Source organism: Cherax quadricarinatus, chromosome 15 (genome assembly GCF_038502225.1).
Source record: "Cherax quadricarinatus isolate ZL_2023a chromosome 15, ASM3850222v1, whole genome shotgun sequence".
NCBI classification, from domain to species: Eukaryota; Metazoa; Arthropoda; class Malacostraca; order Decapoda; family Parastacidae; genus Cherax; species Cherax quadricarinatus.
In genome coordinates, this window is record NC_091306.1 from 52,165,262 (window position 1) to 52,237,350 (window position 72,089).

Genomic DNA, 72,089 nt, shown 5'->3' on the forward strand with positions numbered 1-72,089 from the left:
ATAAAAAGTCTGGGCTGAATGGTACTGCCCTTGATACTGGCCATGTAGTCAGAAACTGTAAGGCTGGAGGTGATGTCCTGGTAGTCAGTAAATGTGGGGCTGATAGTGCTGTCCTGGGAGACAATAATGGTGAAGCTGGAGGTGCTGTCCTGGGAGACAGTAATGGTGAAGCTGGAGGTGCTGTCCTGGGAGACAAATGGTGAAGCTGGAGGTGCTGTCCTGGGAGACAGTAATGGTGAAGCTGGAGATTTTGTCCAGGTAGTCGGGAATTATACGCAGGAAGGAATACATATAAATGACCTCATAGGGGACAGGAGCCGTAGTGGGGAAACAAGTGTAGTCAAAGATAAGATAAAACCAATATTGCAAACTAGAAATACCACAGGAAATAGCAAACAAGAGAACTCCACTAGCAATAGTGAGGATATATTACCAAAAACAACTGGTGGGAGCTCCATTGTTGGTGCTAGGGAGGATAGGAATAAGACAGGTAAACATGCACCAACAGGGAATACAGTCACAGAAACCCAAGGCAAACGGAAACCAAGCATGTGCACATACTATGCACTTGGTATCTGCAGACATGGGAAATCTGGAAAAACAGACGGGACGTTCAACTATGACCACCCTAGAAAATGCCGTGCCCATATGACAACAGGAAAATGCAAATTCCCTTCCTGTAAGCTTTTTCATCCTGAAATGTGTACCTCTTCAGTACAGGAAAGGCTGTGCTATAACTTAAATTACCAGGCATTCCATCTAAAGGGGACAAAAAGATACAAAACATCCAGGCCATGGGAAAACCTGGGTAGCCACAGCCACTCAAGAGGGAGAGGTTTTTTAGTGCCAGGAAGGAAAAAAAACTGGCAGGAAATGGCAGAAATCGTACACCAAATCCAATCATTCATGGAGTGGAACCACAGTCGATGGCCTCCACTCCAAACCAACAGATACAGATACTAATGCCGGAAAAAAATCCCCCCCTCCCCAGTACCAACAATACCACCAGTCCGATGACATTCGTCTTTGCAAATATACAGGGTCTAAAGCCAGCAACAAACAACAAAATACCTTTCATCCGCGGGCTGCTTGCAGAGGCAAAGGCAATGTTCGCGGCTTTCACTGAGACCCACATAAAAGATCACTTGGACAACGAAATATGGATCCCAGGTTACAACTTATACAGATGTGACAGAGTGAACAGGCAAAAGGGAGGAGGGGGGTTGGCCTGCAGAGTCACTTGTTTGCACAGAACTGCGGAATGCATCAAATGATGTAGTGGAAGTTTTAGCAGTAAAGATCGAAAACCAAAACTTAGTCATTGTGGTAGTCTACAAGCCTCCGGATGCAACATCCCAACAATTCCAGGAACAGCTGTTAAAAATTGACCACTGTCTGGAAAATCTTCCAGCTCCTGCACCCAACATCTTGCTCCTGGGAGATTTCAACTTAAGGCACCTAAAATGGAGGAATAAAGCAAATAATATTGTTGCAGTAATAACACCAGGAGGCAGCTCTGATGAAAACTCACACTCACACGAGCTTTCAAATCTCTGCACAAAATTCAATTTAAACCAGCAAATAATAGAGCCTACTAGACTCGAGAATACACTAGACCTCATCTTCACTAACAATGATGATCTGATACGAAATGTCACCATTTCAAAAACAATATACTCAGATCACAACATAATTGAGGTTCAGACATGTATGCGCGGAGCCCCAGACCGACATAAGGAGATTAGTCACGAGGGAGCATTCACCAAATTCAACTTCAATAACAAAAACATAAAGTGGGACCAAGTAAACCAAGTCCTAACTGATATAAGCTGGGAAGATATACTAAGCAACTCAGACCCCAACTTATGCCTAGAACAAGGCTTATTCGTCTAAGAAAAAGTAAATGAAATCGAAAGAAACCCAAAGTATTTCTTCTCCTATGCCAAATCAAAGTCGAGAACAACGTCCAGTATTGGGCCCCTACTTAAACAAGATGGGTCCTACACAGATGACAGCAAGGAAATGAGTGAGCTACTCAAGTCCCAGTATGACTCAGTTTTTAGCAAGCCGCTAACCAGACTGAGAGTCGAAGATCAAAATGAATTTTTTATGAGAGATCCACGGAATTTGGTTAACACAAGCCTATCCGATGTTATCCTGACGCCAAATGACTTCGAACAGGCGATAAATGACATGCCCATGCACTCTGCCCCAGGGCCAGACTCATGGAACTCCGTGTTCATCAAGAACTGCAAGAAGCCCCTATCACGAGCCTTTACCATCCTATGGAGAGGGAGCATGGACACGGGGGTCGTCCCACAGTTACTAAAAACAACAGACATAGCCCCACTCCACAAAGGGGGCAGTAAAGCAACAGCATTATTATTATTATTATAATCAAGGGGGAAGCGCTAAACCTGGAGGATTATACAGCGCCTGGGGGGGGGATGTGGAAGGCATTCAGGCTTAATTCGGGGAACTGGAGCACAGATCCAATTCCCTAAAGCAAGAGCAAAGAACTACAGACCGATAGCACTAACATCCCATATCATAAAAATCTTTGAAAGGGTCCTAAGAAGCAAGATCACCACCCATCTAGAAACCCATCAGTTACACAACCCAGGGCAACATGGGTTTAGAACAGGTCGCTCCTGTCTGTCTCAACTATTGGATCACTACGACAAGGTCCTAGATGCACTAGAAGACAAAAAGAATGCAGACGTAATATATACAGACTTTGCAAAAGCCTTCGACAAGTGTGACCATTGCGTAATAGCGCACAAAATGCGTGCTAAAGGAATAACAGGAAAAGTCGGTCGATGGATCTATAATTTCCTCACTAACAGAACACAGAGAGTAGTAGTCAACAGAGTAAAGTCCGAGGCAGCTACGGTGAAAAGCTCTGTTCCACAAGGCACAGTACTCGCTCCAATCTTGTTCCTCATCCTCATATCTGACATAGACAAGGCTGTCAGCCACAGCACCGTGTCTTTCTTTGCAGATGACACCCGAATCTGCATGACAGTGTCTTCCATTGCAGACACTGCAAGGCTCCAGGCGGACATCAACCAAATCTTTCAGTGGGCTACAGAAAACAATATGAAGTTCAACGATGAGAAATTTCAATTACTCAGATATGGTTAACACGAGGAAATTAAAACTTCATCAGAGTACAAAACAAATTCTGGCCACAAAATAGAGCGAAACACCAACGTCAAAGACCTGGGAGTGATCATGTCGGAGGATCTCACCTTCAAGGACCATAATATTGTATCAATCGCATCTGCTAGAAAAATGACAGGATGGATAATGAGAACCTTCAAAACTAGGGAGGCCAAGCCCATGATGACACTCTTCAGGTCACTTGTTCTATCTAGGCTGGAATATTGCTGCACACTAACAGCAACTTTCAAGGCAGGTGAAATTGCTGACCTAGAAAATGTACAGAGGACCTTCACGGCGCGCATAACGGAGATAAAACACCTCAATTACTGGGAGCGCTTGAGGTTCCTAAACCTGTATTCTCTGGAATGCAGGCGGGAGAGATACATGATTATATACACCTGGAAAATCCTAGAGGGACTAGTACCGAACTTGCACACGAAAATCACTCACTACGAAAGCAAAAGACTTGGCAGACGATGCAACATCCCCCCAATGAAAAGCAGGGGTGTCACTAGCACATTAAGAGACCATATAATAAGTGTCAGGGGCCCGAGACTGTTCAACTGCCTCCCAGCATACATAAGGGGAATTACCAACAGACCCCTGGCAGTCTTCAAGCTGGCACTGGACAAGCACCTAAAGTCGGTTCCTGACCAGCCGGGCTGTGGCTCGTACGTTGGTTTGCGTGCAGCCAGCAGTAACAGCCTGGTTGATCAGGTTCTGATCCACCAGGAGACCTGGTCACAGACCGGGCCGCGGGGGAGTTGACCCCCGGAACTCTCTCCAGGTAAACTCCAGGTAAATTGGAAATAGCGTAGTCGATGAGTGGAACAGTTTGTCTAGTAGGGTTATTAATGTTAAAATCTTGGGTAGCATCAGATTTAGGTTAGATAAATACCTGAGTGAGAGGAGTTGGATTTGAGTGGGACTTACAGTTGAGTTAATGCGGTTATCGAAGCTTATTCCTTGGGAAACATTGATGGGCTGGGTGAATATTTTTGTTAGTGGGTTCGGATTTGACAGAGACCTGCCAAGTATGGGCCAGTAGGCCTCCGGCAGTGTTTCTCCTCTCTTATATTCTTAAAGAAAAAAGGTGAACAGATGGTGAGGACAGTAGATGGAGAGGTAAGAGGCGATAGAAGTGAATGAAAGAAGAGGTGAGCAGAGGAAGAGATGAAATGAAGGAGAGGTGAGCAAAGAGTGAGGTTCGCAAAGGGAGCTTTGAATCAAAGGAGAGATAAACAAAGGAAGAGGCAAGTTGTAAGAGAGATAAGGAGAGGAAGAAGTAAGTGGAAGGTGAGGTGAGTGAAAGGAATGATGAAGACAAGCGATGTGAATGGAAGGAATTATTAGTGGAGGGCGAGGTAAGTGGAAGAAGTGAGTAGAGGGTGAGGTGAGTGGAAGGAAAGGTGGGTAGAGGGAACATTTAGCATAAGGAGAGAGGTGAGTGGTTGGAAAATTGAAATGAGAGGTGAGTTGAATGGAGAGAGGAGAGAGGTGATGGGGTAGGAGAGTTGAGCAGAAAGAGATGTGAGTGGATGGAAAGTTGAGCAAAGGGAGAGGCTAGATGATGAGTTGTGCGACGCTAGAAGTAAACGTAGGGAAGGTGAGCAGATGGAATCTGAACCGGGATGCCCTCTCTTGAGCTACTGTACCAGCTGCTGAAAGAAGAGCTTAGGGTTGCTAAGCAGGAGATACGGCGATTAATGGAGGAGAACAAGAGGATTCGAAGTAATCATCCTGTTGTGAGTCCCCAGGTTAAGAGGGGAACTTGGTCAGTGGCCGGGCAACATGGAACCAAGCTGAGGATCAAGAAGACTGTTGGAGAGGCAGAAACAATGAGGACCCAGAAGACTACTGTGGAAACTTCCAACCCATTTTTGGTGCTACCTGACGAATGTGGGTGTTCTACTGGGAATGTCACAACGAGCACCAAGGAAGCATTTGCTGACGTGAGTGAGACATCCCTAGAAACCCCAACGAAAACCATCGAGAACGTCTTGAATTCCACAAGTGAAGGTGTAATGCTACCTGACAAATGTGAGTCGACTATTGGGAGCATCACGACGGACGATGCCAAGGAAGGTAAAAACATTGTTGTTGTTGGAGATAGCCAGATTAGGTACATGGATAGGGCATTCTGCTTGAAGGATAGGAGTAGGAGGCAGAGAGTGTGTTTTCCTGGGACTGGGATGAAGGATATTGTTATCCGTCTGGATGACATCATGAGAGGTAATGGGAGCAATCCTATTATCTGTCTCAGTGCTGGAGGCAACGATGTTGGCGGACGTAGGAGTGAGGACCTGATTAACAAGTATAGGTCAGCAATAGAGATAATTAGGAGGAAGGGTGGGAACCCTGTATTGTGTGGTATTTTGCCAAGGAGAGGTGTTGGAAATGAATGGTTGTCCAGGGCAATTGGTGTCAATTGTTGGCTGGACAAATACTGTAAGGAAAATGCAGTAACATTCATTGACAACTGGGACCTCTTCTATGGCAGAAATGACATGTATGCTAGGGATGGGGTTCACTTATCTAGGTCTGGGGTGGGGGCACTGGCAACAGCAGTGGAGGGAGCTGTTAGGACTTTAAACTAGAAATAGATAGTGGTATGGGTTTTCGTGGAAAATCAATGAATTCTGAGTATAGCGATAGTGTGAGTTTTAAGGAAACCAGCTATAAGCAGAATGAGGAAGAGTTATTGATGAACATAGGAAAGCCAATGGCATTAGGTGATAAGGAGAGTAACAGGCGTAGTGGAGAAACAGAAATCAGCAGGAAGAAAAAAGATAAGGGAGGGTCCTTAAATATATATTACACAAATAGTCGTAGTGCTAGGAATAAAATGGATGAGTTGAGACTAGTTGCTATTGCAGGTAACATTGATGTATTTGCCTTAACTGAGACGTGGTTCAGTACGAAAAATCGGGATGTGCCTGCTGAATGTCACATACAGGGTTTTAAATTATTCCAAGTAGACAGAAGTATCGGAAAGGGGGGTGGGGTGGCACTGTATGTCCGAGATCGCTTGAACTGTTGCATTAAAACGGGTATTAAGTCTGAAGTAGCACACACACAGTGTGTTTGGATAGAATTTTCAGAGGGACATGAAAAATTGATTTTAGGTGTAATATACCGTCCCCCAAACTAGATAGGGACCAAGGGAGACTACTGTGGAAGGAAATTGTTAAGGCCATAAGGCACGATAACGTAGTAATTCTATGAGACTTTAACTTTAGTCATATTGATTGGAATTTCTTGACTGGGAATTTAGAATCAAACGACTTCTTAGAAGTAGCTCAGGATTGTTTTTGAAGCAGATTGTGACAGAGCCTACAAGGGGAAATAACCTGCTTGACTTGGTTTTTGCAAACAAGGAAACCCTTGTAAATAATTTAAAATTACAGAGGAACTCGGCACAAGCGATCACAAATCAATTACCTTTAGCATTGAATGGAAGTATGATAGTAGGGATAATTCAGTAATGATCCCAGATTTTCGTTTAGCAGATTACAATGGGCTTAGAGAACACTTATCATCTATTGACTGGAGTAACGAAGAGAGCTATCACTATGACAGCTTTCTTAACACAATACATGCTGCCGAAGGACATTTATCTCATATAAGGAAATTACATCGAATAGAAATGACCCCAAATGGATGAATAATAGGCTCAAATATCTTTTAGGACAGAAGAAAGGAATTTATAGGCGTATCAAAAGAGGTGAGGGTCATCTTATGAATCAGTATATTGACATTAAGAGGGACGTTAAAAAGGGGATAAGAAAAGCTAAACGGGACTATGAAATTAAAGTTTCTAGGGATTCGAAAACTAACCCAAAAAGTTTTTCCAGGTTTATAGAACAAAAGTTAGAGATGAGATAGGTCCCCTTAAAATTAACTCTGGGCATCTCACTGACAAGGAGAAAGAAATGTGCTCTATTCTTAATAATTATTTTCTGTCGGTTTTCACTCAGGAAGACACTGACAATATCCCAGTAATTAATTTTTATAATGGGTTTGAAGATGATAAATTATGCAACATCACAGTCACTAGCGAAATGGTTATCCAACAGATAGACCGGTTTAAACAAAATAAATCCCCGGGCCCTGATGAACTGTTTTCAAGGTTCTTAAAGAGTGTAAAGTGGAACTCTGTGAACCTTTAACTAATATTTTTAATTTATCTCTTCAAACAGGTGTAGTGTCTGATATGTGGAAGATGGCTAATGTAATTCCTATTTTTAAAGCAGGGGACAAGTCGTTACCGTCAAATTACCGCCCAATAAGCCTAACCTCAATTGTAGGCAAATTACCAGAGTCAATTATAGCTGATAATATAAGAAGCCATCTCGATAGGCATAATTTGATTAATGATACTCAATACGATTTCACCATGGGCCGTTCCTGCCTAACTAATTTATTAACCTTCTTCAGCAAAGTTCCTTATTTAATGACTATTTTTTGTCAGTTTTTACACAGGAAGATGTAAATGAGATTTCAGTAAAGAATTCGATGTTGTTTATTTAGATTTTAGTAAGGCTTTTGATAGAGTACCACATCAGAGACTGCTGAAGAATGTGGCTGCTCATGGCATTGGGGGAAAAATGCTGTCATGGATCGAGTCATGGCTCACTAATAGGAAGCAGAGAGTGTGCATAAATGGGGTTAAATCTGAGTGGGGATCTGTAACAAGTGGCGTTCCGCAGGGATAAGTTTTAGGCCCGTTGTTGTTTATAATATATATAAACGACCTTGACGAGGGTATTATTAGTGACATAAGCAAATTTGTTGACAGCTGACGGATAACGAACTGGAAATGTGTTCCTTATTTAATGACTATTTTTTTGTCAGTTTTTACACAGGAAGATGTAAATGAGATTCCAGTAATTAACAATTATTTAGTTCCTGATGAATTTAAATTAACTAATATTACTGTCACGAGGGACACGGTTATTAAACAGATAGACAAACTGAAGCAAAATAAGTCCCCGGGACCCGATGAGCTGTTTTCCAGGGTACTTAAGGAATGCAAGATGGAGCTTGGTCAGCCATTAACGAGTGCGTTTAATGCGTCCATCCTTACCGGTGTTGTGCCAGAGTTGTGGAAGATGGCTAATGTGGTTCCTATACTCAAATCAGGGGATAAGTCCGTTCCTTCAAATTACCGTCCTATAAGCCTGACATCTATAGTGGGCAAGTTATTAGAATCAATTATAGCTGACATTATTAGAAGTCACCTTGAAGAGCATAACTTGATAAATGAATCTCAGCATGGATTCACGAGAGGTCGTTCTTGCCTGAGAAACTTACTGACGTTCTTCAATGGAACATTTGAGGCAGTTGACAGTGATAAGGAATATGATATTGTTTATTTGGATTTTAGTAAAGCCTTCGATAGAGTACCTCACAAGAGTTTGTAGATGAATGGTTCAGAGAACCGACATGTTGATAAATTAGACACATGTGGAACTCTTGGGTATCTTTATTGAGGAAACGTTTCGCCACACAGTGGCTTCATCAGTCCATACATAGGAGAAACTTGAAGAACAGGAGGAGAATGAGGTAATCAGTCCCTCAACCTTGAGTCGATGTGTTCAGTCCATCAATCTTGAGTAGAATACGGCAGATGAGCGGAGAAGCAGCTTATAAACCGTATGGCAGGAGAGGTGTAGCAGTCATAGGTAGTGTCACATTTGTTCAATGTGGAAGTAGGTTGTGCCCAAGAATTAGGAACAACCTATGACTGCTACACCTCTCCTGCCATACGGTTTATAAGCTGCTGCTCCTCTGCCGTATTCTACTCAAGATTGATGGACTGAACACATCGACTCAAGGTTGAGGGACTGATTACCTCATTCTCCTCCTGTTCTTCAAGTTTCTCCTATGTATGGACTGATGAAGCCACTGTGTGGCGAAACGTTTCCTCAATAAAGATACCCAAGAGTTGCACATGTGTCTAATTTATCAACATGTCGGTTCTCTGAACCATTCATCTACAAACCTGTCAGACACGGCAACTTCTTGGGATCTTAATACTTAGGAATTCTTCGCTTGCCTAATTCTTGGGCACAACCTACTTCCACATTGAACAAATGTGACACTACCTATGACTGCTACACCTCTCCTGCCATACGGTTTATAAGCTGCTTCTCCGCTCATCTGCCGTATTCTACTCAAGATTGATGGACTGAACACATCGACTCAAGGTTGAGGGACTGATTACCTCATTCTCCTCCTGTTCTTCAAGTTTCTCCTATGTATGGACTGATGAAGCCACTGTGTGGCGAAACGTTTCCTCAATAAAGATACCCAAGAGTTGCACATGTGTCTAATTTATCAACACCTCACAAGAGACTCTTAAGAAAAGTGGCAGCTCATGGTATAGGAGGTAAAGTTCTCGCATGGATGGAAATAAATGGTATAAAATACCGACACAATGGCAATATAAACACAAATGCAGTATAATGTGATCCTTTATTGACTACGTTTCGCCCACACAGTGGGCTTTTTCAAGTCACAAACAGAACTACCTGGGGTGGAAGGAACGCGAGTATTTATATTCCGGCTGAGGTCAGGTGAAGAATGCTGCATCTGATGATGTACCGAGTGGGGTTATAGAGTCTAAAAACTTGGGTAGCTTGGAAAGGAGATTGGATAAGTTTGTGAGCAGACCTTCTACAGTGTTCTTATGTGGGATAGCGATGAAGAAGTTTCTTGGCAAGTGGTTCAGCTATGTTATAGAAGCCACTATTCTGGTTGAAGTTGTCGGATATAGAAATAAGTGATGATTCCAGGATTCTTCGGTATTGAGTGTTGTCTTCTGTGGCGATAAGTCTTGAGTTTCTGTAGTTTATCAAGTGGTTGTGTGAATTACGGTGTTGTACGCAGGCATTCCTTGTGTCGTCAGACCTGCTTGCGTATTGGTGTTCTGAAATACGTGTTTGGAGGTCCCTTGATGTTTCGCCCACGTATAACTTGTTGCAGTCATTACAAGGGATTATGTATACCCCTGCAGAGGATGGAGGCTTGTCCTGCCTACTACTGGTGATGTCCTTGATGGTCGTGGTTGTGGAGGTAGATACTTGGAATGATGTTTTGGCAAAGATGTTGGAAACATGTTTGGCAATGGAGTTGGTGGGAAGGACTATGTATCTCTTCTCGGCAGTGTCTTCTCTGGGTGTGTTGAAGATGTTTAATGCTCGCCGTCTGCAGTCTCTGATGAAGTGACGAGGATAGTGGAGTTTAGAAAATATTTGTTCAATTATAGTGCATTCTTCCTCAAGGAACTCGTTGCTGCAGATTCCGAGTGCACGCAGGAAGAAGCCTATAATTACACCACGTTTGGTTTTGGTGTCGTGGTGAGAGTAGAAGTGGAGAAGATCGTTTTGGTTGGTGGGTTTTCGATAGACTTTAAAACGAAGTTCGTGGTCAGCTTTGCAGAGCAGGACATCAAGGAAAGGGAGAGTGTGGAAAAAGACACTTATGTACAGTTCAGGACATTTATTAAAGGAAACGTTTCGCCACGAGTGGCTTCTTCAGTCCTAATACAGAGAAAACTAAGAAAACACACATATATATAGTGGCGGGAGTCAGGTGAGGTGATGCGTGGGTAGAGGTGGTAGTAGTAGTAGTAGTAGTAGTAGTAGTAGTAGTAGTAATGGAACTAAGGAGGTGAGGCAAGAGAGGGACCTGCTGGCATCAAGTAACACCAGTTCCCAGGATGGGTAATATCCTCTTGCTTAGTAATTTTGAAACACTGTAACTACCGGATTTTTGCTTTATAGTGTTACTGACAGAAATTAGTGCAGCTTCAATGCATTTTCTCCGTCTTAAGTCGTCTTCTTTAATAACTAGTTTAGCTTCATTGAATTTCATGAGGTGTCCAACATCGTGGGGGGTGTGACAAAGTATATGTAGGGGAAACAGCCAGAACTCTGGACATTAGGATAGCAGAACACAAAAATGCTTGCAGAAATGATGACCGTAAAAACGCATGTGTTCAACATAGAGACGATGTTGGACACCTCATGAAATTCAATGAAGCTAAACTAGTTATTAAAGAAGACGACTTAAGACGGAGAAAATGCATTGAAGCTGCACTAATTTCTGTCAGTAACACTATAAAGCAAATATCCGGTAGTTACAGTGTTTCAAAATTACTAAGCAAGAGGATATTACCCATCCTGGGAACTGGTGTTACTTGATGCCAGCAGGTCCCTCTCTTGCCTCACCTCCTTAGTTTCATTACTACTACTACTACTACTACTACTACTACTACTACTACCACCTCTACCCACGCATCACCTCACCTGACTCTCGCCACTATATATATGTGTGTTTTCTTAGTTTTCTCTGTATTAGGACTGAAGAAGCCACTCGTGGCGAAACGTTTCCTTTAATAAATGTCCTGAACTGTACATAAGTGTCTTTTTCCACATCTTGTCGGTATCACCATACCATTTCCCCTGAAAGGGAGAGTGTTGTCGACTTCTTCTTCAAGTGTGAACTGGATTGAAGGCAACCCCAGACCTGCCAGAATGTACGGCCTGCCAAAAACTCACAAGCCTGGTATCCCACTGAGGCCCATATCCTCGGGAATAGGCAGTGCTCCCCACCAGCTCTCAGGAATTCTCGCCAAACACCTCTCTAAACTCTTGGGCACTATCAGTCCAGCACATCTCAAACACTCAGGTGATCTTCTCAATCGCATTCGCAACATCAACATCAGGAACAAGAAACTTTCCAGCCTTGACGTGACTTCCCTATTCACCAAAGTACCTACTACACAAGCCATCGATCTCTTGCGCAGGAAAATTGACGATTCACTTGATCTTCCCATTCCAGCCAGCGATTTCATCGACCTTGTTGAAATATGTGTTGGCTTTACGTGTTTCTCTTTCGAAAATCACCTCTTTCAGCAGACTTTTGGACAACCCATGGGTTCGCCACTCAGTGAAGTCCTGGCGAACCTATACATGGAACATCTAGAAGCCGAACGTTTCTCCACCATTATTCCTTCGTCTGTCACCTGGCTCCGTTATGTTGACGACATTCTCCTCATAACTCCTAAACGCTTCAACGTTCAAGCTCTCCAAGACAAGCTCAACCAGGTCGAGCCTTCAATCCAGTTCACACTTGAAGAAGAAGTCGACAACACTCTCCCTTTCCTTGATGTCCTGCTCTGTAAAGCTGACCACGAACTTCGTTTTAAAGTCTATCGAAAACCCACCAACCAAAACGATCTTCTCCACTTCTACTCTCACCACGACACCAAAACCAAACGTGGTGTAATTATAGGCTTCTTCCTGCGTGCACTCAGAATCTGCAGCAACGAGTTCCTTGAGGAAGAATGCACTATAATTGAACAAATATTTTCTAAACTCCACTATCCTCGTCACTTCATCAGAGACTGCAGACGGCGAGCATTAAACATCTTCAACACACCCAGAGAAGACACTGCCGAGAAGAGATACATAGTCCTTCCCACCAACTCCATTGCCAAACATGTTTCCAACATCTTTGCCAAAACATCATTCCAAGTATCTACCTCCACAACCACGACCATCAAGGACATCACCAGTAGTAGGCAGGACAAGCCTCCATCCTCTGCAGGGGTATACATAATCCCTTGATGATGAGAGTAAGACACATGTGCAACATCTGGGTATCTTTATTGTAGACGTTTCGCCATCCAGTGGCTTTATCAATACAAATTCTAGGACATGACTTGAAGACAGTAGAACTATGTACAGAAGATGAGGTAATCAGTCCCTCAAACTAGGAGTAGGTGCGAACAGCACCATAGTCGTGGAGAATCTCCACGACTATGGTGCTGTTCGCACCTACTCCTAGTTTGAGGGACTGATTACCTCATCTTCTGTACATAGTTCTACTGTCTTCAAGTTATGTCCTAGAATTTGTATTGATAAAGCCACTGGATGGCGAAACGTCTACAATAAAGATACCCTGATGTTGCACATGTGTCTTACTCTCATCTTGTCGGTATTATATACCATTTCGTACACCACCACATAATCCCTTGTAATGACTGCAACAAGTTATACGTGGGCGAAACATCAAGGGACCTCCAAACACGTATTTCAGAACACCAATACGCAAGCAGGTCTGACGACACAAGGAATGCCTGCGTACAACACCGTAATTCACACAACCACTTGATAAACTACAGAAACTCAAGACTTATCGCCACAGAAGACAACACTCAATACCGAAGAATCCTGGAATCATCACTTATTTCTATATCCGACAACTTCAACCAGAATAGTGGCTTCTATAACATAGCTGAACCACTTGCCAAGAAACTTCTTCATCGCTATCCCACATAAGAACACTGTAGAAGGTCTGCTCACAAACTTATCCAATCTCCTTTCCAAGCTACCCAAGTTTTTAGACTCTATAACCCCACTCGGTACATCATCAGATGCAGCATTCTTCACCTGACCTCAGCCGGACTATAAATACTCGCGTTCCTTCCACCCCAGGTAGTTCTGTTTGTGACTTGAAAAAGCCCACTGTGTGGGCGAAACGTAGTCAATAAAGGATCACATTATACTGCATTTGTGTTTATATTCTCGCATGGATAGAGGCATGGCTTACCAATAGAAAGCAGAGAGTTACCATTAATGGAGGGAAATCTGAATGGGGATTAATCACTAGTGGCATTCCACAAGGATCAGTTTTAGGACCTCTCTTGTTCATAATTTACATTAATGACCTTGATGAAGGGATTACGAGTGACATGAGTAAGTTTGCTGATGATACAAAGATAGGCCGTATAATTCACTCTGAGGAGGATAGCAATGAACTCCAGGAGGATTTGGACAAATTAATCTCTTGGTCTGAAAAATGGCAGATGAAGTTCAATGTGGATAAGTGTAAGGTACTAGCCCTTGGTAATGAAAATAACCCTCGAAGCTATAATCTAGGTGAAGTAGAGCATGATCATACAGAATGTGAAAAAGACTTGGGAGTCATGGTAAGCAGAAATCTAAAGCCAAGACAGCAGTGCCTTAGTGTGCGCAACAAGGCCAACAGATTACTTGGATTTATCTCAAGAAGTATAAGTAACAGAAGTGAGGCCTCATTTAGATTATGCTGCTCAGTTTTGGTCCCCTTACTACAGGATGGATATAGACTCATTAGAGAACATACAGAGAAGAATGACTAAAATGATTTACTGTGTAAGGAACCTCCCGTATGAAGATAGACTTAAAGCCTTGAATCTCCACTCTCTGGAGAGGCGTAGAATGAGGGGAGATATCATTGAAGTGTATAAGTGGATGACGGGCATAAACAAGGGAGATATTAATAAAGTACTGAGGGTGTCAAACCAGGTAAGAACCAGAAATAATGAATTTAAGGTGGATAAATTTAGATTTAGAAAGGACATAGCTAAGTATTGGTTTTCTAACAGAGTTGTAGATGCGTGGAACAGTCTTCCCAGTGGGGTGATAGAGGCTAGGACCTTGCGTAGCTTTAAGAAGAGACTGGACAAATATATGAGTGGGAGGGGCTGGGTTTGATTGGTGTCATTTGGTACGGGAGTTATTTCTTGGGTAGAGGTCGTTTTGATAAGGACCTGGAAATAAATGGTATAAAATACCGACACAATGGCAATATAAACACAAATGCAGTATAATGTGATCCTTTATTGACTACGTTTCGCCCACACAGTGGGCTTTTTCAAGTCACAAACAGAACTGTTTGTGACTTGAAAAAGCCCACTGTGTGGGCGAAACGTAGTCAATAAAGGATCACATTATACTGCATTTGTGTTTATATTGCCATTGATAAGGACCTGCCTCGCATAGGCCAGTAGGCCTTCTGCAGTGTTCCTCCATTCTTATGTTCTTATGTTCTTAAGAATATGAGCAGATTGAGAGACGAGTTAAACGAGAAGAGAAAGAGTGTAGGGGTGAGCGGAAGGAGAGTTATGCAGAAGGAACAGTGAGTGGGAAGAGAGATGGGTTGAAGGACAGATGAGTAGTTGAAGAGATGAGTGGAAGTAGAGGTCAGTGGAAGGAGAGGTATGAAGAAAAGGGACCTGTACATAGAAGTGAGCAGATGGAGATGTGAGCAGGAGAAAGGAAGTATGCTTCTGTCATTGTTTTGAATGTCTTCCTCGAACACCTTCTTTAAATTATCATAGAATCCCGTGGCTACACAGATGGTTATGAAGATTGAGACACTTATGCAGCATATGGGAATCTTTATTCAGGAAACGTTTCGCCACACAGTGGCTTCATCAGTCCAATACAAAGAGGAACGCGCAAGGAGAGGAGGAGTATGAGGTAATCAGTCCCTCAGCCTGGAGTCGATGTGTTCAGTCTATCAATCTTCTAGAAGATTGATGGACTGAACACATCGACTCCAGGCTGAGGGACTGATTACCTCATACTCCTCCTCTCTTTACGCGTTCCTCTTTGTATTGGACTGATGAAGCCACTGTGTGGCGAAACGTTTCCTGAATAAAGATTCCCATATGCTGCATAAGTGTCTCAATCTTCAACTTGTCGGTTTTTCAAACCATTCATCACAGATGGTTATACTGTGATATTTACTTATCTAAGATACAAAACGCCAGCTGCTCTCAATTATATCAATCACCAACTTCCAGCAATAACTGGAAGGGAAACACGATGGCAGGTTACATTTGCTGATGGGAAAACACAAATGACGAAGATCTTTAGGGACCTTGATGGTAATGCCAGAACTGTGGTCAGAATGTGGATAATATAGAGGTGAAACTTGATTTCAAACTGACCACGAAGAATCACATAGTAAATATTGCAAGCAAAACAGGAAAAAGGCGTATCTAGCACCTGTTCGACAATATAGGCTGCAAGACTGTGAGGCACAATTGAGCTCATACACTGAGAGTGATTCACTTCCTTGGATTGTTTGCTCCCCTTCTCATTTACTACCTTCTGATAGAAAAGAGAACAGAGCAGCCACCTATCTCTTGCCTGGACCCTGCCTGGACCAATCTGGCACATCTGTCTTCAGCACCATAGAGATGGGGGTGGTCCAACGAGAAGACAGCTGCTACACAGCAAGACGGGTAGCAAGCAACAACTGCACTTGATCTGTAGCTTTGTCGTGAACATCTTTTCATCTGAGATCATTCATTCCTAGAATAACCCGTGTATGGAACATGTTCGTACAACATATCAACATAATGAATTCAAGTCATTGGGCCACATTATTATTATTATAATCAAAAAGAAGCACTAAGCCACAAGGGCTATACAGCGCTGCAGGGTAGGGAATTAAGCGAGGGTATTGGGAGGCAGAAGGGGGGAGGGATGATCAGTAGGTTACAGAAAACAGCGGGGCAGGGGATAGTGTGGGGGTAGAGGGTAGCAAGAGATTGAGGTAGAAAGGGCTGAAGGTATCAGAATTTGTGAAGTAAGTCAGTTGTCAAAAAGTCAATGAGAGAGTCCGGATGAAAGGTGGGTCCATCAGCGAGAAGGGAAGGTAAAGAGAGAGCAGCGGAGCGAAGACGACGACGGAGGTAAAATCTGCGTGCTCGTTGATAAAGTGGGCAGTCTAACAGAATGTGGCTGACTGATAATGGAACCTGACAATTTTCACAGAGAGAAGCAGGGCGCCTCTCCGTGAGATATCCATGAGTAAGACGAGTATGGCCAATGCAAAGACGGGAGAGAGTAGTCTCCCAACCTCGACACTGGTGACAAGAAGACGGCCAGTAACCTATACTCGGTTTAATAGATTGAAGTTTGTTGCCGAGCATAGTAGACCAACGTTGTTGCCAACAGGTGTGAAGGTGGGTAGCTATTGCAGCAAAATAGTCCATAAATGGAATACCTCTATATGAAACTGGTAGGCCATGTACTGCTGACCGAGCAGCAGTGTCTGCCTGTTCATTGCCCTGTACGTCAACATGACCAGGGACCCAACAAAAAACAATATTTTTATGCTTGGTAAAGATGCAGCGTAGCCAAAGTTGGATACGGAGGACTAAGGAGTGAGGTGTATCAAATTTCTGTATAGCCTGTAAAGCACTAAGGGAGTCTGAGACAACCACAAATGATGACACAGGCATAGATGCAATACGGATAAGTGCTGCAAGAATGGCATACAATTCAGCAGTAAAAATACTAGCTGAAGATAGTAAATGCCCTCGTACGACGCTGTCCGGAAGACTTAGAGCCATCTGTGTACACTGCAATGGCATGAGAAGGAGAGTGGAAGTGGTCAAGAAAAAGAGAACGGGAAGCGACCGTAGACAGTTGGGCTTTCGAGCAAGGGAGAGAGAAAGAACAGACTCGAACAGCTGGAACTTCCCAGGGGGGGTAGGAAAAAGTGAGATGCTACATGAACATAGAAAGGTGGTAATTGAAGAGAAGACAAGAGCGAATGTAGGCGAAGAGAGAAGGGACGGAGTAAACAGGGGCGGCGAACAAATAAAGAATGTCTACTAATATCAGTGACCATTCTATAAATGGAAGGATTGCGGAGATCATGAGAGCGTACATAGTAGCGAAGGCAATGGGCATCACGGCGATTGGATAAGGATGGAACGTTTGCTTCTGCATAAAGGCTCTCAACAGGGGAAGAGCGAAAAGCACCAAGGCATAAATGTAATTAATCCTTGGTGATGAATGGGATTATGGCTAGAGAGAGTAGCAGGAGAGGTTGCTGAATAGATCTGGTCACCATAATCAAGCTTCGATAAAATGAGGGTGGAATGTAGGCGAAGGAGAGTTCGACGATCAGCTCCTCATGAAAGATGAGCAAGGGTTTTAAGAAGGTTCAGCCGGCTTTGACAAGTTGCCTTCAGAGAGGTAATGTGAGGCTTCCAGGATAACCTACGGTCAAGGAGGAGGCCCAGAAACCTGACTATCACGTTCAGGGATACGGGAGCCATAGAGGTACAAAGAATGATTGGAGATGACAGAGCGTCTAGTGAAACTAATTTGGTGAGTTTTGGTACTGAAAAATTTAAACCCATGTGTGGTGGCCCAGTTGGAAACACGGTCGACCGCATGCTGGAGAGAAACTGTAATGAGGTGACAGTCAGCGCCTGCACAGGCAACAGCCAAGTCATCAACATAGAGTGATGACCAAATATTTGATGGAAGACTAGACGCCAAATCATTTACAGCAAGGAGAAAAAGTGTTGTGCTCAGAACACATCTCTGGACGACACCTTCAGCTTGGATAAAGTCTGGGGAGAGCACATTATTAACCCGAACACGGAAATGTCTGTCTGTTAAAAAGTTCTTAAGGAAGGATAGTAGATTGCCTCGAAGGCCTAAGGAACGGGCTTGGGCTAAAATATTATACCTCCAAGTTGTGCCATATGCCTTCTCAAGGTCAAAAAATATGGCAATAACTGAGTGGTTATTTGCAAAGGCATTACGAACATACATATCCAAGCGTAGTAAGGGGTCTATGGTAGAACGTCCCTTACGAAAACCATATTGACGAGTGGACAGACTGTTGTGTGTCTCTAAATACCACACTAAGCGTCTATTTACCAGGCGTTTCATCACTTTGCAAACTGCACTGGTAAGAGCAACGGAACGATAGTGGGAGGCTTCATGTCCCACAGTGCCCGGTTTGCGGAAAGGGAGAACAATGGCAGATTTCCACGGCTGTGGAAGAACTCCTTGTGACCAAATAAGATTGAAAAGGCGTAATAGGACGGCAAGGGCTGACTGATGTAAATGTTGTAGCATACGAATATGAATGTCGTCGGGCCCAGCTGCTGATGATCGGCAAGCTTAGAGCGTTGCCTCCAGTTCTTGAAGTGTAAAAGGCACATTATACTGTTCTTCTCTGAGAGAAGAAAAGTCCAAAGGTGCTAACTCTCTGGCAGACTTTGAGGAAAGAAACGAGGGGCATAGATGGAGTCCCTGAGAAATACGGACCAGATGATTGCCAATTTCATTGGCAACATCTAGTGGGTTTGCTATATCAACACCGGCAACCCGCAGAACAGGAGCCGGGTCAGGAGAATATTTACCACTCAGTTTTCGTACTTTTTTCCAGACTGCACTCATAGAGGAAGCAGAGGTGATGGTGGAGACATAATCTTGCCAGGAAGTGCGTTTAGCATCACGGATGACACGGCGAGCAATCGCACGCTTGTGCTTAAAATCAAGAAGTCTCTCCTTGGTTCTATTGTACCGGTACCTGCCCCACACAGCGCGTTTCAAACGTACTGCACGAGCATAAGCAAGAGACCACCAAGGCACGCATTTCTGAGAATGCCTGCCCGAAGTTTGGGGTATAGAATGAGAAACTGCGGTTAAAACGGAGGACGAGAAGAGGTGTAAAAGCTCATCAATGGAGGACGAAGAAGGAACCTCACTAAAAACAGTTGTGAGTAAAGGTTCCAATTTGCCTGATCAAATTGCCAGTGTGGGATACGAAGAGGTGGTGAATATGAAGGGGGAGTAAGAATGATTGAGAAATGATCGCTGTCATGTAAATCCGGGAGCACAGACAAGGTGAAGTCTAATGCGGCGGAGGAAGAGCAGACTGAGAAATTGATGCAAGAGAGAGTGTGAATCCGAGGATCAAAATGGGTGTGAGCACCTGTATTTAAAACATGGAGGGGGTGGGTAGCAAGAAAAGCCTCTAACTGAATGCCATGGGAATCACAGTGAGACCCCCCCCAGAGGAAATGATGGGCATTAAAATCGCCAAGTAACAGAAGCAGTGGCGATAATGATGAAACAAGAAAGGCAATATCTAGAATAGATAATGCCCGAGAAGGAGAAAGATATAAAGAACAGAGCGTATACCACCTATGCAAGTAGATATGAGCTGCTGTGTAATGCAGCGAAGTACGAACAAATAGCTGATGGTACGGAATATCAGTGCGTAGAAGAAGGGCACTTTCATTAAAGGTCCCATCAGGAAAAGGATCTGGAGAATACAATAAATTATAGCCTGAGATGGGATAGATAACAGCCGAGTGTAATTTTGGTTCCTGTAAGCAAACACCAACAGGGGAAAACTGGGAGAGTAACATCTGAAGCTCCCCCCGATTACCCCTGAGGCAGCGTATATTCCACTGTAAATAGGCCATGATTGGCAACGATAAAGATACCTGAAATCCGCAGGTAAGGGTTCCTACGGACTAGAGGGGTTAGAAAAGTCCACATGCGGAGGCAGTGGAAAAGTTTCAAGCAGCAAAGGAACGGTGCACTGCAAAGAAAGGAGTTGCGCAGATGGAGGAGAGGAGAGAGAAGGAACAGAGGGTGGATCAGTGTCCATTGATGGTTTGGTCTCTGCAATACATTCAGAGATTGCTTCAAGTGTTTCAGAATTCAGAGACATCGTATGGGAAACAATATTGGTGATGGTAGGGGGAGGATGAGTAAAGATTGGAACTGCAATGGACTGTACCAAGTTAAGGGGGGCGAAAGGGTGGAGGGAACTAGAGAACAAGCGTGGAAAGGGACAGAAGAGGCAGAAACCTGGGAGGTGGCAGAAGAGGAAGAAACTTGGGAGGGAACAGGGGAGGAAAGTACAGTACGAGGAGGAGGGTGAACCTCTACACTTGTAACAGAGCCAGTGAGAGGGGAAGAACCAGGTACAGAGACAGGGAAGGTAAAATGAGGAGATGGAAGAAGGGAAGGAGGGGTTAAAGGACCTTTTTTGGACTTCTGAGAAGTAGAGGGATGATTGGGAGGAGGTGTCGTACGAGATCTCGTCGATACCGAGGCTTGTGAGGGAAAACATGAAGAAGCGAGAACAGACTGAGGCGTTGAAATAGGTATGTCTGAGCCCAGGACAGCAAAAGAATTAGATACAGGAGTGACTATGGGAGAGGTAACCACAGAGGAGGCTGCAGAAGATGGGACCCCAGAAGTGGGGGGACGTTTTGAAACACGGGAATAAGAAACACGAGGTAGTCTTCCTTGGAGGCGGAGATGAGAAACTGCCATGGCATAAGGGAGACCTTCTGCCTCTTTGAGGTAACGGATTTCCCACTCATTTAAGTAGACTTGGAAACGGCGAGAGTATGAAGGGTGAGCCTCATGACAATTAAGGCAAGAGAGAGGTCGATTGCAAGATGTATTAGAATGGTCATCGGCACCACAGACTGGACATTCGGCTATTAATCTGCAATATTTCGCTGGATGGCCAAATCGCCAGCAATTTCTACACTGTAGTGGTGTAGGGATCACCTTTCGAACTTGTAACCGATGTCCTGCTACATAAACTGAGGATGGGAGTTCACGGCTGTCAAAAGTTAAACGAGCCATATTGCTAGGGTATCATCTCTGCCCGCGGGCAGGAAGAACATAAGTGTCTACCTTGAGTATTGGGAGATCTTGGAGTTCCAGCTGTTCAAGAATGTCTTTGCAACAAGTCTGGAAATTTTGTTGAACTATGGTATGGGGCAGAATGACGGTACCACTACAAGAATTGAGGGAATGATGTTTTTCAATAGTGACAGGAACAGTATCGATATGGTAAAGAAGAGAAAGATCATGAGCTTGGGTAGCATTCTGTACAGTGATGATGCACATACCACTCTTAAGAGCATGAAAAGAAATCTTTACCAACATGGCGTAGGAGTGCCTTGCCAATATATGGTCAGAAAGATAGGCAATAGGGGAAGTCGGCCGTAAAGTGAAGAATTTAGTCCATTGTGCATTCTGAAACTGAGCGTGGAAAGGGAGTGCAGGATGTGTCGATCTTTTCTGAGAAGAACGAGAAGGTGGAGAAGTATCATCAGCAGGTAATTGTCATTGGCGTTTAGGCGTGGGACTAGAGTTGGTCCGACGCGGAACGGACCAGCGATTCGAAAATTTCTGCACCGTAGAGGGAGAGGCCAGAAGCATAGTCAAAGGAGAGCGGAGGTCAGATAAATCGAAGGAGTCAGTCGAGACCTCAGTACCTGAAGCCGGTGAGAAAACAGCACCAGCAAGAGGTACAGAGGCATTAGGAGTGTCTGAAGAGTGGTCCAAAGACGAGGCGGGGTCAGAATGGGGTGCGGTATCAAGAAGGGGCCCGGAGATAGTAGGTTCATGAACTAGGGCTTCCATGGTTAGATTACTTCTTTCTTTTTGTTTATAAGAAAAAAAAGAAAGAAGAGAATAAAATAAAAATGAGAAAAAAGAATAAAAAAGGGGGGACTGAGGAGGGATAGTTCCTAGGAGGAATGAAAGGGCCAAAAATCTCCCTCCATGCCTAAGAGGACCTCAGCACCGCAAGTAGCACAGATGCAGCATGGAACCCGTGCCATACCCTACCCATCATGCAAGTAAACCAGCAATCTGGGATAGGAACCTCACATCTGCCGAGCTACCTCGGTGGACAAAAGAGAGGGTGGCCAGATATCTGCCACAAAGCATACCTCCTTCGGCCACCACCCCCAGAATCCGAAAGGTGGCTTCCAGAGATACACCCGTCGCCCGAAAGACACCCAAAGCCACCCTCCGGTATACCAGAGAGGGATCGGGACATCCCCAGGCAATCCAGATTCCACGGCAAACTACGCCACCGCCAAGAACCTGAACTGAATGGGATGGACCCCGGTACCCTTTCCCTTACCTAGGAACTAGCGTGCCTGTGGGAAAAAATCCCAAAGGCCAAAAAGGAATAGCTAAAGGGAGAGGTGGGGAGGAGGAGGAGGAAAGGAAAAAGGGGAGGATGGGGAGGATGGGATAGGGAAGGGGGGATTGGGGGGTAATTAGGTTCGGTCTGAGGAAGGAGACCAACAGGCCTAATTCTTTAGACCAAGAGCCTCTTCACCACGCCAAGGAGTCCCCACCCCCCTTGAAGAGGCATTGGGCCACAGAGTCCGAGTTATGACCAAACATTAAGATGGGGAATGGGGAAAGAGGAAGGATTGGTAAGGATGGAAATATGGGAAAAGGGTGGGTGGTGTTAGGCGAGGTGGGGTAATGAAGGTAAGTAACCTAACCACTTTGCTGCATTTTAATACAAGTGTGAGAGTATATGTAGTTTTATTCATAAATTCAGCTTCACACAGTTATACCAGTTATATAACTACATGTTTCATGGAACAAATACTCTTCTCCAGGCTGAAGGACTGACCCCCTCAAAACTACTTCCTCAAGGGTGATGGACTGATTACATCGTCTTCACATCTTTTCTGCTTTTACCAACTTTTCTGTACTCGACTGAAGAAGCCTACTGTGTAGACGAAACATTTCGAAATAAAGATACCTAACTGTTGCGTATGTGTCTTAACTAACAGGCTGTCGGCATTTTATACCATTTTAATATCCACTATAATGTCCCTCTTGGACTTCTGGTTATCAGTAACGCTAATTCTTACTCTTATCGTCGGCGTGCTGCCCAGCAAGGTACAGCTGACTCATAAGATATACTGAAAAAAAAGAACTTTCCTGGTGTTATTCCTATTCTTACTTCGGTTGACTTATGAAGGTCAGCCCCTATGACAGCCTACCCTCGAGGAGTGAGGGCGACGGGGCCCAAGGCAATGGTCGGCCTGAGGTTGAAATACCGCACGGGCTACTGGATGGTCACTTTGTATTGTTTTAAGTCGCCAGTGGCGAAGTTGAGTAATAAAAAAGAAGACATGAAAGGTAAGACAGCAATGTAAGTAGTGTGTGCAATGGTTTGACCAGTGTATTGTCTGTGGGAATTGTGTTTGTTAGGATTGGGTAGGATGAGGTGATGGGGTGGGAAGGGAGTAATGGGGGGAGAAGGGGAACTAGCAAGCTAGTCATTGCATTACCTTCTTGATGGAATGGGGCTCGAAGTGACAGCAAGTTTCCTCTTTGCTTTCAGTCTATTACTCAGGATAGCCCCCAAAAAATTTAACTGTGGGTCTCAGTGTTCAGAGTAAATACCCTGAAGTCCTCTCCCCGCGCCGGCCTCTCGCAGAATGTCAGTCGTGTGTATATCAATGATCGGGAAAGGGTAATCGCTAGCACACAGCTAGCTACAACTTCATCCTCCTCCTTGTTTATGCCTCATTACAATAAAGAATCTTACAAATGAACTGAGGTGAGTAACAGCTTGTAAATAAATGTAGGAACTCATAACTGGACCCTATAATAACAATTCTGTAAATAAACGAAATAAAATGAGGTGGAAAGGAGATGTGAACAAGTACTGAGTGTAATGGAAGGAGAGGTGACCTGAGCGAGAAAGATAGATCAGTGGAGAAAGAATGGAGTCGAAGAAGAGTTGAACATAGTGTGAAGCGAGTAGAAGAGGTGACTGGAGATAGACGTTACTGGAAAGAGAGGTGTATGAAGAAAAAACTGAGTTGAAACAGAACTGAAAAAAAATTAGGCGTTGTGATGTAGAGGTGAATGAGAAGACAGATGAGTGGAAAGAATATATGAAAAAGAGATAAACAGAGGGAGAGATGAGTGGAAAGGGAAGTGAGTGGATGGAGAATTGAGTACGGAGAGGTGACTGGAAGGAGAGGTTAGCGAAGGTAAGTGAAGGGAGAGGTGGGAAGAGGGAGAACTGAAACAGGGTTGAGCAGATGAAGAGGAGAGTGGATGAAAGTTGAGCAGTTGAGGAAGAGAGTGGATGAGAGTTGAGCAAATGGAGAAGTGATTAGAAAGAGATCCGAATGAAAATAAGCTGAGAGACAAGAGAACTGAGAAAGTGAACATTAAAATGGTATAAAATACCGACAGGTTGTTAGGTAAGACACATATGTAACAGTTAGGTATCTTTATTTCGAAACGTTTCGCCTACACAGTAGGCTTCTTCAGAAGATACTTGAAGACGATGTAATCAGTCCATCACCCTTGAAGTTTTGAGGTGGTCAGTCCCTCAGTCTGGAGAAGAGTGTTGTATCATAGTCTGAAACAATATTGTTTCAGACTATGGAACAACACTATTCTCCAGACTGAGGGACTGACCACCTCAAAACTTTAAGGGTGATGGACTGATTACATCGTCTTCAAGTATCTTCTGCTTCTGTCAACTTTTCTGTACTCGACTGAAGAAGCCTATTGTGTAGGCGAAACGTTTCGAAGTAAAGATACCTAACTGTTGCATATGTGTCTTACCTAACAACAGAACTGAGAAGAAAGTTAGGTTAGTGGATGGTGAGTTGTACAGAGGGAAGAGTGGTAGGAGAGGTGAAACAAGGAAGATGTGAGCAGAGAGGTAAGTGGTAGGAAAGGTGAGCAGATGGATAAGCAAAAAGTGGAACAGGAAGGGAGGAAAATGGAAGGAGAGGAAGGTAGAGGGAGTGGTAAACAAAGGGAGATTTGAGTGGAAGGAGAGTCGAGCAGAGGAAGAGATGAGTGGAAGGAGGGCTTGAACAGAATGAAATGGGAAGGGAATTGGAAGTGAGATGAAGGTCAGTTGAGCAGAGAGAGGGAGACGAGAGTGAAAGGAAAGATGTATAAAGTGAGAGGTAGTGGAAGAGATGAGTGGAATGAGAGGTGAGTGAAAGGAGAGATGAGCAAGAGAAGAGTTGAGTGAAAAGAAGGGTGAGTATAGAAAGTTGAGCAGGGGAGAAGTGAGTGGGAGGAGAGTTGATGAGAGGGTAAAGTGTGTGGAAGGAGAGCTGAGCAGAGGGAGAGGTGAATATAACAAGAGTTGAGCAGAATGCAAGGTGAGTGGCAGAAGAGCTAAGCATAGGGAGAGGAGTTTGAAGTTAGAGATTAGTTTAAGGTGAGTTGAGGAGAGAGATTAGTTTAAGGAGAGTTGAGTAGAGAGGTTAGTTTAAGAAAAGTTGAGTAGAGAGGTTAATTTAAGGAGAGTTGAGTAGAGAGGTTAGTTTAAGAAAAGTTAAGTAGAGAGGTTAGCTTAAGGAGAGTTGAGAAGAGATGTTAATTTAAGGAGAGTTCAGTAGAAAGGTTAATTTAAGGAGAGTTGAGTAGAGAGGTTAATTTAAGGAGAGTCGAGTAGAGAGGTTAATTTAAGGAGAGTTGAGTAAAGAGGTTAATTTAAGGAGAGTTGAGTAGAGAGGTTAATTTAAGGAGAGTTGAGTAGAGAGGTTAATTTAAGGAGAGTTGAGGACAAGGGAAAGGGAGTGGAAAGAAAGTTGAAAAGATGGAGACAACTTAAGCTATTATTCCTTACTTTGAGTGGTGACGTGTACTTAGCTCAGTGGTGACGTGTACTTAGCTCAGTGGTGACGTGTACTTAGTTCAGTGGTGACGTGTACTTAGCTCTGTGAAGACCTGTTTGTGTGCTCTTGAGTGGTGACCTGTACTTTGAGTGCTGACCTGTACTTAACTCTGTGAAGAAGTGTCTTGTATGCTCCCGTGGACTGAACCAAGATGCCCTCCATCGAGCAACTTTACCAGCAACTTAAGGAAGAATTGAGGGCAGCGAAGATGGAGATACGGAGACTGACCGAAGAAAACAAGAGGATTCGTAGTAGTCCTCCTGTTTCGAGTCCTCAGGTCAGGAAGGGATCGTGGTCAGTGGCTGGACAGCAGGGGACGACGAAGTTGACGATCAAGAAGACGAATGGAAAGCCAGAAACGATGAAGAAGAAAGAGACTGCTGTGGAAACTCCCGTGGAAACCTCCAACGCATTCTCGGTGCTACCCGACGAATGTGAGTCTACTACTGGGATCGTCACGACGAACGACAACAAGGAAGGTAAGAATATTGTTGTTGTTGGGGATAGCCAGGTTAGATACATGGATAGGGCATTCTGCTTGAAGGACAGGAGTAGGAGACAAAGGGTATGCTTTCCTGGGGCTGGGATGGAGGACATTGTTAGCCGGCTTGACAACATCATGAACGGTAATGGGATCAATCCTATTATTTGCCTCAGTGCTGGAGGCAATGATGTTGGCAAGCGTAGAAGTGAGGATTTAGTTAGAAAGTTCAGGACAGCTATAGACATGATTAGGAAGAAGGGGGGGCGCCCTGTTATATGTGGCATTTTGCCAAGAAGAGGTGTTGGTAATGAATGGTTGTCCAGAGCAATTGGTATTAATTGTTGGCTGGATAAACACTGTAAGGATAATGCAGTACCATTCATTGACAACTGGGACAACTTCTATGGCCGAAATGACATGTATGCCAGGGATGGGGTTCACTTATCCAGGGCAGGTGTGGGTTTTCTTGCTAACTCAGTTGAGGGGGTTGTTAGGACTTTAAACTAGGATTAGTTAGAGGTATGGGTTTTTGCAGGAAAACTGTGAAGTCGCAGGGTAGTAATATGAGTACTAGCAGAACTAGTAATAGGCAAAATGAGGTGGATATTGGAAAGCCAGTGGCACTAATTGACAAGGACAGTAATAGGTTTAGTGGAATAATAGAAAAAAGCAGGAAGGGTAAAGAGAGAGGAGGGTCATTAAAAGTTTATTACACAAATAGTCGCAGTGCTAGGAATAAGATGGGCGAGTTGAGACTAGTTGCTAGTGCAGGTAACATAGATGTATTTGCCATTACTGAGACGTGGTTTAATTCAAAAAGTCGGGACATGCCTGCAGAATGTCACATTCAGGGTTTTAAATTGTTCCAAGTAGATAGAAGTATCGGGAAGGGGGGTGGGGTGGCATTGTATGTCCGAGATCGCTTGAACTGTTGCATAAAAACGGGTATTAAGTCTGAAGTAACACATACAGAGTATGTTTGGATAGAATTTTCAGAGGGGCATGAAAAATTAATTTTAGGTGTGATATACCGTCCCCCAAATTTAGATAGGGACCAAGGGAGACTACTATGGGAGGAAATTGTTAGGGCCACAAGGCACGATAATGTAGTAATTCTAGGAGACTTTAACTTTAGTCTTATTGATTGGAATTTCTTGACTGGGAATTTAGAATCATACGATTTCTTAGAAGTAGTTCAGGATTGTTTTTTGAAGCAGTTTGTGACAGAACCTACAAGGGGTAATAACCTGCTTGACTTAGTTATGGCAAACAATGAATCCCTTGTTAATAATTTAGAAGTTTCAGAGGAACTGGGTGCTAGCGACCACAAATCAATTACATTTAGAATTGAATGGAAGTATAATAGTAGGGATAACTCAGTAACAGTCCCAGATTTTCGCTTAGCAGATTACGATGGGCTTAGAGAGCACTTATCATCTGTTGACTGGGGTAACGAAGAGAGCTATCAATATGACAGTTTTCTGAACACAATACATGCTGCTCAAAGAACGTTTATTCCTTATAAGGAAATTAGATCAAATAGAAATGACCCTAAATGGATGAATAATAGGCTGAAATATCTACTAGGGCATAAGAAAGGAATTTATAGGCGTATCAAAAGAGGCGAGGGTCATCTTATGAATCAGTATATTGACATTAAGAGGGACATTAAAAAGGGGATAAGAAAAGCTAAAAGGGACTATGAAATTAAAGTTGCTAGGGATTCTAAAACTAATCCAAAAAGTTTTTTCCAGGTATATAGAACAAAAGTCAGAGATAAGATAGGTCCCCTTAAAAATAACTATGGGCATCTTACTGACAAAGAGAATGAAATGTGCTCGATTTTAAATAATTATTTTCTCTCGGTTTTTACACAGGAAGACACTAATAATATCCCGGTAATTAATTTTTATAGTGGATCAGAAGAAGATAAATTATGTAACATCACAGTCACTAGTGAAATGGTTGTGAAGCAGATAGACAGACTGAAGCAAAATAAGTCACCGGGTCCTGATGAGGTTTTTTCAAGGGTTCTTAAGGAATGCAAAATGGAAGTCTGTGAACCATTAACTAATATTTTTAATTTATCTCTTCAAACAGGTGTAGTGTCTGATATGTGGAAGATGGCTAATGTAATTCCTATTTTTAAAACAGGGGACAAGTCGTTACCGTCAAATTACCGCCCAATAAGCCTGACCTCAATTGTAGGCAAGTTGCTAGAGTCAATTATAGCTGAGATTATAAGAAGCCATCTCGATGAGCATAGCTTGATTAATGATACTCAGCATGGATTCACAAGAGGCCGGTCTTGTCTAACTAATTTATTAACTTTCTTCAGTAAAGCTTTTGAGGCTGTTGACCACGATAAAGAATTTGATATTGTTTACTTAGATTTTAGTAAGGCATTTGATAGAGTTCCGCACCAAAGACTGTTGAAGAAAGTAGCAGCTCATGGCATTGGGGGGAGGGTGCTCTCGTGGATCGAGTCACGGCTCACAGACAGGAAGCAGAGAGTGTCCATAAATGGGGTTAAATCCGAGTGGGGATCAGTAACAAGTGGCGTTCCACAGGGATCAGTCTTGGGCCCGTTGTTGTTTATAATATATATCAATGATCTTGATGAAGGAATTGCTAGTGATATGAGCAAATTCGCCGATGACACAAAGATAGGTAGGATAATTGATTCAAACGTAGATGTTAGGGAACTTCAGGAGGATTTAGACAAACTCTACTCTTGGTCAGAAAAGTGGCAGATGCAGTTCAATGTGGATAAATGCAAGGTTCTGAAGCTCGGGAGTGTCCATAACCCTAGCACTTATAAGTTAAATAATGTAGAACTTAGCCATACAGATTGCGAAAAGGACTTGGGGGTTATGGTAAGCAGCAACCTTAAACCAAGACAGCAATGCCTAAGCGTACGTAATAAGGCAAATAGATTACTGGGATTTATATCAAGAAGTGTAAGCAACAGAAGTCCAGAGGTCATACTGCAGCTTTATACATCATTAGTAAGGCCTCACCTAGATTATGCAGCTCAATTCTGGTCTCCATATTACAGAATGGACATAAATTCGTTAGAAAACATTCAGCGTAGGATGACTAAATTAATACATAGCATTAGAAATCTTCCTTATGAAGAAAGATTGAAGACTCTTAAGTTACATTCACTTGTTAGACGAAGAATGAGGGGAGACCTGATCGAAGTGTATAAGTGGAAGATAGGTATTAATAAAGGGGATATTAACAAGGTCTTGAGGATATCTCTCCAAGAGAGAACCCGCAGTAATGGATTTAAATTAGATAAGTTTAGATTTAGAAAGGACATAGGAAAGTATTGGTTTGGAAATAGGGTAGTTGATGAGTGGAACAGTCTACCTAGTTGGGTTATAGAGGCTAGGACTTTGGGTAGTTTCAAATTTAGGTTGGATAAGTACATGAGTCGGAGGGGTTGGATTTGAGTGGGACTTGCACATCGGAGCTTGTTTCTTGGGTGGCATTGAAAATTGGGATGGGCAAATGTTTTGTTAGTGGGATGAATTGTAAAGGACCTGCCTGGTATGGGCCAACAGGCCTGCTGCAGTGTTCCTCCTTGCTTATGTTCTTATGTTCTTGTTTGACTTTAACCAGATATTTAATGGATTAATCTAGTTTTACTTATAATTTGTTATTTACAATTTTTTTCCGCTACTGATCTATTATGAGAAGAGTCACCCTCACTACTGATCTATTATGAGAAGAGTCACCCTCACTACTGATCTATTATGAGAAGAGTCACCCTCACTACTGATCTATTATGAGAAGAGTCACCCTCACTACTGATCTATTATGAGAAGAGTCACCCTCACTACTGATCTATTATGAGAAGAGTCACCCTCACTACTGATCTGTTATGAGAAGAGTCACCCTCACTACTGATCTATTATGAGAAGAGTCACCCTCACTACTGACCTATTATGAGAAGAGTCACCCTCACTACTGACCTATTATGAGAAGAGTCACCCTCACTACTGATCTATTATGAGAAGAGTCACCCTCACTACTGATCTATTATGAGAAGAGTCACCCTCACTACTGACCTATTATGAGAAGAATCACCCTCACTACTGACCTATTATGAGAAGAGTCACCCTCACTACTGTTCTATTATGAGAAGAGTCACCCTCACTACTGACCTATTATGAGAAGAGTCACCCTCACTACTGATCTATTATGAGAAGAGTCACCCTCACTACTGACCTATTATGAGAAGAGTCACCCTCACTACTGACCTATTATGAGAAGAGTCACCCTCACTACTGATCTATTATGAGAAGAGTCACCCTCACTACTGATCTATTATGAGAAGAGTCACCCTCACACTGATCTATTATGAGAAGAGTCACCCTCACTACTGATCTATTATGAGAAGAGTCACCCTCACTACTGATCTATTATGAGAAGAGTCACCCTCACTACTGATCTATTATGAGAAGAGTCACCCTCACTACTGACCTATTATGAGAAGAGTCACCCTCACTACTGACCTATTATGAGAAGAGTCACCCTCACTACTGATCTATTATGAGAAGAGTCACCCTCACTACTGACCTATTATGAGAAGAGTCACCCTCACTACTGATCTATTATGAGAAGAGTCACCCTCACTACTGACCTATTATGAGAAGAGTCACCCTCACTACTGACCTATTATGAGAAGAGTCACCCTCACTACTTATCTATTATGAGAAGAGTCACCCTCACTACTGATCTATTATGAGAAGAGTCACCCTCACTACTGACCTATTATGAGAAGAGTCACCCTCACTACTGATCTATTATGAGAAGAGTCACCCTCACTACTGATCTATTATGAGAAGAGTCACCCTCACTACTGATCTATTATGAGAAGAGTCACCCTCACTACTGATCTATTATGAGAAGAGTCACCCTCACTACTGATCTATTATGAGAAGAGTCACCCTCACTACTGATCTATTATGAGAAGAGTCACCCTCACTACTGATCTATTATGAGAAGAGTCACCCTCACTACTGATCTATTATGAGAAGAGTCACCCTCACTACTGATCTATTATGAGAAGAGTCACCCTCACTACTGATCTATTATGAGAAGAGTCACCCTCACTACTGATCTATTATGAGAAGAGTCACCCTCACTACTGATCTATTATGAGAAGAGTCACCCTCACTACTGATCTATTATGAGAAGAGTCACCCTCACTACTGATCTATTATGAGAAGAGTCACCCTCACTACTGATCTATTATGAGAAGAGTCACCCTCACTACTGATCTATTATGAGAAGAGTCACCCTCACTACTGATCTATTATGAGAAGAGTCACCCTCACTACTGATCTATTATGAGAAGAGTCACCCTCACTACTGATCTATTATGAGAAGAGTCACCCTCACTACTGATCTATTATGAGAAGAGTCACCCTCACTACTGATCTATTATGAGAAGAGTCACCCTCACTACTGATCTATTATGAGAAGAGTCACCCTCACTACTGATCTATTATGAGAAGTGTCACCCTCACTACTGATCTATTATGAGAAGAGTCACCCTCACTACTGATCTATTATGAGAAGAGTCACCCTCACTACTGATCTATTATGAGAAGAGTCACCCTCACTACTGATCTATTATGAGAAGAGTCACCCTCACTACTGATCTATTATCTATTATGAGAAGAGTCACCCTCACTACTGATCTATTATGAGAAGAGTTACCCTCACTACTGATCTATTATGAGAAGCCCTCACTACTGATCTATTATGAGAAGAGTCACCCTCACTACTGATCTATTATGAGAAGAGTCACCCTCACTACTGATCTATTATGAGAAGAGTCACCCTCACTACTGATCTATTATGAGAAGAGTCACCCTCACTACTGATCTATTATGAGAAGAGTCACCCTCACTACTGATCTATTATGAGAAGAGTCACCCTCACTACTGATCTATTATGAGAAGAGTCACCCTCACTACTGATCTATTATGAGAAGAGTCACCCTCACTACTGATCTATTATGACTATTAAGAGTCACCCTCACTACTGATCTATTATGAGAAGAGTCACCCTCACTACTGATCTATTATGAGAAGAGTCACCCTCACTACTGATCTATTATGAGAAGAGTCACCCTCACTACTGATCTATTATGAGAAGAGTCACCCTCACTACCGATCTCTTATGAGAAGAGTCACCCTCACTACTGATCTCTTATGAGACGAGTCACCTACACTACTGATCTATTATGAGAAGAGTCACCCTCACTACTGATCTATTATTACAAGAGTCACCCTCACTACTGATCTATTATGAGAAGAGTCACCTTCACTACTGATCTATTATGAGAAGAGTCACCCTCACTACTGATCTATTATGAGAAGAGTCACCCTCACTACTGATCTATTATGAGAAGAGTCACCCTTACTACTGATCTATTATGAGAAGTGTCACCCTCACAACTGATCTATTATGAGAAGAGTCACCCTCACTACTGATCTATTATGAGACGAGTCACCCTCACTACCGATCTATTATGAGAAGAGTCACTCTCACTACTGATCTGTTATGAGAAGAGTCACCCTCACTACTGATCTATTATGAGAAGAGTCACCTTCACTACTGATCTATTATGAGAAGAGTCACCCTCACTACTGATCTATTAGGAGAAGAGTCACCCTCACTACTGATCTATTATGAGAAGAGTCACCCTCACTACTGATCTATTATCAGAAGAGTCACCCTCACTACTGATCTATTATGAGAAGAGTCACCCTCACTACTGATCTATTATGACAAGAGTCACCCTCACTACTGATCTATTATGAGAAGAGTCACCCTCACTACTGATCTATTATGAGAAGAGTCACCCTCACTACTGATCTATTATGAGAAGAGTCACCCTCACTACTGATCTATTATGAGAAGAGTCACCCTCACTACCGATCTCTTATGAGAAGAGTCACCCTCACTACTGATCTCTTATGAGACGAGTCACCTACACTACTGATCTATTATGAGAAGAGTCACCCTCACTACTGATCTATTATTACAAGTCACCCTCACTACTGATCTATTATGAGAAGAGTAACCCTCACACTGATCTATTATGAGACGAGTCACCCTCACTACTGATCTATTATGAAAAGAGTCACCCTCACACTGATCTATTATGAGAAGAGTCACCCTCACACTGATATATTATGAGAAGAGTCACTCTCACTACTGATCTATTATGAGAAGAGCCACCCTCACTAATGATCTCTTATGAGACGAGTCACCCTCACACTGATCTATTATGAGACGAGTCACCCTCACTACTGATCTATTATGAGAAGAGTCACCCTCACACTGATCTATTATGAGAAGAGTCACCCTCACTACTGATCTATTATGAGAAGAATCACCCTCAATACTGATCTATTATGACAAGAGTCACCCTCACTACTGATCTATTATGAGAAGAGTCACCCTCACACTGATCTATTATGAGACGAGTCACCCTCACTACTGATCTATTATGAGAAGAGTCAACTCACACTGATCTATTATGAGAAGAGTCACCCTCGCACTGATCTATTATGAGAAGAGTCACCCTCACTACTGATCTATTATGAGAAGAGTCACCCTCACTACTGATCTATTATGAGAAGAGTCACCCTCACACTGATCTATTATGAGACGAGTCACCCTCACTACTGATCTATTATGAGAAGAGTCACCCTCACACTGATCTATTATGAGAAGAGTCACCCTCACACTGATCTATTATGAGAAGAGTCACTCTCACTACTGATCTATTATGAGAAGAGTCACCCTCACACTGATCTATTATGAGACGAGTCACCCTCACTACTGATCTATTATGAGAAGAGTCACCCTCACACTGATCTATTATGAGAAGAGTCACCCTCACACTGATCTATTATGAGAAGAGCCACCCTCACTAATGATCTCTTATGAGACGAGTCACCCTCACACTGATCTATTATGAGACGAGTCACCCTCACTACTGATCTATTATGAGAAGAATCACCCTCACACTGATCTATTATGAGAAGAGTCACCCTCACTACTGATCTATTATGAGAAGAGTCACCCTCACTACCGATCTATTATGAGAAGAGTCACCCTCACTACTGATCTGTTATGAGAAGAGTCACCCTCACTACTGATCTATTATGAGAAGAGTCACCCTCACTACTGATCTATTATGAGAAGAGTCACCCTCACTACTGATCTATTATGAGAAGAGTCACCCTCACTACTGATCTATTATGAGAAGAGTCACCGTCACTACTGATCTATTATCAGAAGAGTCACCCTCACTACTGATCTATTATGAGAAGAGTCACCCTCACTACTGATCTATTATGACAAGAGTCACCCTCACTACTGATCTATTATGAGAAGAGTCACCCTCACTACTGATCTATTATGAGAAGAGTCACCCTCACTACTGATCTATTATGAGAAGAGTCACCCTTACTACTGATCTCTTATGAGACGAGTCACCTACACTACTGATCTATTATGAGAAGAGTCACCCTCACACTGATCTATTATGAGAAGAGTCACCCTCACTACTGATCTCTTATGAGACGAGTCACCTACACTACTGATCTATTATGAGAAGAGTCACCCTCACTACTGATCTATTATTACAAGAGTCACCCTCACTACTGATCTATTATGAGAAGAGTCACCTTCACTACTGATCTATTATGAGAAGAGTCACCCTCACTACTGATCTATTATGAGAAGAGTCACCCTCACTACTGATCTATTATGAGAAGAGTCACCCTTACTACTGATCTATTATGAGAAGTGTCACCCTCACAACTGATCTATTATGAGAAGAGTCACCCTCACTACTGATCTATTATGAGAAGAGTCACCCTCACTACCGATCTATTATGAGAAGAGTCACCCTCACTACTGATCTGTTATGAGAAGAGTCACCCTCACTACTGATCTATTATGAGAAGAGTCACCCTCACTACTGATCTATTATGAGAAGAGTCACCCTCACTACTGATCTATTATGAGAAGAGTCACCCTCACTACTGATCTATTATGAGAAGAGTCACCCTCACTACTGATCTATTATCAGAAGAGTCACCCTCACTACTGATCTATTATGAGAAGAGTCACCCTCACTACTGATCTATTATGACAAGAGTCACCCTCACTACTGATCTATTATGAGAAGAGTCACCCTCACTACTGATCTATTATGAGAAGAGTCACCCTCACTACTGATCTATTATGAGAAGAGTCACCCTCACTACTGATCTATTATGAGAAGAGTCACCCTCACTACCGATCTCTTATGAGAAGAGTCACCCTCACTACTGATCTCTTATGAGACGAGTCACCTACACTACTGATCTATTATGAGAAGAGTCACCCTCACTACTGATCTATTATTACAAGAGTCACCCTCACTACTGATCTATTATGAGAAGAGTAACCTCACACTGAATTATTATGAGACGAGTCACCCTCACTACTGATCTATTATGAAAAGAGTCACCCTCACACTGATCTATTATGAGAAGAGTCACCCTCACACTGATATATTATGAGAAGAGTCACTCTCACTACTGATCTATTATGAGAAGAGCCACCCTCACTAATGATCTCTTATGAGACGAGTCACCCTCACACTGATCTATTATGAGACGAGTCACCCTCACTACTGATCTATTATGAGAAGAGTCACCCTCACACTGATCTATTATGAGAAGAGTCACCCTCACTACTGATCTATTATGAGAAGAGTCACCCTCAATACTGATCTATTATGACAAGAGTCACCCTCACTACTGATCTATTATGAGAAGAGTCACCCTCACACTGATCTATTATGAGACGAGTCACCCTCACTGCTGATCTATTATGAGAAGAGTCAACTCACACTGATCTATTATGAGAAGAGTCACCCTCGCACTGATCTATTATGAGAAGAGTCACCCTCACTACTGATCTATTATGAGAAGAGTCACCCTCACTACTGATCTATTATGAGAAGAGTCACCCTCACACTGATCTATTATGAGACGAGTCACCCTCACTACTGATCTATTATGAGAAGAGTCACCCTCACACTGATCTATTATGAGAAGAGTCACCCTCACACTGATCTATTATGAGAAGAGTCACTCTCACTACTGATCTATTATGAGAAGAGTCACCCTCACACTGATCTATTATGAGACGAGTCACCCTCACTACTGATCTATTATGAGAAGAGTCACCCTCACACTGATCTATTATGAGAAGAGTCACCCTCACACTGATCTATTATGAGAAGAGCCACCCTCACTAATGATCTCTTATGAGACGAGTCACCCTCACACTGATCTATTATGAGACGAGTCACCCTCACTACTGATCTATTATGAGAAGAATCACCCTCACACTGATCTATTATGAGAAGAGTCACCCTCACTACTGATCTATTATGAGAAGAGTCACCCTCACTACCGATCTATTATGAGAAGAGTCACCCTCACTACTGATCTGTTATGAGAAGAGTCACCCTCACTACTGATCTATTATGAGAAGAGTCACCCTCACTACTGATCTATTATGAGAAGAGTCACCCTCACTACTGATCTATTATGAGAAGAGTCACCCTCACTACTGATCTATTATGAGAAGAGTCACCGTCACTACTGATCTATTATCAGAAGAGTCACCCTCACTACTGATCTATTATGAGAAGAGTCACCCTCACTACTGATCTATTATGACAAGAGTCACCCTCACTACTGATCTATTATGAGAAGAGTCACCCTCACTACTGATCTATTATGAGAAGAGTCACCCTCACTACTGATCTATTATGAGAAGAGTCACCCTTACTACTGATCTCTTATGAGACGAGTCACCTACACTACTGATCTATTATGAGAAGAGTCACCCTCACACTGATCTATTATGAGAAGAGTCACTCTCACTACTGATCTATTATGAGAAGAGTCACCCTCACTACTGATCTATTATGAGAAGAGTCACCCTCACTACTGATCTATTATGAGAAGAGTCACCCTTACTACTGATCTATTATCAGAAGAGTCACCCTCACTACTGATCTATTATGAGAAGAGTCACCCTCACACTGATCTATTATGAGAAGAGTCACCCTCACTACTGATCTATTATGAGAAGAGTCACCCTCACTACTGATCTATTATGAGAAGAGTCACCCTCACTACTGATCTATTATGAGAAGAGTCACCCTCACTACTGATCTATTATGAGAAGAGTCACCCTCACTACTGATCTATTATGAGAAGAGTCACCCTCACTACTGATCTATTATGAGAAGAGTCACCCTCACTACTGATCTATTATGAGAAGAGTCACCCTCACTACTGATCTATTATGAGAAGAGTCACCCTCACTACTGATCTATTATGAGAAGAGTCACCCTCACTACTGATCTATTATGACAAGAGTCACCCTCACTACTGATCTATTATGAGAAGAGTCACCCTCACTACTGATCTATTATGAGAAGAGTCACCCTCACTACTGATCTATTATGAGAAGAGTCACCCTCACTACTCTCTTATGAGAAGAGTCACCCTTACTACTGATCTCTTATGAGACGAGTCACCTACACTACTGATCTATTATGAGAAGAGTCACCCTCACTACTGATCTATTATGACAAGAGTCACCCTCACTACTGATCTATTATGAGAAGAGTCACCCTCACACTGATCTATTATGAGACGAGTCACCCTCACTACTGATCTATTATGAAAAGAGTCACCCTCACACTGATCTATTATGAGAAGAGTCACCCTCACACTGATCTATTATGAGAAGAGTCACTCTCACTACTGATCTATTATGAGAAGAGCCACCCTCACTAATGATCTCTTATGAGACGAGTCACCCTCACACTGATCTATTATGAGACGAGTCACCCTCACTACTGATCTATTATGAGAAGAGTCACCCTCACTACTGATCTATTATGAGAAGAGTCACCCTCACTACTGATCTATTATGAGAAGAGTCACCCTCACTACTGATCTATTATGAGAAGAGTCACCCTCACTACTGATCTATTATGAGAAGAGTCACCCTCACTACTGATCTATTATGAGAAGAGTCACCCTCACTACTGATCTATTATGAGAAGAGTCACCCTCACTACAGATCTACTATGAGAAGAGTCACCCTCACTACCGATCTATTATGAGAAGAGTCACCCTCACTACTGATCTATTATGAGAAGAGTCACCTTCACTACTGATCTATTATGAGAAGAGTCTATTATGAGAAGAGTCACCCTCACTACTGATCTATTATGAGAAGAGTCACCCTCACTGACTGATCTATTATGAGAAGAGTCCCCCTCACTACGGATCTATTATGAGAAGAGTCACCCTCACTACTGATCTATTATGAGAAGAGTCACCCTCACTACTGATCTATTATGAGAAGAGTCACCCTCACTACTGATCTACTATGAGAAGAGTCACCTTCACTACTGATTTATTATGAGAAGAGTCACCCTCACTACTGATCTATTATGAGAAGAGTCACCCTCACTACTGATCTATTATGAAAAGAGTCACCCTCACTACTGATCTATTATGAGAAGAGTCCTCACTACTGATCTATTATGAGAAGAGTCACTACTGATCTATTATGAGAAGAGTCTATTATGAGAAGAGTCACCCTCACACTGATGTATTATGAGAAGAGTCACCCTCACTACTGATCTATTATGAGAAGAGTCACCCTCACTACTGATCTATTATGAGAAGAGTCACCCTCACACTGATCTATTATGAGAAGAGTCACCCTCATTACTGATCTATTATGAGAAGAGTCACCCTCACTACTGATCTATTATGAGAAGAGTCACCTTCACTACTGATCTATTATGAGAAGAGTCACCCTCACTACTGATCTATTATGATAAGAGTCAAACTCACTACTGATCTATTATGAAAAGAGTCACCCTCACTACAGATCTATTATGAGAAGAGTCCTCACTACTGATCTATTATGAGAAGAGTCACCCTCACTACTGATCTATTATGAGAAGAGTCACCCTCACTACTGATCTATTATGAGAAGAGTCACCCTCACTACTGATCTATTATGAGAAGAGTCACCCTCACTACTGATCTATTATGAGAAGAGTCACCCTCACTACTGATCTATTATGAGAAGAGTCACCCTCACTACTGATCTATTATGAGAAGAGTCACCTATTATGAGAAGAGTCACCCTCACTACTGATCTATTATGAGAAGAGTCACCCTCACTACTGATCTGATCTATTATGAGAAGAGTCACCCTCACTACTGATCTATTATGAGAAGAGTCACCCTCACTACTGATCTATTATGAGAAGAGTCACCCTCACTACTGATCTATTATGAGAAGAGTCACCCTCACTACTGATCTATTATGAGAAGAGTCACCCTCACTACTGATCTATTATGAGAAGAGTCACCCTCACTACTGATCTATTATGAGAAGAGTCACCCACTACTGATCTATTAAGAGTCTGAGAAGAGTCACCCTCACTACTGATCTATTATGAGAAGAGTCACCCTCACACTGATCTATTATGAGAAGAGTCACCCTCACTACTGATCTATTATGAGAAGAGTCACCCTCACTGCTTTTCTATTATGAGAAGAGTCACCCTCACTACCGATCTATTATGAGAAGAGTCACCCTCACTACTGATCTCTTATGAGACGAGTCACCCTCACTACTGATCTATTATGAGAAGAGTCACCCTCACTACTGATCTATTATGAGAAGAGTCACCCTCACTACTGATCTATTATGAGAAGAGTCACCCTCACTACTGATCTATTATGAGAAGAGTCACCCTCACTACTGATCTATTATGAGAAGAGTCACCCTCACTACTGATCTATTATGAGAAGAGTCACCCTCACCCTTATGATCTATTATGACAAGAGTCACCCTCACTACTGATCTATTATGAGAGAGTCACCCTCACACTGATCTATTATGAGAAGAGTCACCCTCACTACTGATCTATTATGAGAAGAGTCACCTCTTATGAGAAGAGTCACCCTCACTGATCTATTATGAGAAGAGTCACCCTCACTACTGATCTATTATGAGAAGAGTCACCCTCACTACTGATCTATTATGAGAAGAGTCACCCTCACTACTGATCTATTATGAGAAGAGTCACCCTCACTACTGATCTATTATGAGAAGAGTCACCCTCACTACTGATCTATTATGAGAAGAGTCACCCTCACTACTGATCTATTAAGAGAAGAGTCACCCTCACTACTGATCTATTATGAGAAGAGTCACCCTCACTACTGATCTATTATGAGAAGAGTCACCCTCACTACTGATCTATTATGAGAAGTCACCCTCACTACTGATCTATTATGAGAAGAGTCACCCTCACTACTGATCTATTATGAGAAGAGTCACCCTCACTACTGATCTATTTTGAGAAGAGTCACCCTCTACTGACTGATCTACTACTTATCACCCTCACTACTGATCTATTATGAGAAGAGTCACCCTCACTATTATGATCTCACTTATGAGAGAGTCACCCTCACTACTGATCTATTATGAGACGAGTCACCCTCACACTGACTGAGAAGAGTCACCCTCACTTGATCTATTATGAGAAGAGTCACCCTCACTACTGATCTATTATGAGAAGAGTCACCCTCACTACTGATCTATTATGAGAAGAGTCACCCACTACTGATCTATTAGGAGAAGAGTCACCCTCACTACTGATCTATTATGAGAAGAGTCACCCTCACTACTGATCTATTATGAGAAGAGTAACCCTCACACTGATCTATTATGAGAAGAGTCTCACTACTGATCTATGAGAAGAGTCACCCTCACTACTGATCTATTATGAGAAGAGTCACCCTCACTACTGATCTATTATGAGAAGAGTCACCCTCACTACTGATCTATTATGAGAAGAGTCACCCTCACTACTGATCTATTATGAGAAGAGTCACCCTCACTACTGATCTATTATGAGAAGAGTCACCCTCACTACTGATCTATTATGAGAAGAGTCACCCTCACTACTGATCTATTATGAGAAGAGTCACCCTCACTACTGATCTATTATGAGAAGAGTCACCCTCACTACTGATCTATTATGAGAAGAGTCACCCTCACTACTGATCTATTATGAGAAGAGTCACCCTCACTACTGATCTATTATGAGAAGAGTCACCCTCACTACTGATCTATTATGAGAAGAGTCTCACTACTATCTATTATGAGAAGAGTCACCCTCACTACTGATCTATTATGAGAAGAGTCACCCTCACTACTGATCTATTATGAGAAGAGTCACCCTCACTACTGATCTATTATGAGAAGAGTCACCCTCACTACTGATCTATTATGAGAAGAGTCACCCTCACTACTGATCTATTATGAGAAGAGTCACCCTCACTGACTATTATGATCTATTATGAGAAGAGTCACCCTCACTACTGATCTATTATGAGAAGAGTCACCTCACTACTGATCTATTATGAGAAGAGTCACCCTCACTACTGATCTATTATGAGAAGAGTCACCCTCACTACTGATCTATTATGAGAAGAGTCACCCTCACTACTGATCTATTATGAGAAGACCCTCACACTGATCTATTATGAGAAGAGTCACCCTCACTACTGATCTATTATGAGAAGAGTCACCCTCACTACTGATCTATTATGAGAGAAGAGTCACCCTCACACTATCTATTATGATCTCACTTATGAGAAGAGTCACCCTCACTACTGATCTATTATGAGAAGAGTCACCCTCAATACTGATCTATTATGAAAAGAGTAACACTCACTACTGATCTATTATGAGAAGAGTCACCCTCACTACTGATCTATTATGAGAAGAGTCACCCTCACTACTGATCTATTATGAGAAGAGTCACCCTCACTACTGATCTATTATGAGAAGAGTCACCCTCACTACTGATCTATTATGAGAAGAGTCACCCTCACTACTGATCTATTATGAGAAGAGTCACCCTCACTACTGATCTATTATGAGAAGAGTCACCCTCACTACTGATCTATTATGAGAAGAGTCACCCTCACTACTGATCTATTATGAGAAGAGTCACCCTCACTACTGATCTATTATGAGAAGAGTCACCCTCACTACTGATCTATTATGAGAAGAGTCACCCTCACTACTGATCTATTATGAGAAGAGTCACCCTCACTGACTGAGAAGAGTCACCCTCTCACTTGATCTATTATGAGAAGAGTCACCCTCACTACTGATCTATTATGAGAAGAGTCACCCTCACTACTGATCTACTCACCCTCACTACTGATCTATTATGAGAAGAGTCACCCTCACACTGATCTATTATGAGAAGAGTCACCCTCACTACTGACTATTATGATCTATTATGAGAAGAGTCACCCTCACTACTGATCTATTATGAGAAGAATCACCCTCACTAATGATCTATTATGAGAAGAGTCACCCTCACTACTGATCTATTATGAGAAGAGTCACCCTCACTACTGATCTATTATGAGAAGAGTCACCCTCACTACTGATCTATTATGAGAAGAGTCACCCTCACTACTGATCTATTATGAGAAGAGTCACCCTCACTACTGATCTATTATGAGAAGAGTCACCCTCACTACTGATCTATTATGAGAAGAGTCACCCTCACTACTGATCTATTATGAGAAGAGTCACCCTCACTACTGATCTATTATGAGAAGAGTCACCCTCACTACTGATCTATTATGAGAAGAGTCACCCTCACTACTGATCTATTATGAGAAGAGTCACCCTCACTACTGATCTATTATGAGAAGAGTCACCCTCACTACTGATCTATTATGAGAAGAGTCACCCTCACTACTGATCTCTTATGAGACGAGTCACCTTCACTACTGATCTATTATGAGAAGAGTCACCCTCACTACTGATCTATTATGACAAGAGTCACCCTCACTACTGATCTATTATGAGAAGAGTCACCCTCACACTGATCTATTATGAGACGAGTCACCCTCACTACTGATCTATTATGAAAAGAGTCACCCTCACACTGATCTATTATGAGAAGAGTCACCCTCACACTGATCTATTATGAGAAGAGTCACTCTCACTACTGATCTATTATGAGAAGAGCCACCCTCACTAATGATCTCTTATGAGACGAGTCACCCTCACACTGATCTATTATGAGACGAGTCACCCTCACTACTGATCTATTATGAGAAGAGTCACCCTCACACTGATCTATTATGAGAAGAGTCACCCTCACTACTGATCTATTATGAGAAGAGTCACCCTCACTACTGATCTATTATGAGAAGAGTCACCCTCACTACTGATCTATTATGAGAAGAGTCACCCTCACTACTGATCTATTATGAGAAGAGTCACCCTCACTACTGATCTATTATGAGAAGAGTCACCCTCACTACTGATCTATTATGAGAAGAGTCACCCTCACTACTGATCTATTATGAGAAGAGTCACCCTCACTACTGATCTATTATGAGAAGAGTCACCCTCACTACCGATCTATTATGAGAAGAGTCACCCTCACTACTGATCTCTTATGAGACGAGTCACCTTCACTTCTGATCTATTATGACAAGAGTCACCCTCACTACTGATCTATTATGAGAAGAGTCACCCTCACACTGATCTATTATGAGACGAGTCACCCTCACTACTGATCTATTATGAGAAGAGTCACCCTCACTACAGATCTATTATGAGAAGAGTCACCCTCACCCTATTATGAGAAGAGTCACCCTCACTGATCTATTATGAGAAGAGTCACTATTATGAGAAGAGTCTCACTACTGATCTATTATGATCACTATGATCTATTATGAGACGCGTCACCCTCACACTGATCTATTATGAGAAGAGTCACCCTCACTACTGATCTATTATGAGAAGAGTCACCCTCACACTGATCTATTATGAGAAGAGTCACCCTCACTACTGATCTATTATGAGAAGAGTCACCCTCACTACTGATCTATTATGAGAAGAGTCACCCTCACTACTGATCTATTATGAGAAGAGTCACCCTCACTACTGATCTATTATGAGAAGAGTCACCCTCACTACTGATCTATTATGAGAAGAGTCACCCTCACTACTGATCTATTATGAGAAGAGTCACCCTCACTACTGATCTATTATGAGAAGAGTCACCCTCACTACTGATCTATTATGAGAAGAGTCACCCTCACTACTGATCTATTATGAGAAGAGTCACCCTCACTACTGATCTATTATGAGAAGAGTCACCCTCACTACTGATCTATTATGAGAAGAGTCACCCTCACTACTGATCTATTATGAGAAGAGTCACCCTCACTACTGATCTATTATGAGAAGAGTCACCCTCACTACTGATCTATTATGAGACGAGTCACCCTCACTACTGATCTATTATGAGAAGAGTCACCCTCACTACTGATCTATTATGACAAGAGTCACCCTCACTACTGATCTATTATGAGAAGAGTCACCCTCACACTGATCTATTATGAGACGAGTCACCCTCACTACTGATCTATTATGAGAAGAGTCACCCTCACACTGATCTATTATGAGAAGAGTCACCCTCACTACTGATCTATTATGAGAAGAGTCACCCTCACTACTGATCTATTATGAGAAGAGTCACCCTCACTACTGATCTATTATGAGAAGAGTCACCCTCACACTGATCTATTATGAGAAGAGTCACCCTCATTACTGATCTATTATGAGAAGAGTCACCCTCACTACTGATCTATTATGAGAAGAGTCACCCTCACTACTGATCTATTATGAGAAGAGTCACCCTCACTACTGATCTATTATGAGAAGAGTCACCCTCACTACTGATCTATTATGAGAAGAGTCACCCTCACTACTGATCTATTATGAGAAGAGTCACCCTCACTACTGATCTATTATGAGAAGAGTCACCGTCACTGATCTATTATCTCACCCTCACTACTGATCTATTATGAGAAGAGTCACCCTTATGAGACGAGTCACCCTCACTACTGATCTATTATGAGAAGAGTCACCCTCACTACTGATCTATTATGAGAAGAGTCACCCTCACTACTGATCTATTATGAGAAGAGTCACCCTCACTACTGATCTATTATGAACAGAGCCACCCTCACACTGATCTATTATGAGACGAGTCACCCTCACTACTGATCTATTATAAGAAGAGTCACCCTCACACTGATCTATTATGAGAAGAGTCACCCTCACACTGATCTATTATGAGAAGAGTCACCCTCACTACTGATCTATTATGAGAAGAGTCACCCTCACTACTGATCTATTATGAAACGAGTCACCCTCACTACTGATCTATTATGAGAAGAGTCACCCTCACTACTGATCTATTATGAGAAGAGTCACCCTCACTACTGATCTATTATGAGAAGAGTCACCCTCACTACTGATCTATTATGAGAAGAGTCACCCTCACTACTGATCTATTATGAGAAGAGTCACCCTCACTACTGATCTATTATGAGAAGAGTCACCCTCACTACTGATATTATGAGAAGAGTCACCCTCATACTGATCTATTATGAGAAGAGTCACCCTCACTACTGATCTATTATGAGAAGAGTCACCCTCACTACTGATCACCCTCACTTATGAGAAGAGTCACCCTCACTACTGATCTATTATGAGAAGAGAGTCATCTATTATGAGAAGAGTCCTCACTACTGATCTATTATGAGAAGAGTCACCCTCACTACTGATCTATTATGAGAAGAGTCACCCTCACCACTGATCTATTATGAGAAGAGTCACCCTCACTACTGATCTATTATGAGAAGAGTCACCCTCACTATTGATCTATTATGAGAAGAGTCACCCTCACTACTGATCTATTATGAGAAGAGTTACCCTCACTACTGATCTATTATGAGAAGAGTCACCCTCACTGACTGATCTATTATGAGAAGAGTCACCCTCACTACTGATCTATTATGAGAAGAGTCACCCTCACTACTGATCTATTATGAGAAGAGTCATTATGAGAAGAGTCACCTCACTACTGATCTATTATGAGAAGAGTCACCCTCACTACTGATCTATTATGAGAGAGAGTCACCCTCACTACTGATCTATTATGAGAAGAGTCACCCTCACTACTGATCTATTATGAGAAGAGTCACCCTCACCACTGATCTATTATGAGAAGAGTCACCCTCACTACTGATCTATTATGAGAAGAGTCACCCTCACTATTGATCTATTATGAGAAGAGTCACCCTCACTAATGATCTCTTATGAGACGAGTCACCCTCACTACTGATCTATCATGAGACGAGTCACCCTCACTACTGATCTATTATGAGAAGAGTCACCCTCACTACTGATCTATTATGAGAAGAGTCACCCTCACTACTGATCTATTATGAGAAGAGTCACCCTCACTACTGATCTATTATGAGAAGAGTCACCCTCACTACTGATCTATTATGAGAAGAGTCACCCTCACTACTGATCTATTATGAGAAGAGTCACCCTCACTACTGATCTATTATGAGAAGAGTCACCCTCACTACTGATCTATTATGAGAAGAGTCACCCTCACTACTGATCTATTATGCGACGTGTCACCCTCGCTACTGATCTATTATGAGAAGAGTCACCTATTATGAGACAGTCACCCTCACTGATCTATTATGAGAAGAGTCACCCTCACTACTGATCTATTATGATCACCCTCATGATCTATTATGAGAAGAGTCACCCTCACTACTGATCTATTATGAGAAGAGTCACCCTCACTACTGATCTGAGACGAGTCACCCTCACTTGATCTATTATGAGAAGAGTCACCCTCACTACTTATCTATTATGAGAAGAGTCACCCTCACTACTGATCTATTATGAGAAGAGTCACCCTCACTACTGATCTATTATGAGAAGAGTCACCCTCACTACTGATCTATTATGAGAAGAGTCACCCTCACACTGATCTATTATGAGAAGAGTCACCCTCATTACTGATCACTACTGATCTATTATGAGAAGAGTCACCCTCACTATTGATCTATTATGAGAAGAGTCACCCTCACTACTGATCTATTATGAGAAGAGTCACCCTCACTACTGATCTATTATGATAAGAGTCACCCTCACACTGATCTATTATGAGAAGAGTCACCCTCACTACTGATCTATTATGAGAAGAGTCACCCTCACTATCTATTATGATCTATTATGAGAAGAGTCACCCTCACTACTGATCTATTATGAGAAGAGTCACCCTCACTACTGATCTATTATGAGAAGAGTCACCCTCACTGATCTATTATGAGAAGATCACCCTCACTATTCTATTATGAGAAGAGTCACCCTCACTACTGATCTATTATGAGAAGAGTCACCCTCACTACTGAGAAGAGTCACCCTCACTACTGATCTATTATGAGAAGAGTCACCCTCACTACTGATCTATTATGAGAAGAGATCTACACCTCACTACTGATCTATTATGAGAAGAGTCACCCTCACTACTGATCTATTATGAGAAGAGTCACCCTCACTACTGATCTATTATGAGGAGAGTCACCCTCTACTACTGATCTATTATTATGAGAAGAGTCACCCTCACTACTGATCTATTATGAGAAGAGTCACCCTCACTACTGATCTATTATGAGAAGACCCTCACTACTGTCACCCTCACTACTGATCTATTATGAGAAGAGTCACCCTCAATACTGATCTATTATGAAAAGAGTCACCCTCACTACTGATCTATTATGAGAAGAGTCACCCTCACTACTGATCTATTATGAAAAGAGTCACCCTCACTACTGATCTATTATGAAAAGAGTCACCCTCACTACTGATCTATTATGAGAAGAGTCACCCTCACTACTGATCTATTATGAGAAGAGTCACCCTCACTGATCTATTATGAGATCACCCTCACTTGATCTATTATGAGAAAAGTCACCCTCACTACTGATCTATTATGAAACGAGTCACCCTCACTACTGATCTGTTATGAGAAGAGTCACCCTCACTACTGATCTATTATGAGAAGAGTCACCCTCACTACTGATCTATTATGAGAAGAGTCACCCTCACTACTGATCTATTATGAGAAGAGTCACCCTCACTACTGATCTATTATGAGAAAAGTCACCCTCAGTACTGATCTATTATGATCTATTATGAGAAGAGTCACCCTCACTACTGATCTATTAGAAGAGTCACCCTCACTACTGATCTATTATGAGAAGAGTCACCCTCACCTGATCTATTATGAGAAGAGTCACCCTCACTACTGATCTATTATGAGAAGAGTCACCCTCACTACTGATCTATTATGATCTATTATGAGAAGAGTCACCCTCACTACTGATCTATTATGAGAAGAGTCACCCTCACTACTGATCTATTATGAGAAGAGTCACCCTCACACTGATCTATTATGAGAAGAGTCACCCTCACACTGATCTATTATGAGAAGAGTCACCCTCACACTGATCTGTTATGAGAAGAGTCACCCTCACTACTGATCTCTTATGAGACGAGTCACCTTCACTTCTGATCTATTATGACAAGAGTCACCCTCACTACTGATCTATTATGAGAAGAGTCACCCTCACACTGATCTATTATGAGACGAGTCACCCTCACTACTGATCTATTATGAGAAGAGTCACCCTCACTACTGATCTATTATGAGAAGAGTCACCCTCACTACTGATCTATTATGAGAAGAGTCACCCTCACTACTGATCTATTATGAGAAGAGTCACCCTCACTACTGATCTATTATGAGAAGAGTCACCCTCACTACTGATCTATTATGAGACGAGTCACCCTCACTACTGATCTATTATGAGAAGAGTCACCCTCACACTGATCTATTATGAGAAGAGTCACCCTCACTACTGATCTATTATGAGAAGAGTCACCCTCACTACTGATCTATTATGAGAAGAGTCACCCTCACTACTGATCTATTATGAGAAGAGTCACCCTCACTACTGATCTATTATGAGAAGAGTCACCCTCACTACTGATCTATTATGAGAAGAGTCACCCTCACTACTGATCTATTATGAGAAGAGTCACCCTCACTACTGATCTATTATGAGAAAAGTCACCCTCACTACTTATCTATTATGAGAAGAGTCACCCTCACTACTGATCTATTATGAGAAGAGTCACCCTCACTACTGATCTATTATGAGAAGAGTCACCCTCACTACTGATCTATTATGAGAAGAGTCACCCTCACTACTGATCTATTATGAGAAGAGTCACCCTCACTACTGATCTATTATGAGAAGAGTCACCCTCACTACTGATCTATTATGAGAAGAGTCACCCTCACTACTGATCTATTATGAGAAGAGTCACCCTCACTACTGATCTATTATGAGAAGAGTCACCCTCACTACTGATCTATTATGAGAAGAGTCACCCTCACTACTGATCTATTATGAGAAGAGTCACCCTCACTACTGATCTATTATGAGAAGAGTCACCCTCACTACTGATCTATTATGAGAAGAGTCACCCTCACTACTGATCTATTATGAGAAGAGTCACCCTCACTACTGATCTATTATGAGAAGAGTCACCCTCACTACTGATCTATTATGAGAAGAGTCACCCTCACTACTGATCTATTATGAGAAGAGTCACCCTCACTACTGATCTATTATGAGAAGAGTCACCCTCACTACTGATCTATTATGAGAAGAGTCACCCTCACTACTGATCTATTATGAGAAGAGTCACCCTCACTACTGATCTATTATGAGAAGAGTCACCCTCACTACTGATCTATTATGAGAAGAGTCACCCTCACTACTGATCTATTATGAGAAGAGTCACCCTCACTACTGATCTATTATGAGAAGAGTCACCCTCACTACTGATCTATTATGAGAAGAGTCACCCTCACTACTGATCTATTATGAGAAGAGTCACCTCACACTGATCTATTATGAGACGAGTCACTGATCTATTATGAGAAGAGTCACCCTCACACTGATCTATTATGAGAAGAGTCACACTCACTACTGATCTATTATGAGAAGAGCCACCCTCACTAATGATCTTTTATGAGACGAGTCACCCTCACACTGATCTATTATGAGACAAGTCACCCTCACTACTGATCTATTATGAGAAGAGTCACCCTCACACTGATCTATTATGAGAATAGTCACCCTCACTACTGATCTATTATGAGAAGAGTCACCCTCACTACTGATCTATTATGAGAAGAGTCACCCTCACTACTGATCTATTATGAGAAGAGTCACCCTCACTACTGATCTATTATGAGAAGAGTCACCCTCACTACTGATCTATTATGAGAAGAGTCACCCTCACTACTGATCTATTATGAGAAGAGTCACCCTCACTACTGATCTATTATGAGAAGAGTCACCCTCACTACTGATCTATTATGAGAAGAGTCACCCTCACTACTGATCTATTATGAGAAGAGTCACCCTCACTACTGATCTATTATGAGAAGAGTCACCCTCACTACTGATCTATTATGAGAAGAGTCACCCTCACTACTGATCTATTATGAGAAGAGTCACCCTCACTACTGATCTATTATGAGAAGAGTCACCCTCACTACAGATCTATTATGAGAAGAGTCACCCTCACTACCGATCTATTATGAGAAGAGTCACCCTTACTACTGATCTCTTATGAGACGAGTCACCTACACTACTGATCTATTATGAGAAGAGTCACCCTCACTACTGATCTATTATGACAAGAGTCACCCTCACTATTGATCTATTATGAGAAGAGTCACCCTCACACTGATCTATTATGAGACGAGTCACCCTCACTAGTGATCTATTATGAAAAGAGTCACCCTCACACTGATCTATTATGAGAAGAGTCACCCTCACACTGATCTATTATGAGAAGAGTCACCCTCACACTGATCTATTATGAGAAGAGTCACTCTCACTACTGATCTATTATGAGAAGAGTCACCCTCACACTGATCTATTATGAGACGAGTCACCCTCACTACTGATCTATTATGAGAAGAGTCACCCTCACACTGATCTATTATGAGAAGAGTCACCCTCACTACTGATCTATTATGAGAAGAGTCACCCTCACTACTGATCTATTATGAGAAGAGTCACCCTCACTACTGATCTATTATGAGAAGAGTCACCCTCACTACTGATCTATTATGAGAAGAGTCACCCTCACTACTGATCTATTATGAGAAGAGTCACCCTCACTACTGATCTATTATGAGAAGAGTCACCCTCACTACTGATCTATTATGAGAAGAGTCACCCTCACTACTGATCTATTATGAGAAGAGTCACCCTCACTACTGATCTATTATGAGAAGAGTCACCCTCACACTGATCTATTATGAGAAGAGTCACCCTCACTACTGGTCTATTATGAGAAAAGTCACCCTCACTACTTATCTATTATGAAACGAGTCACCCTCACTACTGATCTATTATGAGAAGAGTCACCCTCACTACTGATCTATTATGAGAAGAGTCACCCTCTCTAATGATCTCTTATGAGACGAGTCACCCTAACTACTGATCTATTATGAGAAGAGTCACCCTCACACTGATCTATTATGAGAAGAGTCACCCTCACTACTGATCTATTATGAGACGAGTCACCCTTACTACTGATCTGTTATGAGACGAGTCACCCTCACTACTTGTCTATTATAAGGCGCGTCACCCTCACTACTTGTTTGTTATAAATAGCGTCACTATCACTACTGATCTATTAATGGACGAGTCATCCTCACTATTGATCTATTAATGGGCGAGTCATCCTCACTATTGATCTGTTAATGGACGAGTCATCCTCACTACTGATCTATTAAGAGACGAGTCGTACTTACTACTGATCTATTAATGGACGAGTCACCCTCACTACTGATCTATTAATGGACGAGTCATCCTCACTACTGATCTATTAATGGACGAGTCATCCTCACTACTGATCTATTAATGGACGAGTCATCCTCACTACTGATCTATTAATGGACGAGTCACCCTCACTACTGATCTATTAATGGACGAGTAACCCTCACTACTGATCTATTAATGGGCGAGTCATCCTCACTACTGATCTATTAACAGACGAGTCACACTTACTACTGATCTATTAATGGACGAGTCATCCTCACTACTGATCTATTAATGGACGAGTCATCCTCACTACTGATCTATTAATGGACGAGTCCTCCTCGCTACTGATCTATTAATGGACGAGTCACCCTCACTACTGATCTATTAATGGACGAGTCATCCTCACTACCGATCTATTAATGGATGAGTCACCCTCGCTACTGATCTATTAACGGACGAGTCATCCTCGCTACTGATCTATTAGTGGACGAGTCACCCTCACTACTGATCTATTAATGGACGAGTCACCCTCACTACTGATCTATTAATGGACGAGTCACCCTCACTACTGATCTGTTAATGGACGAGTCATCCTCACTACTGATCTATTAATGGACGAGTCACCCTCACTACTTATCTATTAATGGACGAGTAACCCTCACTACTGATCTATTAATGGACGAGTCATCCTCACTACTGATCTATTAAGAGACGAGTCACACTTACTACTGATCTATTAATGGACGAGTCATCCTCACTTCTGATCTATTAATGGACGAGTCATCCTCACTACTGATCTATTAAGAGACGAGTAACACTTACTACTGATCTATTAATGGACGAGTCATCCTCACTATTGATCTATTAATGGACGAGTCATCCTCACTACTGATCTATTAATGGACGAGTCATCCTCACTACTGATCTATTAATGGACGAGTCATCCTCACTACTGATCTATTAATGGACGAGTCATCCTCACTACTGATCTATTAATGGACGAGTCATCCTCACTACTGATCTATTAATGGACGAGTCATCCTCACTACTGATCTATTAATGGACGAGTCATCCTCACTACTGATGTATTAATGGACGAGTCATCCTCACTACTGATCTATTAATGGACGAGTCATCCTCACTACTGATCTATTAATGGACGAGTCATCCTCACTACTGATCTATTAATGGACGAGTCATCCTCACTACTGATCTATTAATGGACGAGTCATCCTCACTACTGATCTATTAATGGACGAGTCATCCTCACTACTGATCTATTAAGAGAGGAGTCACACTTACTACTGATCTATTAAGGGACGAGTTACCCTCACTACTGATCTATTAAGAGACGAGTCACACTTACTACTGATCTATTAAGAGACGAGTTACCCTTACTACTGATCTAATAAGAGACGAGTCACCCTCACTACTGATCTATTAAGAGACGAGTTACCCTCACTACTGATCTAATAAGAGACGAGTCGCACTTACTACTGATCTATTAAGAGACGAGTTACCCTCAATACTGATCTATTAAGAGACGTGTCACACTAACTACTGATCTATTAAGAGACGAGTCACACTAAATACTGATCTATTAAGAGACGAGTTACCCTCACTACTGATCTGTTAAGAGACGAGTCACACTAACTACTGATCTATTAAGAGACGAGTCACACTAAATACTGATCTATTAAGAGACTAATGAATAAGTAGATAAGTCACCTAAACTACTGTTCTATTAACAGACTTATCCCATCCTCACCACTGATCTAATGGATAAGCCGCTCTCCATACTCTTCTTCTAAGAGACAAGTCACCTTCACAATTGGTCTCCTAGCAGACAAATCACTTTCACTAGTGGTCTCCTAGCAGACAAGTCACTTTCACAAGTGGTCTAGCAGACAAGTCACTGTCACAAGTGGTCTCCTAGCAGACAAGTCACTTTCACAAGTGGTCTCCTAGCAGACAAGTCACTGTCGCAAGTGGTCTCCTAGCAGACAAGTCACGTTCACAAGTGGTCTCCTAGCAGACAAGTCACTGTCACAAGTGGTCTCCTAGCAGACAAGTCACTGTCACAATTGGTCTCCTAGCAGACAAGTCACTGTCACAAGTGGTCTCCTAGCAGACAAGTCACTGTCACAATTGGTCTCCTAGCAGAAAAGTCAATGTTACAATTGGTCTCCTAGCAGACAAGTCACTGTCACAATTGGTCTCCTAGCAGACAAGTCACTGTCACAATTGGTCTCCTAGCAGACAAGTCACTGTCACAAGTGGTCTCCTAGCAGACAAGTCACTGTCACAATTGGTCTCCTAGCAGACAAGTCACTGTCACAATTGGTCTCCTAGCAGACAAGTCACTGTCACAATTGGTCTCCTAGCAGACAAGTCACTGTCACAAGTGGTCTCCTAGCAGACAAGTCACTGTCACAAGTGGTCTCCTAGCAGACAAGTCACTGTCACAAGTGGTCTCCTAGCAGACAAGTCACCTTAAGCACTGCTTTACTACAAGCTATATCACCCCATAAACGATTTATTAATAAATAACTTTCCTTCCGTACTACTCTAACAAATAAATAACTCTCCCCACTTGTTTACTATGGTACAACTCACCTTCACCACTGATCCACTAACAGATAAGTCACCATTACCACTTGTTCATCTAACACGTACGTCACACTCACAACTGATCTACAGTAGATAAGACCTCTTTCAACCCCTGTCCATCTAACAGTTAAATCACCCTCACCCCTGTCTAACAGAAAAGTCACCCTTACATAATTGTTTAGTTATCTTCAGTCCGTCCTTCTTATAGATAAGTCATCCTAATTATTGTTCACTTTCAGTTCTTTCTACTGCTCTTTTTATCCGAAAGTACTCACCTTAACTGTTCTTGTACTAAATATGTCACCCTCCATAGACGCTGTCACCATAACGTGGTGGTGGGGTTTGTGGTTTGTGCTCGTTAGTAAAAGACAGTTTCTCTAGGACGGGTGCCTGTCTTCCCACCTGTACTGGCCTGACTAAGAGCCCACCGTCTCTTTCAGAATAAAAGATGAAGATATTTCCTCTTTCGTTTAAAATGGCTCACAGTCCAGTCCGATGACTTGCAAAATTTTATAAATGTGGTTATTTTCATGGATTTGCTAAATTTGAAAGATGTATAATGAATTCTTTTACTTGCGCTGTAATTATAATTGATGCAATGTGAGAGTGAAGTTGTCACGACAATTGCTAGTGTAAATTTGTTATATACTATTAAAACAGAATATATTCACACTGCTAAATAACCAAAAAGTTCATTTTCTTTTTGAATCCAACAGAAGTGTGAATGCAAAAGAAGTGTGAAAACAACAGAAGTGTGAATACAACAGAACTGTGAATATAATAGAACACCCTCTTCATTGTACACTGTCTTTCTAGCTGATAAGTAATGTTCACAACTGTCCTTCTGTCGTATAAATCTCCTTATCCACTGCCCTGCTCATAGTTAAGTCACCTTCACCAGTCTCTATCTAGAAGACATTTCACCTTCACCACTGTCTTTCTCATACATACCATGAACCATTGCTATACTAACACGTAAGATTCTTTCACATCTGTCCTCGCAGATAAATTATCTTTAAAACTGAACTATCAGTATAATCACCCTCACCATTATCTAATGAAACTTGAATCGCCTTAAATAATTTATTTCTGGAAGACGAGTCTTTTAAGACCTTTAAAGTCACCCTTATCACACCCGTCTAGGAGTGTATTCATCATTTCTACTTTACACCTAACAAATCACCTACATACTGTTATTTTTTTATATTTTATTAAAAAGAACATTACACATACAATTCTCATATAATTATATACATCATTTATTACAATCATGTCATATAACGGGTGAAACTAAAGCTCCCCGTCCACTCCTAAAGTATACTGGACTCCATCCTGGACGACTTAACCATCCACAATCTATTCAACTTAAAGGTTACAAAGAAAATATAAAACATCATGATCATTGGTAGTCGTCCAGTGCCTGACTGCAGCTACTATACAATATCAGTAATGATAACGATTATCAATAAACCGACAACTGAAAATATATACACGTGTTGCACTTAAAGCTGTAACATACAGCAGCGCATAACAAACATAATAAAGGCTATGTTCTGTTATGATTTATTTACAAAGGTAAGTTGTATACAATACACATATCACTATAACCTACATCTCCGAATATCAGTAGGTTTATTAAAAGATAAACCCAAGAAAGCTTTCCACTCAAAAAGTGTCCTAGACACTTCCCTAAAGTGACACAATCATCCCCCACCTATACTAATCAATTCGCCCTAATTTCAAAAGTTACACAGCATGTCCATAACTATGTATCCATTGCAAGACTGTTGCAACAAGAAAATATAAATGAGTACAATAAATATAAATGAATGAACATTAAAAAGGGGATACATACATATGACGCACATACAACTGTAAAATTACAGCAGCTTAGAATAATCAAGTTTAGTAATGGTTTACTGCACTCAATATGTACCTGCACAATATGTTATACCCAGACCTGGTGTTACATTACCACTCACACCTTCAATAAGCACATAATCCTCACAGTGTGGCTGAAAGAGTGCACAACCACGGCAAATTTATCCGCCCAGGGCTTTATACCTAAAATCGTGAGTGTTGCAACTAGTATATAAAGCCCTAACACACCCTTCCAACCCCCCCCCCCAGCCTTGCATAGATTACATACAATACTATTATTATTTTTTTATTTTTTTTTTTATTTTATTAAAAACATTACAATACAATAAATAAATAATAATCCAGATCCTAATCTACCACAGAAGTATAATCTCATTACCGACATACACGCCGCACGTACAACTTCGTGCAGGCGCATGCTACCCCCCTCCCTCCATCAAACAAGATTACAATATACATTAATATTTCAATCAACTGTACATTTCACCGACTAAGTTCGTCTCTGTTCACTGAAAACTTGTACAATCTTCGCCCACCAGTTATGATGGGTCCCTCGTCGGACATCATTGCCATTGCAATAAACACACATACTACTATCTCAGACCAAAACTACCTATACCAAACATATACATACAATAGTCATAATATTAAAAATTCACACTTAAAGCCGGAATCAGACTTTAAAGTACAGGGTTATACACGTTCTTTACTTATTTTTTCTGCTACAACTCGAAATAACAATAACGCTTCGGTGAACCTTCTCATTCCCCATTATGGGCAATGCACAATAAAAATGCACACTCCTATCTAAACACACACAATGCACACCAGAATATTTATATATCATTAGAATCCACACATATACATGGATAGGTACACAAGAGAAAGATACAATGTATGTGATGATAATTGACATGTAACTCAGAACCGTAGTTAACCGAGAGTGCAGGTGTTACCCATACTACTAACCTTTATACCAAAAAGCACTAATTTATTATGGCAATGCAAATATGCAGGGTCTCAGCGCCCCACAAACAAATTCGCTGAACAGCTATTAAATTTTAACTTGGGTATAAAATAAAACAGTACTGCGCCTAACCCGAGATCCCAAGATTTAGTTACCATGGTTAGAAAGGTTATCCTGTACGCAGGGAACATAACCACAGGTTAACTAGTATATCCCACATCTCCATTCCCCACCTCATTCATTCCCCACCCAGAATCCACACAACAATGTGTCCTAAAACATCTTACCCTCATACATCCCTCGGTAGGAGACCAACCCTTTGCCCGCCCCGTGGGTTCACGAGAAGGAGGCGACCCACAGTGATATTCCGGTAACCCTCCGAGAAGCTGGTTGCCCACCGCCTTCCCCCCCCCCCTCCCATAGACATGCCTATTCCTACACATCATTCTATAAAACCTCGCCGCTAACGCTTTTATTCTCAACTCTTTTCTTACCTCCCTCATCCTCCAAGATACATATAAATAATCCATCATGATATACATTAAAGCCCTTCCTACATCCCCTGGCACCCTATTTACATCCAACAATAAAGCCCGAAGGAACGACCACTTCCCCCCCCTCCAAAAAAAAAAGTCTGATAACACCCGCCATCCATAATCTCACCCCCTCCAAAGAAGGACAAAAAATACCACATGAAAAGCTGTTTCGACGTCCCCACAGTGCAAGCATGAGGCCTCTCTTACAAGACCCATTTTATGCAGCTCATCCTTAGATGCCAAAATTCCCATCAGAAAACGATATACTAACTCTCTTACCCCAGCTGGTATCCTAAGCAAGCCAAACTCCCTCCAAATGATCTTCCAGTCATATGTTGGGTATACAGCAACCTCCTGTAAGACGCCCTTACCCCCCACAGCACACACCATCCTTTTTACCTTCAAGTTGGACACCTGTGCTATATTCAATAAAAATCTCAACATGTCCTCACAATCCCTCAAATCCCTTCCACACCACCATCTGCGTGCATCCTCCATTACCCTGCCCACCCTAACACCCCGGTCCCCCCCAGTCCGAATATACCTTTGTTTAATATATAAAGCCATTACTCTATGACCCAATGCCAACAGGCCAAGACCCCCTCGTCTCACATCCATCATCACCACTTCCTTACGCAACCATTGCCCTCCCAAACCCCAACACATACCCTTTTCTGGATTTCCGCAATGTCTTGCACTCTTAAAGGAAACACCTCAGCCACCCCCCACATCTTACTGTAAACCAACGAGTTAACCACCAATACTCTCTGTTGTAACGTTACCTCCCTAGCCCTTAAGCCTCCAAGCCTACCCAAAACCCTGCCTGTAACTAATTCCGAATTCACCCTCCTGCATTCTTGCACATCCACCATGTACCATACTTCACAAACCCTGATTCTGTCCACCAATGACCATCCCAACCCCTCCCCCAAGCTCCTTCCAATCCAATCCCCCACCTCTAAGAGTCTCGACTTCATTAAATTAACTCTCATATCTGTAGCATCCCCAAATATCTGAATTACTCCACCAACCTTCTGTAGATCTTCCTCACTCATTACCAGAACCGTAGTATCACCCACATACACAACAATACCCCCCTTCCGCCCCCATCATCTCCTGTCCATTCATCACCTCATCCACCAGCCCATAGAAAGGATTCTGCACGCAGGCAAACAACAACTGAGAGAGTGGACAACCCTGCCTCAAACCTCTCTCCATCAATACTGGATCCCCCAACTTACCATTAACCTGTACCCTTACAACCGCTCCCTCATACAAGGTTTATACCCATCTCACCCCACTAAAACCCAACTTCTCCAAACAAACTCTTAAGAAATCCCTGTTCACACAATCATACATGTTAGCCCATTCTAAACCGAGTATTCCTCCTCCGGGACAGCTCTCAATAAAATCTCTTATATGACTATGCCCATCCCTCATACTTCTTCCCGGGATGCCATACTGTCCCCCATGTATCACTGATCCAAGAACCTTCTTCAGTCTATTGCCCAGAATTTTAGCATAAATTTTATAATCGGCACACATTTATCGCTCTATAATCACTCACTACTTTCCCTTCCTTCTTCTTCAGCACTAACACAACGATCACGGTTTTCTGTGTCTTCCCCATCCTCCCACTGCTCCACATACAATTCAAGACCTCTACTAAACCATGCCTAATACACCCCCAATGAACTCTATAAAAATCATTCGGTATCCCATCCATGCCCAGCGTCTTATCCTGGCTCATCCCGTAAACCGCACCCTCCACCTCCCCCTCACTAATAGAACCCTCCAACATTTCCTTTTCCTGTTGTCCTAATACAATATTACTCCGCATGTCCCCAAAAACCACCTCACTGACATCTCCCCTTCTCTATTTCTCCCTAAACCAATCATCTGCATAAACATTGATGCTGTCCGTATCGGTAAGGTCTTGACCCTCCACATAACCTCTTCCCCTAGAACCGACCACTAGATGCGCTATGGTAGTCACCATCTGCCTTTCCCTAAATTTTCTCATGATGTAACCTGATGGTCTATCACCCTTAAATACCTCCTCCAACCCCGCCCTAACTCTAATTGCATTAAGCTTTTCATTATGTAACTCCACAATCCGACTCTTTAGACCATCCACATCCTCTCTCATACCTTCCCTACCCCCCTCCGCCATAACAATCATTCAGTTGTCCCTCCAGGTAGGTTTGCAAACGATAACTCCACCGTGCCTGTTCCCTACCACGTGCCCTGAAAAACTCTGCAATTCCTTACTTAGCCCTCATCTCCCACCAGTCAAGCAAATCCATCTCACCATCCCTACCATCCCAGAAAAGTTTCCACCAGTCCTTGAAGGAATAGCCTTCATCCCCCTCCTGCAGGGGCCTCACATTCAATTTCCAATACCCAGCATATATGTGGACTATACCATCCACCCTCAGATCAGCTATCACCGCCCTGTGATCCGAAAAACCAACATCGAAAGCCCTCACCCTCTCCACACCTATCCCCTTCATTACATATATCCTGTCTAACCTCTCCTCATAACCCCTACGAATGAACGTGTGCTCTACCCCATACTCCCCCCTCCCCACCACATCTACAACTCCTACATCCCTTAACACGTCCCTTAGAGCACCCAATACACATCCCGCCCCCCTTGGTAAGACATCCCTATACCTAATCACACAATTCCAATCACCCCCAAGCACTGTTATGGAAGGTAAACCCCGCAAAGAAAACAATAAAACATCCCGGACAAAATTGACTTTCACCCTAACATTGTTGCTTGCTGGCATGTAAACACCAATGAAACATACCCTCCCCAGCCCCCAACACCCATCCACCCTTACGACCCTCCCCCTCCCCCCTCCTCCCAACCCATGACGCACAATGGGCTGGTCTCCTTTACTGCCACTGCCACCCCTCCTTTCAATTGCAAAGCATTGCTGACAAATAGTTTATAACCCCACAAACGCAATTCACACCCTAACCTATGGTTATGCTCCTGCATATGGCATACATCTACATCAAACCTTCTTAAAAACCATTCTTACCAAACCTTTTTAACCTCATATTTAAGACCATTTACATTTATTGTGACACACCTGAACTTCCCATGAAAGGCGGCTTACCCCTATGCCGCTGTGGCTTACACAATCCTACTTTCATGTTACCTGTACCATCTTTATCATTCTTCCTAACCTGTCCACCAACCCCCCCTTGCCCTCCCCCACCGAGCTTCCCCAGTTCACCCCCTCCCCTGCTTGCCTTCTCCCCCACTGCTGACCATGACTTCTTCCCAGGTCTCTGCCCAGTTGTTAGAACCTCGTCCATTTCCAAGGCTCCCGCAGTTCGTTTGCTTGAGCTATAACTCACACACATATCTACCTCATGTGAGTCCTCCTGATGAACTTCCACCACCACTTCCCTCTCCTTCCTGTCATTTCGCAAGGCCTCCACCTGTCCCTGCTGCCCATCCATCAGCTGCACCTCACGTAACCTCTCGGTTCCGTCTTCCCTGTCCTCTGGCTCATCCAAGAACTCCTGCAGCACTTCAGGAGTCCACCGTTCCCTCAGGCGTCGGGGAGCTCTCCCTTGTTACTTCCGGGAGGGTAACACACGTCCCCAACACCTCCTCCACCCTCTCCACCTCCTCACTCACGTTCTCTGTCCATCCGTAACACACAACTCCACGTCCACGTTACACGGTTGCTGATCCACCATCAACGATGTCACCATCCTAGGGGCTTGCCTTCGGGTACAATGCGCCGCCATATGTTCGTAAGAATCACATAATCGGCACGTTTTTCTCTGCCCTGCATAGTGGACGAATACCTGGGTCCTCTGGCCTGTCAACGTAACATACGAGGGTATTGGCCGCCTTCAGGGTGTAGGATCCCTCGGGCAGCCCTTCATACGGGCCGTCCCTTCACATCCCCATACTAGCCGAATGAACAGTTCCATAACTGCTGAAGGCTTCTTGAATTCCGTACGACGTTGCCTCAGATGGTACATTACGTACCTTTACCCATGTGTAATACTTTGAGACGTCATGTAGACACCTCCACTGCTGAATTCACACTCATCCGTCTTTCCTGAAATTCATCCACAATAAACCCTTGTCATTCCATTAAGGGCCACACCGTACAATTCGTCGTTCGATATCCCGTAGACGTCCCTGATGATGCCTGGTAGCAGTACATGCATTGTTGCACTGCTTAATGTCCCTTGAACCATTTCTATACAGACAGTGTTTACTCACCGGCTTGTATGATCCGCCATCTTGGTGCTTAAGTACAGCAGTCCACACCAGGTGGCGTGTAGTGAGACCTCAAGAAGCGTCCTCTCTTCCCAGAGGGAGAGAAACGAAATGTAATACTGTTATTTGACAGTTTAGTCACTCCTCATACTTGTCATATGAATGTCAGTCTAATCTCTGATTGTGATAGTTCAGTCTCCCTAACCAATGTCCCCTGTTATTTCTCTTCACTTCTGTTTACTGACAGGTAAATCTCAATGAGCATAATTCGCACTCACACAAGATCCCATTGTTCACTGATAATTTAGAAACTTTCATCAAATTCCTCTTTTAGTTTTTCACCTCACCACTGCTGTGACACTTTAGCCACCTCACTGCCTCTCGAAACTGTACTCTTGTTATTTTAGGTAACCCTTCAAGTGCCTACTGACCGTTTATTAACTCAGAGACAGTTGGCATATTCAGAGACAGTTCAACTGTCTCTGAATATGCCAACTGACACTTTATTTACCTATCACAAAAATACAATGATATTGCCATCACCGTTACTACCCTCGTCACTCGGTATAGTCATCCCTCACCTTTGTCATCTTGCAGTCATCCTCACCACTGCTCTCTTTCAGTCCTGAAACCCTGTCTTCTGTCCACTAACAGCCACTTTTACTACACTTTGTTAACAGTTTATCTATCGTTACATCAGTTATCTAGCAGTGTTTGATCCATTGCTTCAACCACAGATTTAGAAAACCAAAGGAAAGATCATTTTTTTGACTAGGTGATTAAAATGCATTGCTTTTAGTGGCTCTAGTAACCCTTCTCTTATTCGAATGCAATCCTTTTAGAATGGGCTGCATTATCTTTCACCTTAAATCCCTAAATGACTGTTGGCTATTCTTGGGTGTCATTAGAGCCATAGGCATAACTTTTCTTTCTCCTTGACACTCACCAGTTGCTGTTTTTGTTGTCTTCATCGTCAAGTCGCTTCTGCGAGTGATGTCTTCACATTAACCTCCTCCGTTCAGTCTCTCAGGGTTGGTAATAGTCGAAGACTTCAGTGCCTATTTTTCCATCCATCACATTCTGCCAGGTTTCTTAATATTGGGATGGAGTCCTCTCTCTCGCTCTCCACATACATGGGACGAGGAGGGAGGGGGAGAGAGAGAGCAGTGCTTCATCGGCAAATACTGAGTCAGGATTTTCTCCACCAGAGATTGGTGCAGTTAATGATTAAGGAAGTATCATTTCACCTGAACAACTGTTGCGCCAAATTACAAACAGCAGGGACATATCTGTCAGAACTGAATTTGGACGTGGTAGAGGACATGGTAGAGGACGTGGAAGAGAACGTGGAGGAAGAAGACATCTACAACCGTCACACCTTCCACCAACACAGTCCTAGGATAACGTTCATCAGATACACAATCATCAGACTCACCTGCGGCAGCGAAACACAGGAGGTGCAACAAATAGGAGCCTACCCTCCCAGGTACCTAGGGAGTGCTCTCACTGTCACCTGAGGGGGCACACTGCTAACAACTGCCTGCGAGATACCAGGTGCAATTACTGCTACAAGAAAGGACATCAGGAGGACGAGTATCGGAGAAAAAAGGAACTTGACAGACAGGACCACCTGTTTAGAGACCTGTTTTCGGAACAAACCAGCAGGATCTCTGAACTGGTGAACACAAACACGTCACCCACTTAGCTACTCCTATCTCCGCCTTATACAAGACCGCAGACCTACATCCCAGCAGCTGCCTCGGTGCCCTACCTCTCTTAAGGGCAGGCACCTTACATGCCTTAATCTCCCACCACCTCAAGCTCAACGCATCATGAGGAGCCAGTCTGTCAGCATCCTGTCGGCCAACATTAGATTTCATTACCAATGATGGAGAGCTCACACACAGTTTTGTGAACACTCGACGTCCCGACATGATAGCTGTTGAAACATTTTTGGACGGCAGGACTCCAGAACATTTTGCAAAGAATTGCTGGCTGCACCTCATGGATGAAAAGAGACAGGCAAGGGCAAGAAGTGTTGCTGTGTGCTTCTCTAAAAGTGTACATGCCTAGCACATTGATGTTGCCATCCCTACACATCTTGAAATGATGTTCTTCAAGCTATGCATAAACACTAGTACCTCTGTACTAGTATGTGCAATGTACAGACCCCATGAACTTCCTAATCAACTTCCTAATGTAAAATGTGGACTCTCTACTGCTCCAACACAACTGCTAACAAATCATAATGGTTGATGACCTCAACCAACATATTAAACAGAGGGACTTTGATGACCTTGCAGTGTTTGACATGCGAAACTTTGTTGATTTCCCTACTCACATCTCTGGCTCCTCCCTCGATTCAGTAGTGAGTGATCAGGCAGAAGGTATAGTCACTTGTCAACCCTTGGGTTTTGTTGGATCGTCTGACCACAAGGCTGCTTTTACAACACTTAAGATCCCAACAGAGCGAGGTGAGGAGTCTACACGCACAACCTGGCTGTGGGAAAGAGGTAATTAGCCAGCCCTTTGTTCTGAGCTCGCCACCACCGATTGGAATGCTCTTCTCCAAGGGGATGTTGACAACCAAATGAAACCCTTCACTGGACACATCCTTAATCTACAACAAGAACACATCTCTCACCGGTAGTATGTGACGATGCCTACAGATCAGCCTTGGTTTGGCTTTCGTTGTATAAAGGCTGCTATTGCAAAATACAAGGCATGGCGAAGGTATAAGAGATATCCTACCACCTATAACAGGAACTTGCACAGGCAAGCCTGTAGGCATATGGGTGACGTTCAAAAGTGGGCCATCGCTAAATGAGAGGTGGACACAAAAAGAAAGCTAGCATCAGGTAGAGTTGGCTCCAAAACCTGGTGGTCCCTGGTCAAGGACAGACAAGGTTATTTACCTGATTAACTCATTCTACCTTTAAATCCACAGGATGGGACCACCTTTACTAGTAGTCAAGAGAAAGCGGACCTCTTTGCCGAACATTTTGCTACCAAAATGCAAGTTCCTGATCCAGCAAAAGACCCTCCTTGGCTAGCTGCAAGAACTGTGTCAAAACTGTCAGTGGTGACAATAAGGCAGGAGGAGATGTATTTCTTTCTTAAATCGCTTGACCAAGAAAAGGCTGTGGGCCCGGACAAGCTGAGCCCAAGATTGCTGAGAAGATGTGCAGACTAGCTAGCAGCACCTCTAACTCGCATCTTTCAGCACTGCCTCGTCTGTAAAAAGAGGCAAACGTAGCTCCTGTTCACAAAAAGAAGAGCAGAGTAGAAATCAGCAACTACAGACCAGTGTCACTCCTGTCAATCACTGGCAAGACCCTTGAGACAATAATCTAAAGACTAATGACAGAGTTTTTTGACTACCACTCACTACTTTGTGACCATTAATATGGCTTCAGGAAAGGTTACTCTGCTGCTGATCTGTTGTTAAACCTCTCCACTAAGTGGCACCAGTCACTGGATGAATCCAAAGTCAGCTGTTTGGTACTTTCGACCGAGTGTGGCACCAGGTTCTCTTGGCAATACTGCGAGCTCTGGGAATTGCAGGCTCTACACTTTCTCTCTTCAGTGATTACCTTCACGGTAGATCACTAAGGATAGTTCTCAATGGAACAGAATCAGCAAGATTTTCTACTGGGGCAAGTGTTCCACAAGGAAGTGTGCTGAGACAATTGTTATGGAATGACTACTTCAGTGACCTTCTTCATCTTATCCCAGAATCCCATGCATATGAAGACGACTGTGCTCTGACATTTACTTATCCAAGAGAAGAAATGCCAGCTGCTCTAAGCTACATCAATCACCAGCTTCGAGGTATATCAGCTTGGGGAAACCGATGGCAAGTAACATTTGCACTTGAGAAAACACAAATGATGCTGGTCTCCAGGCACCATGATGGTAATGCCGGAGCAGTAGTAAGTATGAATGGGAAGGTGTTGGTACCTGAGGAAGAAGTTGATATCTTTGGGGGGAAATTTGACTCCAAATTGACCATGAAAAACCACGTCATAAAACTTGCAAACAAGGCAGCCAGGAAGCTTACAGCACTTCGACGTGTCTCGCATCTGCTTGACAGTCGGGGTTGCAAGATTCTGTATGAGGCACAAGTACACTCACACGTTGAGTATTCTCCACTTTCTTGGTTTGCCTGCCCCCCCTTCCCCTTCCTCTCATCTGGGACTGCTTGACAGAGTAGAGAACAGAGCAAGACGTCTCATCTCTCGCCTGGACCCATCCTGGATAGAGCTGTCATTTCAGCAGAGCCTTCAACACAACAGGGATGTGGGTGGCCTTACTGTTACGTGCAAGACCAACATTGTGAAAGTACCACACTTGGATCCACTTCGAGGATAGCGAGAAGCAAGCTTCGATACCACAAGACGGGCAGAAAGCAGCACCTTCACTCTGGCTGCACCCTTCTCCAGAACATCACTTCATCTGAGATCATTTATCCCCAGGATGACTCGAGTCTGAAACACATTCGTACAGCATAATGATGTCAACAAGATAAATCAGTTGATCAAATGAAAATGCTGGCCCACAGATGTCTCCAACTTCAATGCGGGTCATCATCTGACTAAGACCCGCGTCAGGAAACATTTGTCCTGTTTCCTGACGAACCTTACCTAACCTAACCTATCCTGTTCCTTACTTGTATGTCTCATAACAATAAAAATGTTTTCAGAAGTAGGTAACAGCTCTTAGCTTGCCAATAAAGTTAGGAATCTATAACTTGTAAATAGATTGTCAATAAAGCTAGGCATCCTTATCCTAAGCTTTTCAAACTCTGCTTAAAAAAAGTAGAGAGAGAGAGAGAAAGAGAGAAAGAGAGAGAGAGAGAGAGAGAGAGAGAGAGAGAGAGAGAGAGAGAGAGAGAGAGAGAGAGAGAGAGAGAGAGAGAGAGAGAGAGAGAGTTGTAGGAAGACAGTTACTCAGGAGGGTAGCAAAGGGAAGAGTTAAGCACAACTGGTACTTAGATGTATATCAGCGAGCAGGCAGCCATTAGCCAGTATCTTTCCACACAATTAACCTTTTTATTTCTACACAAAAACTAAACTTTTTAACCCAAAGAAAGTAACATTTCTCAGCGCAAATAAATCTGGATTGAAGGACGTCCACCTTCCACCACAATTTTAGCGGTTACCTCTCATCCGCAGCAGCCACCGTCATCAGTCCTTTTTCATAGGATGGTTAAAAATCCGAGGTTCATTAATAATTATATAAGGCTGCATGTAACCTGTTTACTGCCGGTCAAGAACATGTTTACCCCAAATATGTGCCTATTCAGGATTAATTTCTAAATGTATATATACGTAGATTTAGTCCTTTCAACGCGTATAAATCTCTTGCTGTTTGTGCACACGTATTAATTAATTAAAAGAGATAAATGCGTTTGAATATATTTTTTTTATTTTTTCAATAAATAAATTGTTTTTTTTTTTATTTTAATATAGCAATATACTATATGCATTTTTGCTTAACAAAAATAGCAGTAAAAATTTAAATAAATTACAGTGGATGCAACATATTTGTATTTAAATAATCAAATCTCACTCATAATGGATACCAACAAAATCAATTGCTTTTTGGTTCTTACTAAAAATTATATATTTTCTTTTTGTTTAACCATTTTATTTATAATATTCGCACTATACTTTAATTTCAAACACCTTTCACCTGCCTAAATCCTCAACTCACTCTATGACTCACACTATAGTAAATTATTCCTATTGTTATACATAGTATATTCCTTTTTAGCCATCAATTGATGACATAATTTCAAGGGCCCAAATGCGCATACATTATTTCCCCATGTTAAAAGAAATATATATATTTCATTCATTCGTGCTTTTCCCTCTCTACCATCCGATGTTCCGTCTTTTATTACCTCATATTTTAACTTCCAATACACAACTCTTCATTCTTTCGTTTTAATTTCTTTTACACCATCTCCCAAATCCCTTTACAAATGTTAACAGTTTCTAAACGTTCTTTGGCAACGAGCAACTGTGACAACACCATTTTCTCGCTAAATTACTCATTTTTTAAGCCTATACTTGTGTTTCAAAATCTAGCATTTACATTTTTTACAGTAACATTTACAAACTGATACACTTTGGTCGCTTATCAAACTGACAATAGTATCCCAGTATAATCCCTCTACATCATTGTATACAAAACGATTAGTGCAGGTCGGTCATCTATTGCAGCAAACTATAATGAACATTCTTATCCAGATATATGTATATTTATTCATGAACTTTAATACACATATGTATACATTATGAGTATGAATGTGTACTCTGACGTGTGTAGTCACGAGAGGTTGCTACCTGTCCTGAGTGTTTTGGGGGACTAGTGTGGAGTGTTATAATGTACCATAGCTTGGTTCTGTACTGTCTTACAACAAGGCGTTGAACGAGAAAGTTTTACTTCTCAAGGAGAAAAATGACAAATTGAAAATTTGTCTGGATAAGTATAGCAATGAAGGTGAGATGGTTGCAGGTTAGTGAAGAGAAACAGGTTACCAGAAGTGAGGATCAGATTAGCAGCCGTTACAAGTCAAAAAAAGTTTGCAGTAAACGAAGAAACATCAAAGTGAAGTAGGATAAAAGAGCTAGTTGGAAAGTAGCATATCGCTTCTTCAGTAGTCAGTGATGATAAAGGTACCAAGACACAATTGCTCTACACTCAAGAAGTCTCCCTTCGATCCCCGTTTTAGAGGGGTATTTATATTCTACAAGCGCTACGTAGCTCCTTTCTCACAATGCTGTGGAAATCAAGCCTGTGAATGCAGTAATCAATGACTCCTCGAAGCTAGCTATAGCTACCGCCGTTAGGACCTGCCTGCAGGTCAAATTACAGCAATCTACTCTCTGAAGGACTCCATTGTCGTCTGAACAGACAACACTGAAGCATCAAAACTAATGGACGACTCTTCAATCAAGACACTACAAACACGACAATTCACCATATCCCCGTCCCCATTCTTGAAGGCGAAACGTTCGGTCTTTGTGAAAAGACTGGACGAGATCGTCACCTCTCCCTCTACTGAAGCACTGAAGACATTTGCCGAGGAACAAAACACCTGGGCCTCGGTAGACATCATCTCTCCAAGATCCTTAACGTCTCATCTATGCTAAAGATCACATTCTCAGAAATATCCATGGCTGCCCAAGCTCACTCTGACGGTCTGACTACCTCATATTACCACATTCACCCAAGCCATATAGAATCAGAACGTTTCACACACATCTCCCACTGCTGGACCTGCTACTCCTATAATCACACAACCAAGGATTGCCCCATCAAGGATACGAAGTTTTGTTCAGAATGTGGGAATGGACACGAATTCAGATCCTTCACCATCAATACAGCTCCAACATGCCTTAACGTGCAGCTAAGTGCTCACTCAGGAAAGAAATCATATCGAAGAAAACTAAAGAAGATCTGAAAAACGCCTCCAATTCACTGATATACGCAGCAATAACCAAACTACTAGCTAACACCACCAAGATTCTACACGTCACTCTACAGACACCTTCGCCCAGCAACTCCCTCTCTCCACTCCCCGAAGGTGCTCTCTCCAAGGTCCTGTACTGCTTGGCGGATGCACACCTTCCAAATGCAGCAAACTCCGGCACTTTCAACACCACTACTAACGAACTAGTCTGTCTGAACAACATGCTTGCCTTCAATTTCCCGGACTCCATATCTTCAGCAGACATCCTCAGGATCTTTCCCAACGCTGTGAACTTTACTGCACCTGCTGACCTGTCTCCTGCCCAAGCAACTATTCCTGTAACTTCTATAACCACTTCTACCGCCGACTACGATGATCATGCTGCCTCAATCACCGTCTCCCACGCCTCCCAACCTGCTGTTACACCACCATTACACCTCTCCACTGCTCCTGTCAACTCTCAGTCAGAATAAAATAGTGACGACTCCAGTACACCTTCTACCTTACCTTCTACACTTCATCGAATACTGACACCATGACCTGCACTGAGCTCTACAAAGGCCTCGGTGCTGGAACAGTCAAGTATGCCTGCGAATCATCTCTTCACTTCACACTCACCCAAATTCTTGAGTTCATCAAGCCTCTACGTTTCACCTTCAGTAACAAGACTAAACTATACCACCTCTCCAGAAGCAGCTTCTGATATTCCTACCTGCCTGTAATCTCCTGCGACCTAGAAACTGTCAGCTTCTCAAGACTCAAGACTTCAACTACCACTAGACCGATGTATTCACAGCTTGCTCTTCCTGTTTTCTCTAAGTTCGTACCACGAGCGCCTAGCAGCTGGGTTAAGCCTTGGCTCTTTTTCGTCGACTGTAGACACTCCTTTCCACCTCTATTCTTAGCCTATATCATCTTCCCAGCTCACCCAACATGGGGTCTTACCTAAACTCTCTTGATCTTAATCGTGAGGTACCATTAACTTCCCTGGAATATTCTTGTGGTCGGTGACTTTCGTATAAGAGGATGGTGAGACAGAGAGTGTGTTTCCCAGGAGCTAGTGTTGGTGACATAGTCAACAGGTTAGATATTATCATGTTAGGAAATAGAAACAAGCCTTTTGTACATGAATGATATTCAATACCAACAAGATGAAAATTAGACACATATGCAACATCTGGGTATCTTTAATATTAATTAAATTAATGTAGACGTTTCACCATTCAGTGGCTTTATCAATGCAAATTCTAGGACATCGTTTGAAGAAAGTAGAAGTATATACAAAAGATGAGGTAATCAGTCCCTCAGCCTTGGAGTTGCCGTGAAGAACACCGTAGTCGTGAAGAATCTAGTGCACAGGCAAGAAGGGTGGCGCTTGTATACTGCCGTCAGGTGAAAAGGGGAAGGGTAACGGACGAAGGCATTGTCACTGGTAGGGATGATTTCCCAGTGGAAGCAGGTCATACCCAAGGAACGGGTTAGTAGAAGTGAAGAAGGTTGCGTAGACATCCTCTGAACAAAGATTCCATGATGTTGCAGTGTCTGACAAGTTGTACATGAATGGTATACAACACAGACAGGACGAAAATTGAACACAATGCCTTCGTCTGCTACCCGTACCCTTT